Below are 72,089 nucleotides of genomic sequence, written 5' to 3'. Positions count from 1 at the left end.
AAAGTAGAACTCAGTGAGTTAAGGAAAAGTGCATGTCTGGTGTAGTGCTTGGAGGAGTCAATGAAGATCATACTCATTTAGGAAGATTGGGATAGAAGAAATATAAAGATTTAGAAATAAGGTAAAAATTGAAAAGATAAGAAAAAATAAAATAAAATTAACCACAAATGTTCCCTTTTGGCAAAGGTCAAAAGCATCCTGGGCTGCATTAGGCAGAGCATTGCCAGCAGGTTGAGAGAGGTAATCCTTCCCCTCTACTCAGCACTAGTGAGGTCACCTCAGGAGTGCTGGGTCCAGGTCTGGGCTCTCCAGTACAGGAGAGATATGGAGCTCCTGGGGCAAGTCCAGCAAAGGGCCACAAAGATGATTAAGAAATTGAAGTCTCTCTCATATGAGGAGAGGCTGAGAGAGCTGGGACTGCTCAGCCTGGAGAAGAGAAGACTCAGGGGGATTTGATCAGTCTGTACAAATACCTGATGGTGGGAGTAAAGAAGACAGAGCTAGACTCTTCTCAGTGGTGCCCAGTGATGGACAACAGGCAATGGGCACAGACTGAAATACAGAAATCACATTTAAACGTAAGAAAAACCATCTTCACTGAGGGTAAAACACAAGAACAGGCTGCCCAGAGAGGTTGTGGAGTCTCCATCCATGGAGATATTCAAGACCCAGCTGGACACAGCCCTGAGCAACCTACAATATTTGACTTTGCTCTGAGCTGGGGGTTCAACTTGGCAATCTCCAGAGGTTCCTTCCTGCCTCAGTGCTTCTGTGTTTCTAAGTATAAAAGAGGTAGAAAATAGAGATAATATTTTGTACAAAAGACAGCAAATACTTTTCTGTGAATACTTATTGCTGCTGCAACATAAAATAATAGTGATGTGAGAAAAGTTCACTATAAGCACAACAATAAAATAAATGAAAGCTAGATATGAAACTATACAAAGAGATAACAGAATAATCACAAAGGATAAACATGGAGACTAAAGGTAGAGGAAGATTTTATGCTCAAAGCAACTTTTGATGCTTGTTAATTCAGGCTGTACTGCCAACATTGTTCCATAATTCCTTTATATCTCTGGGTGAGACCTTTAAATATTATATCATTCATTCTCTCAACCCATAAAACCAATAAATAGCAAGTACTAGTGCACATAACACTTTCGGGAAAGAAAAGACAATCTCTGTGGATTTGGTTACACAAAAGGGAAAGGAATTCCAGTGATTTCAGTTATCACTAAGCAAAACTGGAAACTAAGACAAAGCTAACCAAAGGAAGCCATAGGCCAAATGATTTCATTTCCATAGTAAAAGATATTCTTGGAACAAGTTTCACTGCTGACTTCAACAATCCAAAAAGAGCAGAGAGATTTCTGTAAATGAACAGAAGTCAGCAAACATAGCCAGTTTAGGACAATGTAGACCTGGTTCTTATTTTTAATGAAGGGTTGGAAAAAATAAAATATGAAGCTAGAAGAGTGCGAATAGTACCCACTAAAGTGAAAGGTTTAACTCCATAGTCAATATTAAGGAATGTCTGTATTTTTCTTGAAATGTAGTACAATGTAGGGCTGTGTGTCAGGTGAGACTGGTCCTTTTCAGTGTTGTTTTCTTTAAACTGCTGTTTATCTTTTGTTTTGGGCTAGGTAGTTCGCATTTTTAATGGCTTAGTAAAGATTTCCTTTAAGAAGGAACTGGATACATTATCAGAAATGAAAGTTGTTTAGTATTTGTGTCACCTCTATTTTTTTTTTGTCTTATTATATCACACCTAACTTCACAAACATCGTTACTTACAACACAGAAATTATAACTTAAAAATTACAGTGGTCCAGCAGACACCAGCATCATCATCCAGCTTAGCAGCCTGTCACGCTGAGTCAGCCAAGGCATACAGAAAAAGTTTGTAATATAATTATCTACACCCAGATACTGTGAAAAGATAAGGAGCATCTAGTATCAGAGCAGCAATTCACATTCTGTTATGGATTTACTGTTACTAGGAAACATTTCACAACACATCAGACTCACCCACGCATGCCTGATGCAATGATCTCAGCAGTTCACATCTAGCCTTGGACCAGGACACAGCACTGTTAACCCCATGTTATTATGTCTGGGCAGAATTCACTCCTTTGAGTTATTCAAGACTGCTTGCTCCCCTTAAAGGAGGTTGTTTGCTTACCATTCACAGCCTCCAGACTGCAGAGAAAAGTAGTGATTTTATGGGTACTGTTCTCCAGCGGCCCTGAGGGCTCTGTAGGCAGACTTTAAAGGTCAGCTGAAGACCTGGTCTCTGCTGAGCCCTAAAGAGTTGGGCTGGGTTTTTTCTGTTTGTTTGTTTGTTTTTAACTGACATGTTTGAATCAAGGTACATCACCCTACAGAAAAGCCTCAGAGGGGGCAATACATCTCTGAGTTACTTCCCACAGCTCCTCCACCATCCCAGGTGCGTGTCCAGTGCAGAGCAGGAGCCCTCTGGGTAACCAGCCCCTTCCCCTGAAGCGCAGAAGCTGCTCGGTGACTGCCCAGCTGCCTTTCTGCTCCAGCTAAGGAGAGGAGGGAGGAGAAACAACTTTGGCTGTTCTCTTCCTTGCTTCCCTGCCAGGCAATGTGACCTCCGGGATGAGCTGAGCAGGTTTGACCAGCTCTGCAGAGTGACTGAGGGACACCTCCTGTCCGAGATACAGCTCTTCAAGCAGCCTAGGAAAGAGGAAAAACTATCAGCACGTCACAGCCCTGGCAGCTATGGACTGACCTAGTCTATACTGGTGGCCTATGGTCCCCGTGAGCTAACACAAGAGACAGGAGGGGGATAGACAGTTTGCCTCAAAGCGCCTAATTTATCCCCTTTGCTGTTTAAAGTGGTAGGTTAAATACCTTAGGATTAACAGGTTGGACGTACCTCTTAAGTGGTGAAATGTTTGTTAACTGCAATCTGCCTGAAATGGGAACAGTGGGTGYGTTTGCAGTGCAGGAGGAAGGGAACTTTGCCCAGTCCTCTAAAAAATGCCTGTTATGAAGCTGCTTGGGAATCCAGAAGCTCTTTTACCTGCAGGCTGGAAGATATCATCCTTTTACATCTTTTCATTTCACGAGTCCTCAGGCCAGCACCCACAGAAGGTGATTGTAATCGCACGCTGCCGACGGCACGGCTCATGTTTAATGGCACAAGGAACAGAGGAGGCAAAGAGTCTGGGCCTCTTGAGATTGACATGAGTAAGATAAGTCATATTTGATAAGATTTGATAAGACATAGACACTCCACCCTTGAACTCCCTTTTGCAGTGCATGTTCCAGGTACTGACAGTTTTCCTCGTGAGGTAAATGAACTGGGAATTGCACGTAAAATTGAAGAATGAACTTTCCCATGACCTATGAAATTTGTTATAAATAAGATGGCCTCTGAGCCTGAGTCAACAAAACAGGTAGAGTGACTGTGTAGCAAATGCTGGTATCCACACACCAGCTCCTCTAGCAGAAGCAGGATGCAACACATTCAGGGAAAAGAGCTTCTCACCTTTCTTCCACAACAGCCTCTTCTTTAATGAGCAATTGTATATCAGTTTTCTTTGTGAGGTTGGCCGGTTAAAGCTTCCTGATAAGGGTTATTTGCACAGGCAAAAGATAGTGCAGAGGYGGTTTCCTTCAGGAGAAATTTTCTGTATCATGGTATAAACCTGATCTTTAAATTTGATGGGCCTGCCATGGAGAAAAGCTAATATTCCAGGCTAAGAATATCTTCTCTGAGTTAATCCATTTTGAAGAAAAAATATCTCCTTTACTTGCCAAAATATACAGCTTTGAACTGACTTTAAAGCATGTGAAATGTCCAATGTTTAATTCTGTTATGTAATGCTTAAATCCTTCCTCTCTGGCCCTGCAGGCTGTCATGTGAAACATGTTGTGTTAGCCGGGGTCACCTGTTTCATATAGGCTGTCTCTGTTGTCAAAATGATGAAAAGTATATTCTCCTGCTGAAGTGTATAAGGACAGCTTTGCACATGAGCCATAGCAGAGCTGCTTGTTTTATGTCAGGCGCCTAATTACTATAAAATTTAAAAAAAAGAAAAAGGCAAAAAAAAAAAAAGGATGAGTCCTTCCAAAAGTAAATATGGAAGAAAATCCTCTTGTTTGTGTCCCATGTGAGCTATGTGAACTTAAGGAATAACGTACCTAAATCTCTGCAACATTTTTTTTTTTCTTGAATCTTAGAATAAATACTCTTAGCGATCTGAAACATTGTTTTTTTTCATCAAATGGATGTGGTAACAAGAGATTGATAATAACAAAGAAATTGCACAGTATAACAGAAAAATTGTATCCAAAGAATTCAAATCAGAAATGAATAGTTACAAAGGCTTGAATAATACAGCTACTTTGCTTTGAATAAATATAAGCATGTTTTAATTCTGCTATTTGTCAAAAATGGTCGGCAGTAACTTGTAGCTCTCTCCTACATAAATGATCCCATGTGCTATTTGAGCAATTGCTCCCAGTGTCTTCAAACAGCTGAACACTTCCATTCTTCCATTGCTTTAGGCATTCCTATTAGCATGAATGAGAGTTGCAGACAAGCGTCATTTGCTCAAATAATCTTAATATTCTTTTGATATACCCAAAATTATTTTCTCATAATAATTAGTCATGTTTTCATTTATTTAATTTATAGTCTTCCTCCCGTTAGTCAAAACTGAAAGGTTTTATTTACCTGACTACATGGGTTTTATTTTTCTTGTAGATATTAGAGTCAATAATATTTTTAAATAGAAATGTAAAATCCTGACCTCTTCAGACAGTTCAGTCATTCCCTTCCTTAGCCAAACTTCCCATGCACATAATTGTATCTGTATACGGACTAAGGAGTTGATTCAAGAAGAAGCATTTTCTAATCTCATATTGAATTTCTTAGGAACTGGGAAGGCTTAGCATTTTTCAGAGCAGCACCCTATCTACAGATTTAGTGTTTGGTCCATAAATGTAAAACTCTAGTATGAAGAGGGTACTGAGATGACCTCCAGAGGTCCCTCCCAAACTTAATTATGCTATGAAAATTAATTATATTAAACTCTTAAAAATCTACTTACTACTTTATGATATTTTATGTATATTGTGGTATTCTTTTAACATAATATCTGGAAATATTATTATATTATTATTCTAAATTATGAATGTGTTTCTATAAATTGTATGTACATAAGAAAAAATTATATACTAAATCATGTATATTATATATACTAAATAATTATAATTATTTAGTATTAGTATCATTTATTTTCAAAGTTTAGATCATGCTTTAAAATATTGTTCTGAATGCTCATTAATTAGAACTGTACTTTCCTATATTTGAGATGCCTCTGAGATTTCTGGTGTTCTCTGTCCTTTTTTATTTTAGCAGACTCACATGCTTCATCATTCAGCATCTGAGAAATTCGTACAAAACACTCCATAATGATTAGTCATGGAAGCAAGCTCTTCTATTTATTCACTATTTATTTTATTTACAAAAATACAGCAGATAAGCAAATATAGCAAGCAAAGATATTCAAGCATAATATATTTTGATGTTAAAACTTTAATTTAGTTTCCTTCTTAGGTAAGCAATGACAAAGCAAAACAAAGAAAACAAACACACACACGCAGTCCTCCGCTGAAACAAACAGCAAGCGCCTTTCAGGGCACCTACAGGAAAAATGCACATTTCCTTTTCTCCCTAAATTCGTTGCAAAAGCTTCCTTTGACTGTAGGGGGAGAAAGAATTTTCCTAGCAGTATTTTTGAAACACTCGGCAGTGGGGGACTCAGTCACAGGGCAGTACAGTTTTGGTCATTAACAAGATAACTGTTTTTACGTCGAACAGAAAGAGCTACCTATAGAGCACATGAAATCAAACTGAGCACAGTGTGTTGCCTAAGGTTGACTTCCGGTCTCAAATGATATGATAGAAATGAACATGTAGAAGAGGCTAAAGGTAACAATTAAATTCTTTATATTGTTATTATATCATAAATATAATCTAATTCAGAATGAACAGTCAGCTATGAATTTATCTCACAATAATAGGAACCAGATAATGTCATTAGAAAAGTAATTTTTCTGCTGCTGCAATAACATTTAGATGAATTTTACCACTGCTACACTGATTTTCATCATCTGAATGTCTAGCCTTATGATTTTATCTATGCCCTTAATATCGTCTGGTGCTAATTGTCTCAATAAAGGGCATATATAAACAGATTACTCTTTTATAGTCATTGGAATGTTATTAAATTACACAGAAGAATCAACTCAGCCTCTAGAAGTTAATGTACCTACAATGACAACTCACAGACACTGGCAGATCAAACCAGAGAGCTTAAGCAGCTCCCACCCCAACTCTCAGCTCAGCCTCTAAGAAGAGTGAAATGTGAAAAGAACCAGGCAAATATAAACAGACAGTCCTAACAATGTACTAATGGCATTGCTGGAATTAGACAGAAGTTAATAGCAAATAGCTGCAACACAAGTATACAAATACATTCTTTTAATGAACCACTGATGAGTAGAATGCAGTCAAAAACCCTGAAACAAGAGTGTATACCATGCATGACTACAGTATACTGAATTTTTCAGGAAGCCACCCTGGGAAACATTATCAGGAAACTGTCTTTAAGTATGTTAAAGAAAAACGGTAACCTGCTGATGGAAAACCATTTAGCCAGTGTATAAAAGCCACACAATTTGACCATGTATAGAACTGTGCAATAACCTGTTGATGAGGCCCATAACCGATAGCATAGGTGGACCTATCTTTATATTGCATATATAAGACTGCAGCAAACACCTCTAGCTGCACAAGCACATCTGCTTCAGAACCAAGTATGCAGAACTGATCTCTCTGATATTCTGTAATGCTTCATATGTAAGTATTATCTTACTGTCACTAAAGGGAAAAAAAAAGAAAAGTAATGTTTCATTTTGGTAGTATCCTGCACTTGGAGGCTGGGTTGTAATCCAGCTGGATCTTGTAGCATGGGATATTAATGTTTTTAAACCAATTAATTTGAGTTTCCTCGGCTGCGGCAGGCTGGTTCCTGTGGCTTGATTAGGACTGTATAGTGGGCAGTTCATTCTTGCCTTCCACAGTGTGGCAGCCATCAGGAGAGGACCAAGCATAACTAAACTGATTGCTGTTTTAGACAAATGATTTTCCTCTTTGTGTGTCATGCATCTCCACCATTACACCAGGAAAGTGCATTCTTTAGATTAGCTATCTTGAGTTAACTTTTAAGATATGTAGTCTCTGCAGATGCTCAGAAAATATAAAATGAATCATCAAAATGTCAAATTCAGTCCTTGACGAACAGTCCACATATCCACTTTCTCTTTGTGTGACTGGGCTTTTTCCCCTAATAATAGCTCCTAGATAGGTTTCAGCTCTCTCCCACTTCTCTTTTCCTCAGGATATTCTATGGTTTGTTATCTCAAAACCTCAGTTCCTCTCATCTGCCAAAGAGCACCTTTCTCTTGGTCAGCTATTTTAGTAGGAACTCTTCTTCCCTGTCTTTTTCTTGTAGCTTTTTTTTTTTTAATTAATTCCATTTTTGAGATATCCTTCTCTTAAGTTGTTTTTTTTTCCCCATAAGCATACCTTTGAGGTTCTGCTTTGGGAATTCCAGACAGAAACCTATGCAATATCTTCCAAACTCAGTGTTTTTCAAAGGTCTAAAATGTTGATGTTCATTTTGGTATCCCTAGTGGGGTATATTTGCCAGTTCACATAACAAGTGAGTTTTCTGCCTCTAGAAGATACTTGTGTTTAAATATGCCTGTCTCTATTCCTTCAAACCTAGAACACTCCAAAACAGAGAGTACAAGCTTCAGGAATACCTAGTGGTGCATGCCATCAGATCAGTGTCAGACCTTGGCACTCACCCACCACAACTTCTCACTCTGACTGTTGACTGAAGATGTCTAAGGGACTTTGGTTTCTATAATACCCAGCTGCCAGTTCAGGAGATTCTAGGCTATGTTTCAGAGCCCTCCACCAGTAACAGCAAAGGCTTGAAGGAAAAGTAAGAGAAGAAAAGAAGGACTGAGTGCTCGGCTTGGTCCGGCCCCAAGAACCATTGACAGCTCTGCCAGCATCATTGGTACCAAATTTCTGTCACATCAGGTATTGCTGCACAAGGGTTGCAAAACTTTTCCTGGACTTGCATGGTGTGTTCTTAGACTATTCTGCAGGATCTGCTCTCCAGCAATCTCCTTTACAATCACACTTGAAACTTTATATCTCTCAGTCCACCCTTTCAGAAAAAACATTGCCACTGCTTGCCTCAGAAAGAAAAGGGTCAGTGCCAGGGCTGTTTGTGACATCAAGGCTAAGACTGTCAGGGGTTCCCCTTTTCCTAGAGCTCTAGGTTTTAGACCCAAACTCCATGAGAGCAGGGATGCATCTCACAAAGGGTGCTCAGACACTCTCCAGTCCTGATAGTGGTGCTGATCGGTCCTGAATTCTGTGAAGCCCAGCTTCTCCCTGCATTTCTAAACATTGCTTTTCCAGGAAAATGACTCATTTATCTCCAGTATTAATCGGAAATGATCTCTCACCCTACATAGGGAGCCCCTCGTCTTCCAGAGAGTTCACAACATAAATTCAGGGCTTTTCAGGATCTCTCGTAGAGGGTAGTCTCAAGTGTTATGGTACTGCTGGAGGAGTCAGTAACACTGAACAAGGTTAATAGGACAATATGCATCATCCAATCTCTCCAGAGTGTCTTTATCCATAAATCAGGCTCTGGTAGACTTTTGTTACCTAGYTGGCAATCTTCTTCTGCAAAAGGAGTGGACTGGAAATATCAAGTCCTTGTTGGGACTACACAGTTTTTGTGTAAAAACCCATCCTCTTCTTTTATTTAGGGAAACACCTAGAAAACTCAAAAATACATAGAGAGATTAGAACCTTAAAACCAGGATTATTGGGGAAAAATTTTAATCTGGCAGCTCCTCTTAAGTCTAGGTTTAATTACCAAACCAAGCTTTGCACCTAGGTCTTTCTTCCTTTATTTTGAACTATCTGCTTAGGCTGAAGAATCGAAGTTATCAGTTTAATTACAGTTAATCTAGTAGCAATTTCTACCCATTCCTCAGCTGTTAAAGACGGAAGCAAAGGTATGTACCACTCTCCCCTTCTGGTGAGAAATTCCTTACCTCTGTAAAATCTGAGGTTGGTATTTGCATTACTTCTGAGCTCTTAATGAGCTATCTATGGAAGTAACCATCTTAGTTATCATCAGTTCCACTCGGAAAGCAGGAAATATTTAGGCACTTATGGAAGATCATTCTAATAGGTCTGTTTTCCAGATGGGGTATCCCTTCACACACATACCATGTTTCTGCCTAAGACCGTAGTCAAATTTACCAGCAGGTTAGTTTAAACTTTTTTTTTTTTTATAGCCCTCTCACTTCTATAATGAAAGAACTGCGGCACTGCCTGGATATCCAGGAGGTTCTGCCTTTTTGTGTTCCAAACCTTTTAGATGCTCTGTCAACAATTGGCTGCGCAGCTGGTGTCAGCAACAGAGTTTTGGTTTCTATGACCATGGGACCCTGTTCGAAGATGGATGTCTACTTGGGAGAGATGTGATCCACTAAGTGGGGCAAAAGTATCTTTGCCAACATGCTGACCAACCTGGTAAGGAGGGCTTTAAACTAGGAATGACAGGGGAGGGAGAGAGTTACCAGCAGCTATAAGAGGGAGCAATGGACAGGGTTGACAAGAAAAATCCCTGGGATAAAGTGAATAAAAGAGTAAAAGAGGGCTTAAGGGGGGGCATCTCAAGCATTTGCATGTAGGCAAGGAAATGCCTACAAGGTAGCATTATGGGGAAAACTCTCACACCCCTTCTGGGAAATCAGCACACTTGAGTGCCTCTCTAACGTGCCTGTACACTATCGCGTGCAGTATGGGGAATAAACAGGAGGAATCTCTATATCTCTAGATCTGTGTGCAATTGCAGGGCTATGATCTTGTTGGGATCCTGGCGACATAGTGGGATAGCTCACATGATTGGAGTGCTGCAGCGGAGGGATACTGGCTTTTTAGGAAGGACAGGCCAGGAATGTGAGGAAAGGGATTTGCCCTTTATGTGAGAGAGCAGCAGGAATGCATGGAGCTCTGCCTAGGGATGAATGATGAGATGACTGAGAGTTCATGATAAGGATTAAGGGGCAGATTAATAGGGGTCACATTGTTGTGGGTTTTTGCTGTAGGCCATCTGATCAGGAAGAAGTCTATGAGGCCTTCTACAGACAGCCAGAAGCAGCTTCACGTTCACAGGTCCTGGTTCTCGTAGGGGACTTTAACCACCCCAGTATCTGCTGGATGAACAGCAGGGCACAAGCAGTCCAGGAGGTTCCTCGTTCCAGGAGGTTCCATCGATGACAACTTCCTGATACAGATGATAGAGAAGCCAATAAGGAGAGGCGATCTGCTGGATCTCGTACTTACAAACAAGGAAAGGGTGGTGGGAGATGTGAAGATAGGGGCAGCCTTGGCTGCAGTGACCACGAGATAGTGAGTTCAGGATCCTGAGAGGAGGAAACAGGGCAAAAAGCAGGATCACAACCCTGGACTTCAGGAAAGCAGACTATGGCCTCTTCAAGGACCTTCTTGGAAGAATCCCATGGGATAGGGTCCTAGAAGGAAGAGGAGTCCAAGAAAGCTAGTTGATATTCAAGGGTCACCTCCTCCAAGCTCAAGAACGGTCCATCCCAATGAGCAGGAAAATAAGCAAAGGTGGCAGGAGACCTGCACAGATGAACAAGGAGCTCCTGGCAAAACTCAAATATAAAAAGGAAGCGTACAAGAGGCGGAAGTGTACAAGAGGCAGAAGTGCACAAGAGGTGGAAGCAGGGACAGGTAACCTGAGAGGAATATAGGGACTTTTGCTGAGCATACAGGGAGACGTCAGGGAAAGTCAAAGACCATCTGGAGTTTAATCCGGTGAAGGATGTCAGGGACAGCAAGAAGGACCAAGAAGGTTTCATGTGTTCTGACCTGTGTCCGTTCCCTCTTACCCTACTACTGTGTATCTCTGTGAAGAGACTGGATCCCTCTCCTCCATACTCTCCCATTAGGTAGTTGTAGACCCCAGAAAGATGTCCCCTAAGCCTTCTTTTCCTAAGGCTGAACAAACACAGCTCTCAGCCTCTCCTCATACATTATCTACCAATCCCAAAGAACTCCAGCTATTGGTAACTAACTTAATTTTGTCTTAGGATGTAACCAGAGTGTAAAGAACCTCCAGAAAATCTCTGCATAGCTGAGGTCTCCCATCAGCTCTATGACACAGAGATACACCATTTTTGTGATACCCAAGATATGTAAAATTGAGAATAGCAATGTACAGATTATGAAGTTTGGTCTTATTGACAATAGTATATTCATTAATATCTCCAGAATTTCCTGTCAGATAGCTAACATTTGATTTAATGATATGGAGGCTGAAGGTCCACGAGCAGCTGAGGCAATCTAAGAGCCTGCTGCTGATGAATATTTCATCCTGTCCTTAGTCTCCTTCACAACACCCCCTACTTATTCTTAACTTTTCCCATGCTCCTAGCTGTGGAAAACTCTTCTCTTGCACCAGCTCTGGCATTTACCACTGGTAAGTGAGTCAATTCAGCTTCTTGGCAGAAAACTATCCACTTTTATTTTGTCTGGGTTTGTTTCCTGCCGTACTGATGAGTTCAGACAACTCAAGAAGGAATCCAATGAAAATGAGACTCATTGCACAATAAGTAGAAAATGTGCACAGCCAGGATTGGGGATGGTGGTGATAAAAGCCTGGTCCTTTAGGACCTATATGCTGTTAGACCAACTTCTGTGGAATAATGCCTCTGCCTCTGGTGGTTATTATTAGATAATTCAGTCTTGCTCCCTCTGAGGTCAACAGGAATGCAGTTACTAATTCCTAAGAAGCACAGTGGCTAAGGAATGCAGTGCCTTTGGACTTGAGGAAGAGCTGACCCTTACTCCTGCTCTGCTGAAGACTTGCTACGTGACCACTAGTCAGTAATTTAGCTGCTCTGAGCCTTTCTCCATATCTATCCGTAAAAAATGCTAGAAGCATTACCCTACTTCAAGAGGTTTTGTAGAGATAATACATCAAAAGCTTTTGAAGTTCATTGATAAAGAATATGTGGATCCTCAGGCTATCTAATTACCTAGAGTAAATAGCTAGATAATCACATAATAATCAGTACTAAGTTCTCAATACCCTTTCCAAGGATGTTGCACTGCAAGTTCTGCACACAATAACTGAACTGAAAGAGAGAACCAAATTGTGGGATATATATTTCCTTAAATATAAAATATATTTCTACAAAATGAACATATATTTGGTGCTATATTTTAACCAAAACCATCATTCTGAATTCTAATTCTCTTCTGGACCATCTCTAGACATATGATGGCTTTCACATGGAACATCTTTTTCCGTTTTGTTTCAGTTCTTTTGCATGAGCTCAGGTTAGTGCAGAATTAATAGAATCTGTTTAAACCCAGTGTAGTAATAGCTTCAGGATTCTCATAAAATTCCACTGTTGCTTCTTGTTCTTAATCTTTTCACTACAACTGTCCTGGCATTTTTGATAACCAGGCATGAAAACCAGAGTCTAGGGTGAATATCACTGAATTTTCAATTTTGAGCCAGGGTTCAGAGAGAAAAGTGTCAAATATCAGCATTTAAAACAATTTACCTTTTTTCTAATCTTACCATTATATACAGCAATTTCACTTAAACTTATTTTTGGAAACATCCACTGGTCCGGTGCAAAAAATCATACATGTGAAAAGATGGGCTGTATGAAATCTAGTTGCCTTGCCTCTACTAAGCTGAATTTAAAAAGAAGATAAAGAACAGAATGAGCCTATGAGAACTCGTCTTCTTATCAACTGTTTAGGGAACATGAACTAGATTATTCTTTTGAAAAAAATGATAAAAGAGAAAGCCCAGCAAAATACAGTTTCTAGGAAACCAATAGAAAACTATCTAAATTTTAATGTTCTCTTTTATGCAGTGTACTTTTTCTTTCAGGAGTAAATTTTGCAGTAAATTGCCATAATTTTTGTATGGAAGCTAGAAGACTAAACATCTCAGAGTTAAGAATTTTGACACACAGAATATCTACTATACCACTAATAAATATTTATATTTCTCTGAATTACTCATTTTAGGTCCCAAGAATACTGATGTTTATCTATAAAAATTCTTGGTTTTCTCTTATTTTCCCCTTTTCATTTGAATATAAAGATTTATTGACTTAAAAACTACTTTTCAGAGTGTTTCAGTATTAGTTTTTTTAATGTAAATTTATTTAATCTAAGTTTTATTTTTGCCTGCCAGAAAGCCAGTAACAATGCAGCAATGATTGCTCAGGGTTTGAACAGTGCAAGAGTGATCCTAAATATAAAATGACATTCAGGGAAAATTATTGTTTAACATCATGTCAAAAGTAAAACACATCCTGCAAGGCATATATTGCATCACTGCAACTATAGCTTCACAATAAAATTGTTCTTGCCAAATGCTGACAGAGCACTGCCTGTGGACACCTTCCAAAATAAACCTAGGACAGAGAACGTGGAATTGTTCATTCTAATCTACTTCTGCTAGACCTACAAAAAGGTTCCCTGCGTATGGGGGCTACAGATAATGTATGTAAAGGTAAGGGCATTGGCTATCAAGGTCATGATCTATTTGTGTTTAGTCTCTAAGCTGGTAAGAGAGACTGCATTTATGCACATGTGCAAGTGTATGCACTCTCACACATACCATTCATGTTCCCAGTAGGTAAAAGGGGATATGTGACAGCATGACTCACTATCCTGGCACACTTTAACACTTTATATGTACACCTGTTCTAGGCTAATTTGAAATATTTCCCTTCAGATCTTCCTACAGGACAGACACCAGTAAGGAATAGCAGGATTCAGACTGCTGAGCTCTCTCTGCCACTAAGAGGTAGAATGGAAAGACATGTGGACATCTGGCATCTACTCTTTAATTCACACTGTATCACATGCTTATAGCAGCCTGACACAGTCACATTTTGTCCTTTACTTGAGGTCAGTAAAAAAGAATCAGCCAGAAAGAGCAGAATTTAATTGCCAGCATCTGTCCATTTTGCTGAGATGAAAAAAAAAGCATATATCAAACATGCTGGCTACCTAAAAATATCCCCCCCCCCAAAAAAAAAAAAAAAGGGACTGCATTCAGAGATGGGGAAAACTTCCATTCAAATTCATTTTGTAGAACAAGAGGTCAAAAAGCTGCCTGTGGAACAAGAATATAATCTGCAGTAATTCCCATTCCATTGGGAACTCAAAACAAGTGTAATCTTCATTAATGTGATATTTTGGGGAACCAAATTCAACTTTGTTGTAAATAGATTCTCTAAAGTCAATGAGAGTCTCCACTATTTCTGCCAGGCTCAACATTTTTACTGTAAATATATTTAACCTCCAAAATCTCTCTCTGTGTTATAAATGCTAATTTATACAAGAGTCTAACCAGCACTTGCTAGAAATTATTTAGTCTGACTATTTTCTTCAATTTGTATGTTCTTCTGCAAGGGAACAAAATAGCTAATTATTTAAGATGTGTACATTCTTTGTGTAGACTTGTGTTGTGTAGACCCATCTCAGCTAGATCTGAACAAGAAGCAGAGTAAATTAGTCCACAAAGATATTTGTGCTCCTTCAGGTACCCTGTTTCCACTACCAAGCTAACTCATTTAAAACTATCTCAGCAGCATACTGCCTCACACCATCTTAAGATAAAGGTATGGCCTTAGCTCCACCCTTCCTTCCCCTGCAAACAACTTCTTTGGAACAGTGCCCACTATCTGCACTAATAACTCTGCAAATAGTAATTTTCACATATCAAAAATCAAATACCACAGGAAAAGAGTGTTCTTTTCAAACGCTGAATAAGAAATGTCAAAGAATAAAGAACACGTTGTTTGATAAGCTGCTCTCTGGCTCTCTACATTTTGTTATACAATTTCTGCTAAAATTCTTCCTTTCTATTTTACCTGTTTGAGTGACTGCTTCACATTAAGGAAATGGCATAGGTAGGTATCATTGCCATCTTTCCTTTTCCAGATCTGTGAAAACACACAGACACCGCTAAAAAGAAACCCAAGCAAATGACAGATTTGTACCTAATAGAAAGCTTCTGTAACTCTGTGATCTTTATAAATTTTACATAGGTGTGGTAGTATTTCATGCATAAGTATCAGTCACGACATTGCTACCTCCCTTTCTGGATCCCTAGAGACCTCAGCCTCTGCTCAAGATAGATCCATGTCTATCTGGAGCTAAAATAAGTTCAAAAAACTGTATGTCAGGTTTTAACAAAAACAAAGTAATAGAAAACACACCTTTTCTAGGACTTGTATTAATGACCTTAGACTTAACTAAGGTCCTATGAGATTAATTCCTAATTCTTAATTCCTCGTCTATATGGAGATGCCCTGGTCCTACATAAACTTTTAAAGTCAACTGTGGTTATTTCCTGTGTCTTTAGAAAAATTGTCGATAAGTACAAGTTACCTACAGCATACTTTGTGACAATTTTAGCAAGTAGAGTTGGAGGGTTCTCTTACAAAGCCGGAAAGGGTCTCTATGATCTTCTAGTATGATCTGCTTTGGATCATTCTCTATGGGTTACAGAAGGTCCCTGAGCAAATTAATCTTTGAACTAAAGCTTAAGTTTTAGGGAAAAATAGCAGTCTAAAATTTTAGAGTAATAAAGAATTTTTCGTAACATTTCATAAGCAATCTCAGAGCTCAATTACCCTCACTCTTAAAACTATGAATCTTATTTGTAAATTGTATTTGTCTAGTTTCAGATTTTGTATCTTGTTATTTCTTTGTCTGCTAGGCTCAGGGGTGTTCTACTATCAAATTTGAGCTCCCATGTAGTTAATTACAGGCTGCAACTAAATCACTTGCCATCTATTATACATTAGTAGATGGTGTTTCTAGCATCCATATCAAGGCTCCTAGGTACTTGCTGAAGTATTAACAAAGAAAAAAAGGTCCATCAGAAGAGTTGAATCAGAAGTCACATAAAATATTATTAAGCAGCAGCAGTCAGATTTTGCTTATCAGACAGTAGTGTTGACAAAATACCATGAGTTTCAACAGCTACCACTAATAGGGAGTTAGAACAAAGAAAAATCTATTCATTGGAGACTGAGGAGGCTGCTTTACTGCAACATTTCACTAGTTAACGTATCATTTGTTTTAGTCAGCATTATTAGCTTTTGCAATTCTATCATGGGTCTTGCAACACTAGCAGTTTTTCTTGAAGCACTAGTTACCAACATGCAGTAACTTAAAGAGAATCCAGATCTTCTTTTTTTAAAAAAGTTAATAAATATTTCTGCTTGATGCAGAGTAAAGCTTTGAAAGATGAAACAAACCCTTTTGTGCCGCTAACATTTTTCAGCCAACGTCACGGCTGTGAGCAGAGTGACTCAGAAGCTTTGAGTGTCTCTTTGGCAATATTGACTGCGAGCAGATATTTTTGCCCTGCCCAGAGAAGTGCCTTGTCCTGGCTTGGCGCCTCCAGGGCGTTCATCCTCCAGAGCTGCACCTTGCCCCGTGCAGCGGGGCGGCCTGGCTGGTCGCCTCAGGGGAGGCCAGCCAAGCCCACGAGGTATTTCTTGGGGCTCTCCCCGATCCTTAGGGAAACAGGGTCGCTCCGGCGAATGCCGCCCCAGGACCAAAATGACGCCAGCTCTGTGGCACACGGCGGTGCCTTGCGGCCCGGCCAGTGGACTGCTCGGGGAGTCTCGCACGGCCGGCTGAAGACCCTCGCCACGGGGCCGCCGCTTCCCCTCGGGGAGCACTTCGGGTTGCTCGCACCTCCCCCCACGCCAACTGCTCTCTCCGCCGGCGACACACGTCAACCGCCGCCGGCGGGGGCGGGGGCGGGAGGGGCGAGGCGCGGGCCGTCACGTGACCCCGCCCCTCCTCCCCCGCCCCCCGCCGCGACCGCTCTCCCTCCGCAACGCTGTTGGCCCGCTTTCTGCTCCTGCCGGCCCCGCCCCCGCGCCTCTCCGCCCCCGCCGCGCCCCGAGCGCTGGTTGGCTGCGGCCTCGCCAAGCGCTGGGCAGCGCCCCCCGCCCCGCCCCCCTGCCCGGCTTCCCTCCGCGAGCGCGAGCGCGGCCGGTGGTTTCGTTGCCCTCCCCGCACCGTGGCCGTTACCCGCGCGGCTCGCTGAGGGGGCGGCGCGCGCGCGAGCGAGCCCACCTGCCACCCGCCCGCCTACCCGCCCACCTAGCGAGGCTCATGGCCGCGTCGGATCGGATGGTGCTGGGGCCACTGGTGGGCTCCATCGATCAGGGCACCAGCTCCACTCGCTTCCTGGTGAGCAAATCGCGGGGGCTGGGGCGGGGTGTGCGGAGGCGGCGGCGGCGGCGGCTCCGCGGCCTGAGGGAGCCGCCGCTTCCGCTCCTTCGCCCTCCCGCATCCTCGCGGAGCGCGCGGGGTCCGCTGGCCTCTGCTGTGCCCTTGGGGAAGGGCAGGGGCGGCGGGTGGCACGGGGCTGTGCCGCTGCCGCCTTCGCTCCCGTCTCCCGCCCTGGGCCGGCTTCTCTCTGCCCCCCGGCTGGCCTGCGGCTGCCGCCCCGCGAGGAGAGGGAAGGGGCGCCGGGAACACGGCGGGTGGTGGAGCCGCCGGTCCGTGGTGTCCCCCGGCGCTCAGCCCCGCCGTCGCCTTCTCGCTGCCCTCCCGGCACCGCAGCGAGCCGGCGACAGCGGTTTCTGCCTGCCGCTCCTGCTTCATCGTGCCGCAGGCTGCTGCTTGAGGGGGCTGCAAAATCCCGCTGCTTCGAGCTCTCTGTGTCTTAAATCTGTGGGGTATCTTGCCTTGAATTAAATCAAGTGGGCAAGGAGAAATACTTCCTCATGAATTGTCTTTTAAGTGATTGTGATTAGCTAGTGTTAAAACAATGCAGTGACTCCGCTGTGTTGCCCTCTAAAGCCTGCTTCGGCCTAGGAGAGTGACTCGTGCAGTTCCTTAGGCCAAAACCTTAATGTCAAGAGTTACGCATATCATGAACTATAGGTATTCAGGTGGCTGAACTTGTACATCTTATGAGACAGGAGCCTGTTTAAACACTGGAAGGAAATAGTTTGTTTGAAAATGGGATGATTAATAGACCTTTAGTTTAAGGCTCTATTTATTTCCATATTATGCAATAGACAGTAGCTAATATTATTATTAGATATGAAACGTACTATATAAGCTTCCTGCTTGCAAATCTCTACACAAATTGTCCTAACTCGCAGGCAGTAAGTCATGGGAGTTCAACTTGGATCCTGGTGACAATTTCCACTGTTACTTGGTTACACAAACAAAGTGGAAATGAAATTGAGAAAATAGCTAAATAGAAAATGTTGTCAAATGTGCATAATATTTTTCTGAAAAGAAGAATGTCTTGACTTGCTCTTGGTATTTTTTTAGTGCTTCTCCCATGTGGAATTTTCTTTCATGAGACAGGGGACTAGAATATTTTCTTGACCTGTGTTACCATTATTACTCAATATCACGACCTTCATGGGATTGTCAAATGACAAAGCAGAGATCTGGGGGTGGAGAGAAACACCAAACTGACAAATGACACCAGCCAGCTATCTTGAATACCAGTTACAAGCCCTTTTTGGGGGGAAAAAAATTTGAAAAGTTCCCTGAGACACCTGAGGATAAATTGTATCTGTTTTACATGTACAGCTGAGTTACCTTTTCCCTCATACTAAAAGGATAACACTAGCATGACTTAAAGAGACACTTAGTTGTTTTGCATGCCTTTCCCATTGTTCTCTCTGTAAATTTTTTCTTTATTGTTTCTAATCATTTTCTGTGCCAAAAATCAAATGAAATTATTGTTTACTTTGCATGTCTGTTATCATGTATGTATTATCAGTATTATTAATGTATTATCATCAGTAATACTATGCARCCCCTAGCTAGATTTTAAGACAGGGGGCTATATGATTTTGATTAGGATTAAAGATGTATGGGTGAAAAATTGGCTGGTCTATTGGGGCCCAAGGGTAGTGTCAAAGTCTAAATGGTAGCCAATTTAGAAGTGGTATTCCTCAGGGTTTATTCAGTGAGGACTGAATATCTTCATCAACAGCCTGGATGTACTCTCATCAAGTTTGCAGATGACAACAACTTGCAGGGAGCAGTTGACTGGAATTCCAGTTGGAGGAATGGCCTGGCAGAAGCTTCATGAATTTCAACAAAGTCTAGCACTTGGGACAGAAGAGCTCYCTGCAACAGTACAGAGAGGGGACTAGCTGGCTAGGAAGCGGCTTTGTGGAAAAGGACCTGGAATTCTGGTGGACAGCAAGTTGAATATGTCAGCAGTGTGTCCTTGCGGTGGTGAAGATTAACCACATTAGCAAGACTGTAGCTTGCAGATCACAGGAAGTAACTGTTCCCATCTATGTGGCACTTATGAAGCAGCACCTAGAGTACTGTGTCCTGTTTTGGTCCCCCCAGAGCAAGAGAGGGACTGAAAAACTGGAGTTAAGTCTAGGAGAGTCACTAACATGGTCAGCAGGCTGCAGCTCATGGCATGCAAGGAGAGGCTGGGAGACCTGGAGTTTTTCACCCTGGGGAAGGGAAGGCTCATGGGGGGAGACAAAATTGGTGTCTTCAGCTATCTAACGGTGGTTTGTAGGGAGGACAGAGCCAGGCTCTTCTTAGAAGTGCACAGCAAAAAGACAACAGGCTATGAACACAGATCGCAGCAAGGGAAATTCCAAATAGATACAAGGAACAAAGTTTTTACCATGAGTAGGTCAAAGGCTGGAAGAGGGGCCCAGACAGCCTGTGAAATTTCCATCCTTGCGCATACTTAACACTTGACTGGAGAAAAGACTCTGAGCTACCTGGGGTAACTTAGAATTTAGCCCTATTTGAGCAGTGGATCAGATGACTTCCAGAGATTCCTTCCGGCATAAATTATTCTGTGTCTGGACATAAACTAAGTTTTGCGAGATTCTTCAGCTTATGTGAGTGAGACTGTATGAGCACAGATGACAAGTAGTTTTGAAAGCACCAGAACTTGTAAGACTGYATTTTTGTTACTTTCGCTCCTTATTTATCCTTTGTCTGTTTCTTTCACACACAACACACAGACTTTTAGCCTATGCTGTCGTCTTTCCTCAGGGCGTTAATTTGGATCTCTTCTTTACTACACTACTTGCTTTTGAAAAAGAAATCATTATTATTTTTGAGATCTCAACTCTTCTGTTAAGTTGTGATAAAGCTGGATACCATGTTCAGGGTTATTGGAGGGAGCACTGTGCTTTGAGCACCAGTGCAGTTGCTAAAGGTTCATTTTCTTAACATATCAAGCTAGAATAAAAATTGAGTAGGCTAAACAAGTGCTCCTAGATAACTGAATTCTGGCCTAGATGTTTAACTACTTTTGCCAAATACTTGCAGTGTGTCTCTCATGTTCCACTTTATATTATTCAAGGATCATATCATAAAAATCCATTGTAACTTCCTCTTCTCTCACTAAAAGTATTGTGGTCAGGAGCTAATGGCCAGCTGAACCACTTCCTGGTCTCTTGAAAGGTATTTGCTGGGTAAAGTTTTTCTGGCATTTTAACTTGGAAGAGCACGAATTGACCTGTTTGTGCCAGTGGTGAAGTACATATATAGTAGTCCACATTCTAGATTTGTCAGTCTGCCACAGAGGATTTTTTTCCAATGCAGTAGAGTATTTTTTTCTGCTTTTACTTTGTTTGCAGAAGAAACACTTCAAATGAAATTATACCACACTCTAACCATTCATTTCAATAAACAGAAAAATGCTTTTAGTTAAGAAAAATCTTAGTATCCATTGTGTTTACCCTTCAGATGGGAATCCATTCAGATCATCTACTGAAGCAACCCCACCTTTTAGAAAAAAAATTTTTTTGATTGTATAGCTAACAAGAAGGGTTAACAAATATTGTAGGTGCTGTAACTTTTCCCTGCCTGTTGGCTTTTAACATTTATTGCATAAAAGACATTGCGGTTTTGCTTTTTCTTCCCATAATCATAAGCACCTCCTTTTTGGGAACCTTTTGGGTTCAATAGGAACCTTCCAAGCAACATAATTTATAGCAGAGGATTTATTTAAACTGTGCTCATTCATAAATTCTGACTGCTAATCCTAGTTAAAAGCTAAAGGTTGAATTACCATTCACCTGTCATCCTTTCCCTGATTGGATTGGTTTCAGTGCAATTTCTAAACTCCATCTCTAACCTTCTTTTCCTGCAGAACTTTAACTGTTTTAGCTTAACAAAAACTCATGAAGAGATAGCATAGGCTAACAGAAATAGTTTTTTCTGCAGGCAGAGTTACATGACTATCCTGAATGACAAAGCCTGAAAGTCACAAAAGTTGTTCCTGTTTTTTCATTACTGCTTCTTCGCTTGCATCACTCCATGATTCTTATGTTTCTCTGTAAGCCACCTTCTTTGAAAATTGTTGCAGCTGATTGGTCTGAATTATTTTCCACTAAGATAAACACAGTGTATTACCATTCAACTATTTGCATCCCTTCATATGATGTCATGTATTACATCAGAGTCCCTGCAAAGAACTTGGGTTAAATGAGTGGCCCTTTTGCTTGTCTGTTTACTTACATACAATATAACTAAGTAGCAGTACATTGTGGCTGTTTTAACTGTCTTTCTCAAATTATTTCTGTTGCAAAATAGCTCTACATGCTCAAATAGCATAGGCGATCCCTGTGTGACAACTGCTCATACAATTAGGGCAAAACTGACTTTGATTTTTTTTTTTTTTCCTACAAAAAGTGAGAGATCAGAATCATAATCTGGAACCATTTCATAATGAATATGAAAAGAAGAAAAGCAGTGACAGACATACAGTTCAAACCTGTTTCAGAAAGAATGTGTTGACCTTATCTGAATTGCTTATACTTATTGTCACCTATTTTTCTTACTCCTTCACCACTGTTAGAGAGAAACAAGGACAGATATTTTTTTTAATCTATTTTTGGTAACAGCCTCTTGGAGGAGTCCTAATTTGTTTTGTTTATTCCCTACTTCTTTTACAGTTTTCCTTTAGGTTTCAATGTATTGTCTCATTTACCTGTGGCTTCCTTCTGTGTATCAGAATTCTAATGTTGATATAGAACATGGTATTGTTCTTAGTGAAACTTCTTAATCCCTTGCCCCAAGGTACTGGGAGTGTCTGCTGCTTTTGTTGAGGACGTTAAAAGTTTGTGGTTGGTTTGTGATGTCATGTTTACCTAGTTATTCTCTATGGGCATGAAAAATTTATGCATTTGTCTTGTTATTTTCTCTGTTGAGAATTTATCCCTGTTAGAATGGCTTGCTTAGGAGGAGGCAAAAAGCCTTGCTGTGCTAGAGTTGGATGATATATTTGATGTTGTCTTAAGGGAACTTGTAGCTTGTCCACAATAGATTACTTTCTACAGCAGGCCACTGATGAAAATCTTTGTTTCTTCTGGCTGAGCTCTATGGCAAGACAGAGCCTCTAACTTGTGGTTCCTTAAGACTGGCCATTAGTAGTAGTCTTCAAGATTCTCTTCTTTGCTCTTTCTATTGTAGTATATCCAAACCTAATCCATTTTATGCAGGTTCTTCTCTCTCTCTCTCTCTCTCTCTCTCTCTCTCTCTCTCTCTCTCTCTCTCTTTTTTTTTTAATGCATTGTGTTGTTGCAGTGAGGTTTTTCCTTGTCAAATTTTTCATGAGCTCAGTATTTGTAGATTCAAAAGAAACTGGGTTCTGTCAAGGTGCCTCTTCTTTCTTCACAGTTTGGTTCCTTCTGTGGTTTCCAAATCAGATGTGACTGATTGTCTGTCTCTTAAAATCACTTGTCCTAAAAGTGAGATAACCCAGGAAACAGCATACCTGGGGCATCAGTGTCAGAGCAGGAACTAGAGAAATGGTATTGCAACTAACAGTTGTACATTGCTAACAGAGAGATATGTTCTAAAATATTTCATCAGGCTAATTTCTATAAGCTCCACAAGAAAAAATGTGGTTCTTTTCCAATCCATCAACAAAAAATAGTGGCTATAGTTGACAACAAAGCTTACCAAAGTATTCTTTGCTCACTTAAATGCAAAAATGCGTATATCTAAACCAAGATTAAATGTATGTTTGGCTTTTTTGTTGACGATAGACAAGAAAAACAACTATCAATTATCACTGTATTTTTTTGAATAGAAATAATGTTAATTTATTGCTGTTTAAACTTTTGTGTTCATAGTAATTTCAGTAGTGTGATCTATTTACAGGTTTTTAATGCAAAGACTGCAGAGCTCTTGAGTCACCATCAAGTTGAGATTCAGCAGAAATTCCCTAAAGAAGGGTATGAATTCTCTGCTTCTTTTGTTTGTTTTGTACATTTCAGTAGAACTTTCTTAATTTCATGTATGAATGATTAAAACTGAAGTTGCTGAATAATTATTAAGAACATGATATTGCTATAAAAGATTGTGTGGTAGGAAAAATGACATAAAAAGTATATTGATATCCAGTATGTGCTCACTTCAGACAAACTAAAATTACTTAGTTTTAAGTCTCTGACCAATCATTAACCTGTCCTCTGCCAGTCTTGTTTAAAGTGGTACAGTGGTCATTCTTACGGTTTAATCATATTCTTTAGCTTTGTCTATGAAAGTTGCTTAGTTTGTGCTCTGATTTTTTTTTTTTTTTTAAATGACCTAGCATTTACCTCTGAAGCCCTCTGTATGGAAACAAAACAAAACAAAATTCTCTGCTTTCTGCAGATATTTTTGCTGTGAAAATACAGCTTAGTCTTTAAAAAGACTTTGGAATTCATTAAACTTTTTCTAGATGTGTAAAACATTCTTTGTAATTATGATTGTGTCAAATGTTCAGCTGGTTCTAGTTCAGACTTGGAAACCTTCCTTATTTGCCATAAACATAACTTCTATGTGTTTTATTTATTTATTTATTTATTTATTTATTTATTATTAACCAGTGTTTACTGTTTGTTTAAGATGGGTGGAGCAAGACCCAAAGGAAATCTTAAAATCAGTCCATGAATGTGTAGAAAGGACCTGTGAGAAACTGCAACAACTGAACATAGACATCACTAACATAAAAGGTATTCCTAGTGCTTAAGGGCAACTGAGTGCTTTAACATACTCATGGTTGAGCAAGTCAGATTGTCTACTTTTTAAGTCAGTACATAGAAAGGTGGCAGCATACCGTGGCTTCAGAAAAAATGTTAGCTCTTATTGTTTGGGAGGAATAACTAGAAGAGAAGTTGTTCGTGCATATTAGCAATGCAAAATCTACAAAGTAGACTTCCCTAATCTTGCAAAATCAGAGACAAGTGATAAATGAAAAAATGCTGCAATTTAAAATAGGACCTATTGGCAAAAACTAATTTCTCTGTCAGTGTTGTTTCCATGTCTTTTTGTGGCAAAATGAGAGAGAGATGTAAAGCACATGGGTTAAGCAGCAAAAGATGAAAGATCAGTTTTTAGAAGTARTATTTCTAGATTATAACATGAAAAAGTTGGAAGCAATTTATTTCCCATTTACTTTCCTCTTCTCCTTACCTGTTCCTCCCTCCTCTCCACCCCACCTTTCCCCTCCCTCATCCCCCAAAAGGGGAAAACAAACCTTCTGAAAAGGATACTTCTTTCTATTTTGTCCTGAAGCCATTGGAGTCAGCAATCAGAGAGAAACAACAGTGGTTTGGGATAAGACAACTGGAGAACCTCTTTATAATGCCATTGGTAACTACCATACTTTCTGAATATGTAATATTGTAAAATGAGTGTGTTGTAGAAAAATGCTTTCCTAATTCTTTGCAGGTTTCATTGTGGCCTACTAACTACTCTGATTTTGGTGATCTCTCTCATAAGCTGTGAGTTTGTATAAACAGGTGCAATTAAGGTCTATTCTGTTACAATTATTACTTAATGGATAAATAAATCGTTTTATGGGCTTTTAACAAAAAGGCAAGGTCTTGAGGGTTTTTGTATATCCTTAGCACATAATGAAGCTCTGACTTATGCCAAATCACTTACTTTTAAATGAAGGAGCTTACCAAATTCGCAGGATTCTTTTGATTTAACTTAAAATGGAAAAAAAAAATTTAAGTAGATTAATGAATACTTATTGACTTGGATTTACATTTTTAATTTACTGTGGCTTTTTCAGACTATGCCAGCAGAGAAATGGTAATTGTTTGGGTTTGCTCTCTTAGCCCACGGCAAGTGCCAGATAATTTAGTTTATTGTAATAACATTAAAAGAGCAGGACTGTTCTATGTTCAAATATATGTTGTTTACTGCTTTATTTTAAGCCAAGCTGTGCCTTGATAACTCTGTTATAGTACTTTAGTTCAAAGTTTTCATAGTAATAGTAAATAATCAACCTACTGTTTGTTTTAACCTCCTAATTTTGACACTCATCTGCTGTAAACTAAGAAGTATAGTTAGTCATTTGTTTACACTCTGGTGGAAAAAATATATATCCTGTTGTGTGGAAAATCCTGTTTTGATTTCTGAAATCATTTGTTCTTCTAAATAGAATGAATTTCTGACCATTTTTAATTTTTACAATGCTGCATTAAATATACAGTGGCAATTGTGCAATTCTTTCAGCTATTTAAAAGTAAAAAATAAAGACAGGATTTTACTGACACGAACTCCAGTTTTGTCGGAGAAGCTCATAAATATCACTATTCATGTATTAAAGGATTTGATTAATTAATTTTAATTGGGCTTTTAGTGTGGCTTGACCTGAGAACGCAGTCAACAGTTGAACGCCTTCTTAAAAGAATTCCAGGAAAAAATAAATCCTTTTTTAAGGTAACACATATTCCAGAATATTTAATTAGTAGCTGAACACTTATTGCTATAGTATATAAAGTTTTTGAGATGTGTGCTTAAAATTCCATGTAACAAAGTAACTTGGTTGTAGCTTTCAATTGCTTCTTAGTTTGTCTTATAATAATAAATGTGCATAGTATTATACACAAATTTGAGACTGTATCAATGTTTATTTTCCTTGAGATAAGTTGATCACTCTTCCTATGTAGCTCATTAGAGAAGTTAAAAGGGTAATTATCAATGAGACTTAATTATGTGGTTCCTGTTCAGTGATAACATCACTCCAAAAAATTAGGAGCAAGTACAAAAACTCTGATCTAAAAATCTATTTATTGATGTAAATAATAATTTCATTTCTTATTTTATATCTGTATTATTGAAATTAATTGCAATCAATTTGCAAATAGGGAACTATTCTATAAAAAGTAAATTTATAAAAAWAWATATATATATATATATATGGAAGATAAATGCTTGTAAAATGGTGTCATTAATCTTTTTTTTATGAGCATAGACAGGAAATGGATGTCAAAAAGCATATAAAGTTATTTGACTTTTACGTGGAAGTAGAATACAAATTCCATCTTTCCTGTGTTGTGTTGCTCTGTTTTTTTGTTATCATTGCTTGCTGTCTAGTCATATGGAGTTATCTTAGATAAGATAGGACTTCTGCAAACAACTGTTTCCATGTAAATGGTCTTTGAACTGTGTTTAGATCAGCTTTGATCTTTGTCCATTAATGCACTAGTCATTAGGTTTTGATATTTTCAGGCTTGCATATTGTGTGCTTTAGACTGATTTAGAAAACAAGCTGTGTAATTTCTCTGAGTTTTGGTGTTGGGTTTTTCACTTAGTTTTTTTCATTATTTTCATATATAACTGTAATAGTCATGGAAAGGATACTTACATGGTCTTTTTTATTTATTTATTTTTAATTTTACAGTTTAGGACTGGTCTTCCACTTAGCACTTATTTTAGTGCAGTGAAACTTCGATGGCTTTTGGATAACGTGGAAGAGATTAGGCAAGCAGTTGATGATGGGAGAGCTATGTTTGGGACTATTGATTCGTGGCTTATATGGGTGTGTATTTATGAATTTATTCTCACTTTTTTTTTTTAATGGATTGCTATTGACCATATCATACAAATTCCTAGCAAAAACATTTTTTGGTCGAGACATAGGCAAAACCAAATTTTGAGCATTTACTTTCCGCTTGTAATATTTTTAACCATAATCTTCTGAACAATGTAATAGTTTCCTTCATTTAAAAAACAGTATTTTTTGTCACATACAATACTTCTACAAGTGCACTTACTAAATATGACCTGGTTTTAGCAGAACTTATAGGCAGACTGATACAGTTCTAGCAAAAGCTCTGTAACATGTGATGCCCACTAATCACACAGTGTCTTCAGTACAAGCCATTGAAGAAATTCTATTAAAGTTCTTTACAGAATGAACTTTTATCTTCCCAGTATCACTAATGTGGTTTTTTTGTAGGTGTTTGTGTGTAATTTACATTTATAGGTTGCAGTAAAATTCTGTTCAGGCTTTTGGAAAATCTTGAACTTTAGAAAGGTATATTAGCCACCTTTGCAATATAAGAATCCAGGAGCTAGTCCTGTATCCTTATTACTTCTCTCATGCCTTTGTTCCATTATGTTAGGTCTCTCTCTTTAGTTGTTGCAAAACCAGCAGAGTTTAGAGCTGAATTTAGAGCTTTAGGAACTTAGAACTTTTTTTGTACTTTTTTGATGTAAACTTGTAACTTTTCTTGGCTGATACTGTTGATATCCTTATTCAGAGTTTGACAGGTGGGAAGAATGGAGGTGTTCACTGTACAGATGTAACCAATGCCAGTAGAACAATGCTGTTCAACATTCATTCCTTGGATTGGGATCCTGAACTCTGCCAGTAAGCTCAGTTTTTCATTATTAAATGCTGTTTAATAGATTATTTAATAGATTTAATAAGTGATATTTTTAAGGAACAATAATACTAAGAATCTCGTCTAGACTAAGATCAGCAATTATTGTTGTATTTACTGTTACCATTAATAATTAAGGTTCATTGTTGTCTCCAAATGGCCAAATTACCACTATCTAGCTTATTAAAGAGAACAGAAACTTAATTTTTTTCTGTAGTTGGAAGGCTGGTTCATGGAAATGATAACACTTAATAGCTTCTTTATTCCTTATTTAACAGACAAATTTGTAAGACAGTTACTATGATAGTGTCTGTAGTGTTTTAAGTTTAGATTTACTAATAAAAATTTTATAAAGGTATTGTTGAGCGAGGAATGACTTCCCACATGGAGAAGTTGGTTGTGTCTTCAAAATACTCAAATATATACTGTTTTACTCAATAATTCAGTATCACGTACTGTAAGTGGAGAAGCACGCAGTCGTAAATTAAACCCTAGAAATCAAGGTTACCATTGTAGGTAGTTTTTATCTTTTAACTTAACTTATTTAAGAAAATAAATGCAAACTGCTTTCTGATTTAGCAGTAATTGTATACATAACTTATTTTGCATTGTGTTCAGGTTCTTTGATATTCCTATGGAAATACTTCCAAAAGTACGAAGCTCTTCTGAGATATATGGCCTGATGGTATGTTTTTTGTGTGTGTGTGTGTGTGTGAAGTTAATCTTGTAAAGATACAACTATATCGATATAGATTAGCAGAATTTCCATAGAGAAAAACTAATGCCATTTTCTAGACCAGTATTTCTTGATTTGTGATTATTGTGTCATTATCTATTGTTGTGTAATATTACGGAACATGAAAATTTGCTGTTTTCTATTTTAAGCATCAAATAGGCAAAACAAGTTGGGAGAAATTTTGATAAGGATAAAAAATTTTATTGTCAAATACTTACTGATTTTGAAATTTCCAAGAAGAATGCAGTTAATAATCAGTAGATTAAAAGTAATGAGATTTCTGTGGGTAAGGCACAATCTTTATACTTCTTGTACAACTGAAATTTTAATAGAGGTAACGAAAATTGCTATGGGAGTCTTCACGACCTAAGAAAGCTGGACTGGATGTGTAATGTCTCATTTCCACATAACTGAAGGCAAGATTTAATTTATATGAACTGTGAAATCACAAGTGACACCTTAGATTGCCTTCTTTTTGAAAAATACATTCCCCTTGCAGTGTATATTTATATATCAATTCAGTTAAAAATATTTTGGAGCATTGTGATGTTTTCTTAATCACACTGCTTTCCATGCAGCTATGAATATTACTTAAGACTGAATTGTTGTCATGGGGCTGAGGTCTCAAGTTTACTTTGTTACAGCATAGACTCTTCTGATACTGTGGTGTCTAATGTATTTTTTGATTAGGTAAAGGCATCAGAATAGAATATGCTGGATATTGAGATTTTATGTAGCAGAAATTCTCTTTTCCTGGTATTTTGTCCTCTTGCTTACTTGAAAAGTACATACAAGCATTTTATAGTTAAGACAAATTACGAGACTTTTATGTGAAATGTAATTCTAACTTGCGTGAAACTGAAGTATTTTTACTAGTCTCCTAATGAAGATGCCAGTAGGAATCATAGTTGACTTTTAGTAATGTGAAGAGTCAGATTAGTAAGAATTGTATTAGACTGAACAAATGAGGCAAATGCAAGAAGATGCTACTTGGCAATTGAAACAGGATAGCTGCTCACTCTAAATTTGAACTTTTATTTCTCTTCCTTTTTCCACCCATCTTTTGTTTTCTTTTTTGCTGACTAGAAAATCTGTCCTAGCCTGGTGAGTAGAGGCTTTCATTAGGCTGACCACCCATATCTCACTCATTCTGTTCAGATACTGTGCATTTCCACTGATGGGAGGATAAGTAAAACCACCCTTTCTAGGTCAATAAATTTGGCAAGTATATCCAAATGTGAGACATTACAATTGGAGTTCATCTCAAAGCCATTTCTTAATTCTAATCTTTACTTATATGTTTGCTTTAATTTGCAGGCTGTTGAATATTTCTTCTCATAGTGAAGTCAAAAATACAGCTACTGGCTAATAAATGTTTATGAATGAGAAATGAGGAATGTGGGCTATTCTGTCTACAAATATTCATTCTATTATAGTGCAACTTTAGATTCATGTGTTTTTTTAAAGCGCATTTATAAACTCAATTGCCTTAAATCCGATTAATTAAAATGAGAATTAAAAAAACAACCAAAATTCCTATTGGAAATGCACATGCATGACTTCACTGAAAATGCATTGTTACAGTTCCACAGAGAAACAAATTACAGAAAGACGTAAAGGTCGACACGGTATAGATTTCTTACGATACCTACTGCAAAAATGTAGCTGAAAAAGCATGTGTTAGTATTTGGAAGAAATTCTACATGAGACAAAATGCTGTATCTTAAAATGAAGCATCTGTCTTTGCTTAGTTTGTTATCATAATCACTTTTTTTTCTAGTCACTTTACTATTTTTCACTTTTGCATTTTAAACTTGTCACAGACTGCGTGTTATTCTAAGCCTAATTTTCTGTACAGTATGATTTCAACAAAATCTATTTTAAGAACTGTAAGGTGACATCAAGTATACCCGTAAGTTTCCTGCTCTCTATTTTTTAGTGTTTTAGGCATGAGCTGCATTAAGCTGAAGTCTGATGTACACCTGAACTGAACCATGTTGCTGAAGTGACCCTTCTTTATTTCCCTTTAGACATCAAAGCCTTTTTTTTTTTTTTTTTTTATTTTAAAGGAGTTATTTCCTTTTTACACTACCTGCCTTCAATGCATTTCTCTTTAAAATGATATAAAAGGGAGAAAGCTCTGGCTTTTAGTTACCTACCCTAAGTCTTAACTAAAATGTAGTTAATGTAAAATAGTGAGTCTATGCTATGTTCAGGTAGGAATCAATGCTTTTCATAAGCTTAATTTAAAAGAATTGACCTAAAGATTCCCCTTCTGACATCTCCTGGTCACTTGTTTCTGTGTGAGATATCTGGTTTTTTGTGTTGCCTCGTTTGCTCTTAATTCCTAGAAAAACAAATGCTGCTACCGGAAGTGTTTCTCCCCATGATACTGTCTCCTTATAGATACCTTGTGGCCATCTTCCACTTTTCCATAGAGATTTTTATCAGAAGTGAAAGAAGTATTATAGTAAAAATCACCTTTTTAATGATTAATCTATAGACTGAAAGAATAATGTTCTGGGTCCTGCCTTTTGTACCAGGTACCTGTACCATGATTCTGCCGCCTCAAAAGTGATGGTGGAAAAAAATGTTAACTGCGTACATTTTATTTTGCAGTTATAAATACTGTATATTGATACCGTATAAACTGCAGTGATACCACAGCTTGCTTTTTTTTTTCCCCCCCACCTAAACTTTCCCCTGTTTTTATTCTTGGGTTGAGTTAGCCTCCATGTTTGGCTATAACTGGATAATATGGGTTTATATTTTTCTATTCTACTTGTTCTTGGTCTTAATTTCTTTTTTTTTTCAATTGGAAGATGAATCAAAAGTGTGGTAGTCTGCAGACTTGGGATCTGGGGGTGGAGACCAAAAGGCAGCTAGACCTAGTTAGGCTTATATAGAGGGTCTGTACCTTCAGTGACAATCTTTTGTGGCCTTTTGCTTAGAAAAAAAGTGGAAAATATCCCTAATTTGGAGGCCACTTAACTATTTTCGTTGTGATTATAAGATAAATTATGCTCTTGCATTTCAGTAGTATAGCCAATGCACAAGTGTTTTCACTTGTACGTTTATAATGTGATCAAAGAACATGGTTTAGTTCCTACGTTGGTAGGAACAGGATTAAAGAATGGACCTCTTGGGAATGTTCCAGGGGTTCTGGATATTTTAAAAGATTATGGATATCAGAAGAGGTAAGCAGGTTACATTCATTGGTCTATGCCATTTTCATACATGACAGTCATCACACTAGGATGATACTGATGGTGTTGCATAGCTTGTAAATTTTTCTGTTGTCACTATGTCTATTTTTGCCTATTAAGACCTTTTTGATGCAGGTTTTGAATTCTTTGGCTCTGGTATTGAAATCTTTGACTTGAATATGCAAACATTTCTATTGAATATTTACTTTAAAGACAAGGCAACTTTTCAAACATTAGTGACACTACTTTTACATAACTGTCCGTTCTTGCATGACTTAGGGCCTTGTTTCATCTGTTTGTGTCTACATCTGAAATACATATCTCCCCACTTAAATACAAGTTTAGCTTGTTTCTCATTACAGATTGTAACCATGAAAAGCTAATTCTCAGCTTTTCTCTCTCTTTTTGTGAAATCAGAAATCAGGAGCCTTGACAGGTGTACCAATTTCTGGGGTGAGTTCTGCTTCAACTCAAATTCTGGCATGAGAACCTGATACTGCATGAACGTATCTTCATTGGAAAAAAGCTTTAACATGGGTGAATCTTGCTACAAATTAAGTTGATGGTTTCCTTCTTTTTTTTACTTCATGTTAAATGTATATATTTTTGAAGATAAACTAATAATGAAGAACCTGTTCAGTTCTTAAATTAAGGCCTGGATGTGTAAATATACTTGACAACTTTAATGTGTATGTATAGTTCTGTTGGAAACTTAGGATTTCCAACTAAATTAGTAACATCACAAAATGGAAGCAAGCCATATTTTATATATAAAATGAGTTGAGTATATACATTACCCAGAAATGTTGGGGAGATTCTCAGCTGTTTCCAATATCATATACATCCAGATAGTAAATTTAATTTTGATTTCTTTAAATTGTTCACTGTAAGTAGCATGACGCATTTTCATTTGCAGTTCTTACACAGGGGACAGTAGTAATAAGCACACAATGTCTCTATAGATTTCTTCCTCAGTTTCAATTACATGTGTGCTGCTAATAGGTTACAGTTAGAGTTAAATATATCCGCTCATGTTACTTGTTCATACATGTGATTCATGCACAGACATTTACTAAAGAATACCTTTCTTTTCAGTGCTTGGGTGATCAGTCTGCCGCTCTTGTTGGACAAATGTGTTTTCAAGATGGGCAGGCAAAAAATACGTAAGTTATTACAAAAATTCTGAGATAAACAATAGGTCAGTTGCAGTTCTGTTTTGAATTAAATACTGTGTTCTCTTTCAACCTAACTGCAAAATGCTTTTGTAGTTACCACATAGCTACAACTCTACCTTTTGACTGTGTTGACCTACAAAGTAAACAGTGTCCTGACTTTCATATAAAATACTGAAGATATTAAATTGTTTGTGAGGTAAATTTTGGAACAAAATAATTGTGAGGAATCATCTCTGTGTGACAGGAGGTTTTTCATTTTAAAATTCTGCAAAACACAGACTAAAGCAGTTGCCAATATTTAACTTCAGTGACCTAAAGCTAAGCATATCCAGGAGGCCATGTAAGTTAGATTGCATAGATAAGAATGACAAGAAACATGCAGCATTGCCAGATTGGAAGGATTCATTTAAGGTTCCAGCGCTTAGTTTTGGTTCTGTGTCTAGCCTAACGTGGAGACTTTTAAATCTGTTTTTTCTAGTTCTCAACCTCTTAATGTCCCTTGTTTAAAATATCTTATCAGTTAAATCAGGGAACTGGAATAATCAAACATTTATTTGAGGAAGAGCTCTCTGTTTAAATGACTTATTGTTCCATTTACAATTGTGTGCTTAACTGAGAGTGTAGGTACATACACAGTATTGGACTTTAACAGATTTAATTACACATTAATCTATACTTGTTGCTAATTAACTTTCACTTTACCTTTTACGTTTATACAGATTTAATAGTTTAATAGTTAGTGGCCTTGTATTTTAATAAAACAAACATGAATTGTGAGAAAGTATATTTGTAACACAAGAGATCTTTGGAAAAAAATCCAGCTAAACTGAAATGTAAAAGTTAAATGTTGGATGAGAGATTTTAATCTATTTGTGATACGTTATCTTTTATTCTCTCCAAATATACCTGAAGATTTTCTCAGCAATATTTTAAGCTACTGCTTTTCAGGGCATTAAAAATAGTGGGAAACAATTATTTAGAATAAGTTAGAGTGAATTATGAGTATTTTTATATTCATCATATTAAATTGTGTCCTTGTATGTGTATATATGCACACATATATGTGATACGGTCTTCAAACGAGAAAAATGGAATTTTTAGAAATATTTGAACAGAATATGTTTATAAAAAAAAGTAATTTCTTTGACAGGAACAAAATTTCTTAAAATTTTCCCCTTTAAAAGTTTGAATTTAATTTTGTGCAGTTCTTATTTTATAAAGTAGCTTTCATAATCAGCTTAAATTGAAATAAGTAAACACTGCCACCAAAGAGGAATTCCCTCTTAGTATTCAGCCCTAGTGTTCCTTGATCCAGTGACTAGACAAGAAATAGTCAGACAGAGAAAGAAGATTGGGATTAGATCTTTCAGCTATAGCCTACATTTGGATCGACCTTTAGAGGAAGGTTTTATGATCAGTTAGTGGTTGCATAGCCTCCAAAGGGAAAAAAAAGTGGTGCCTTGATCCTCTGCAGTGGAGTCATGGTTACATGAACTGCAGTAATTGGTTATCCTTTAAACACACTGTTTTTAACTTTCCTTTTCTTTCACTGTAGGTATGGAACAGGATGTTTCTTACTGTGCAATACAGGTCAGAAGGTTAGTTGCATTTTTTTTTTCCAGTTATTCACTTGTTTTTAACAATTTTCTTTTAAGTACTTGAACACAACTGTAAATCAGACTTTCTTAAACTTATTAGCAACAACTGTATTGCTACAGGTAAGGAAAAGTGCATATTGTAATCCAAAACAGTGGAAAATAATAATTTGTTCAAGATGTTTTAAGACTCAATTTCATAGTTTCCGAAATGAACTTTCCATAGCAAGTTTCTCACTCGTTCCTTATATATGTTTCTTAACTTCACCCAAGAAGTGCTGAGTGTTGTGTTACTTAACCATATGCTTTTCTCCTTGACTTGGTTACTTCATTTCTGCCCTTTGTTTTTTCCCATTTGTTCCCTGTGGTAGTAGTAGTTGAATAAATAATGGAAAGCTTTGGCTTCCTTTGTTCATATCTCCTTCTAAAGAACCCCAGTTCTTTGCTATTGAGAGTCTGGAAAGATCTGTGGCCACTTGTGGAAGCACGAATTAGCTGAGGAGTCTATCTTAGGTGCTTATTTAGAGTGCTAGATCATTTATTTTGTTGAAACTCTTTATATTTCAAATTTGTTTCAGTAAAGGTTTTGTCTTTTGTTTATCATCATTTGAATATATTTATTTATATATATTCTGCCTCTGTTCATGGTTTACCTTTACCTTTCCTTTCCCCTTCCCCTTTTAGTCTGTGTTTTCTGAACATGGTCTTCTAACTACAATAGCTTACAAACTGGGCAGAGACAAACCTGTTTGTTACGCGCTAGAAGTAAGTATGGTAATTTCTTCCTTTTTATAGTGATACATATTATCTTATTACATACATATTATTAGTGATTCTTCTTTACTACTGTTTTTTAGTATCTTTTGGTTATCTTTAGAGAAACTGTTCAGGTGCATGGAAATTTAAATAGATTTGTATTAAAGCTTGAGTGCTTCAAGGCTTATGTTTGTTTTTGATTATCCCATCTCTACCTCCAATCTAAATCACTTGATCAAACAGAAATATTTCTGCATTGCAACATTTATATATTCGGACCATTATAGCTAAAATATTTTTTCTGTTACACAGTATTTCAAATCTGACTAACAGATAAGAATTCTATACTAAGATTGTGTTTAAAAAAGGGGAAAAAAGAAAGTAGTCAGTTTTCCTCTCTCATAAGAAAAGGTGTGATTAGATGTCTTTGGTTTTTTCTTCAATCTAATGGATTTTATTTCTAACTTTTTAAAAACTGAATCAAATTTCTGAGACAAGAAGCATCTAAAAATTGAGCTCTTTTGATTTACTAAAACTTAGATGCCTACTTCCAGAATCTAGTTCCTTAGTTCTCCCCATAACTCGGAGGACGTCCAAGTTCTGTAGATAATTGGATTTTTACTCCTTTAACTTCAGGTTTCATGGGTTTAAAGCTCTGATTCTGAAGTACAGAGCAGCTCAGCAGCTATTTTGCACCAAAACTTCATGGGGATTTGTAGAATAAGTATTTTTCCTTCTGTCTTGCTTAGTGGACTTGATCTATTGGTTATTCTCAACACGCACTTATTGAATTGTCTGCTGCCCTTGAGCTTTTGTAATGAGCCCATTTTTCCATGTCAACCAGACAAAAGTTGGTGGGTTACAGTACTCTCATGGAATGTGGAAGACTCTGTTCATTTCCTATTTCTTTCCGAAGGAAAGTTGAACTTGCATTTGCCACGTTCTGGCAAACTTTGGATGTTTTTGTTGTTTTTTTGTTGTTGTTTAATCCATGTTCTTGAAGTGAGAACTAGAACTGTCTTGAGAATGATTCCTACTTGCACATGCTCAGGCGTGCACATGCACACTCTGTTTCTTCCTCATCTCCAAGTCCTTAATTATGCTGTCTGAAGAAATAGCTTCAGCAGAAGGTATTGAATACTCTCTTCTGCATCCAGGCTAGAATGGTCTACAATCTGGTGGTTGAGACACTTCTGACAGAGGCAAGAAATATGGATTCAGCTTTTTCTTTTAATCAAACCCATATCTTGTAACTGTAATAACTAGCTGGTTAACAAACACCCTTGCCTCCTTCTGGCAACAGCTTTGAATGAAAGTACACTGCTGCTTCTGTTTTCATTGAAGCTTAGCCTAGGAGACTGGAGACTATCTTGTTGAGGAGTTCATTTGGACTTTGGTGTGAGATGGGAGCAATGCCATTCATCTGTGATATGATGGGTGCATTCAGAGCCATTTGAGGCAGCCAAGGAATTATGCTGGCAAATGCCAATGCCTAAATTTTCTTTGTCTTTCTAGGCATTTGTAGTTAGACTGTAGCATTTGAAGAACTCAACCACATAATGAGTCTCATTGTTTTAAATTAAAGCATAAAAATCTTAATTTGTCAGAAAAAGAAGACTGAGGCTACTGGACCTCGTCACTGTATATTCAGGAGAAGACCTAAATTAGAGGGAGCAAAAAACTGCTTAGCAAGTGTCATGGTAACTCCCCTCCAAGAGAAAAACAGTGTTATAGGCACCTTTTTTTAAAGGGATCCTGAATAACAGGCTGCTATTCTTACATGACAGCCTCCAGCTGCCAAGAAACTTGTGGTTGTGAGCATTCTTGGGAGTGCTCTAAGTTCTTACTATAATCCTGGACTTGGATGCTGCAGCTGCCTCTCATCTCCAGTCATGTAAAAACGGACATGATGCTGTGAGTTGTTGTCTCCTAATCTTGTAGTGATTTTGTTTCCTTTAGGGATCTGTTGCAATAGCTGGTGCTGTTGTTCGTTGGCTGAGAGACAATCTAGGTATTGTTAAGACTTCACAGGAAGTTGGTGAGTGTTCACAATTTGGAGCTGTTAATTTTTTAGGTTTTCTTTTCACCTGTCCTGATGTCTCTAATGTTGAGTAAAAGCTCAAAATACTCAAGTAAGGAGAAACTGCAAGATACGTATATTTTGCTGTGTTCAAATAATTCATTTTGCATCTATGAAATCACTGTTTATTGACATTTGTATTTCATACAGCATATCACTAAGGTCTTTGAAACCCATTGTCAGCTTCATTCTATTGCAGGTCATAATTTTTAGTACTTTCCCTAGCAAATAGACATCCAGGAAGGTATTACACTTATAGCATATTTCCTGGTTTCATAAAATATTGAATTTTCCAAAGCCAAGCGTATGTAAGTCTCATCTATGGAACCCAGTGAAAATTGGATCCTAAACCAACATACTCATTCCAATCACAGAATCACAGAATGGTTGAGGTTGGAAGGGACCTTTGGAGATCATCTAGTCCAACCCCCCCTGTTCAAGCAGGGTCACCTAGAGCATGTTGCACAGGATCGCGTCCAGGCGGGTTTTGAATATCTCCAGAGAAGGAGACTCCACAACCTCTCTGGGCAACCTGTTCCAGTGCTCTGTCACCCTCACAGTGAAGAAGTTTTTCCTCATGTTCGGATGGAATTGTCTGTGTTTCAGTTTGTGCCTGTTGCCTCGCATCCTGTCGCTGGGCACCATTGCAAATAGTCTGGCCCCATCCTTTTTACATCCTCCCTTCAATTACTTATACATATTGATAAGATCCCTCCTCAGTCTTTTCTCCAGGCTAAACAGGCCCAGCTCTCTTAGCTTTTCCTCATAGGAGAGATGCTCCAGTCCCTTAATCGTCTTAGGAGCCCTTCGCTGGACTTGCTCCAGTAGTGCCACATCCCTCTTGTCCTGGGGAGCCCAGAAGTGGACACAGCACTCCAGATGAGGCCTCACCAGGGCTGAGTAGAGGGGGAGGATCACCTCCCTCCACCTGCTGGCAACACTCTTCCTCATGCACCCCAGGATACCATTGGCCTTCTTGGCCACAAGGGCACATTGCTGCTTCATGCTTAACTTGGTGTCCACCAGCACTCCCAGGTCCTTCTCCGCAGAGCTGCTTTCCAGCAGGTCAACCCCCAACCTGTACTGGTGCATGGGGTTATTCCTCCCCAGGTGCAGGACCCTGCACTTGCCTTTGTTGGACTTCATGAGGTTCCTCTCTGCCCACCTCTCCAGCCTGTCCAGGTCTCTCTGAATGGCAGCACAGCCCTCTGGCGTATCAGCCACTCCTCCCAGTTTTGTATCGTCAGCAAACTTGCTGAGGGTGCACTCTGTCCCTTCATCCAGGTCATTGATGAAGAAGTTGAAGAAGACTGGACCCAGTACTGACCCCTGGGGGACACCGCTAGCTACAGGCCTCCAACTAGACTCTGTGCCGCTGATCACAACYCTCTGAGCTCTGCCATTCAGCCAGTTCTCAATCCACCTCACTGTCCACTCATCTAAACCACACTTCCTGAGCTTGTCTATGAGGATGTTATGGGAGACAGTGTCAAAAGCCTTGCTGAAGTCAAGGGTGAGAACATCCACTGCTCTCCCCTCATCCACCCAGGCAGTCATTCCATCATAGAAGGCTATCAGATTGGTTAAGCATGATTTCCCCTTGGTGAAGCCATGCTGACTCCTCCTGATCACCTTCTTGTCCTCCACATGCTTGGAGATGGCCTCCAGGATGAGCTGCTCCATCACCTTTCCAGGGATGGAGGTGAGGCTGACTGGCCTGTAGTTTCCTGRGTCATCCTCCTTGCTCTTTTTGAAGACTGGGGTGACATAAACATAACAGGAGAACCTGAGACCATAAACATGCAATCATCTATGTAGAAGGATTTGTATACATTGAGGCAGTTGAAGACCTCAGTTCAGAAAGCTGTCTCTTTAATGGAATTGTGGATGATGATATAATCTGTTTTGGCTAAGAATATCATAATCCTTTGGAATTTCAGTAGCTGATGTTTTCTGCTTGAGCTGAACTTGAAACAAGCTGATGTGTAATGTTATAGAAAATAAGAATACCAAAAAGTTTGAAAAAGGAGAAAATTTTCAGAAGCATGCTAGTCTCAGTTTGAAAGTGACTGGTTTAATGGGATATAGGAAATTCACTACATTTTTTAATATTCTAAATATCTTATTCAAAAGTGGAAATGTTTAGAACTCAAATTTGACTTAAAACTTCAAAGACTAGGCAAAAACTGAGACCAACTGAGTCTAGTATAAAACTTCACAGATCCATATGGAGTCATATATACCATTGTCACTAGAATTATCCAGTTGTTGAAACACTATGGTACCTATTGGCTTCATAAGTTTGGCTAAACCTTTGAAAGGTTTGGGATTCAAGAACTTTAATCTTGTTGGTGTTATTAAAATCAGGTGGGAATCTGTCACCAATTCTCTGAATATGTCTTCCTTCTCTCTTCACTCCTTTTTTTAAGTGGAGTCTGTGTGAATGTGCCATTTGAAGCAAAATGTCAGCTTGCAGACTTTTTGGATAAGTTTTCCTACCTGTCTTTATTGCAGTGCTTTCATCCATGCAAACAGAAGAAATTTATAAAAGCAGAAAAAACATATATTCTTTTTTTTGTTATGTAATTTAGGAAGGAGCCACATACCTTACTTCTTTTGCAGTTCTGGATATTTTAATATAACTGTTTTAATTATAAATATTTTCATATTGGGGAACTCAGATATCCAAAGTTATTGCTCAGGCATTAAGATACTTCAGATTTCCTTGTAGCTGGGCTTGTAATTATATACTTAAGGTGCGAATTTAGAGTTCTAAACCATTTGAAATTAATGGGAGTTTAGTTCTTAACTCCCTTTGGTCTTGATCCAGTTTCCTTTGCTTGCATTGACTTACATGCAAGTAAAGTGTGACCTTTTGGACAGCTTTGAAGGGTAACCTTTGAAAACCTCACATAATCTAGGTCAGCATATTGAACACACAATTTTAGTTTTTGATCTTGATTTTTTCATTTGACATATCCCACAGTCCCTTAYGCCCCATCTTCCACTTATAATGCTGCAAATGGATAAATAGTTAATGAACAGAATGTCAGAATTATTTGTATTTTCTAGTTGTATATGTCTTGGTTATTTTTGTAGCTACTTTACATATTCTGAAATATACCCTATTTAAGTAGCACCTTAAGTGTCATATTTAAGTGCTGGTACAGTTGTGAAGAGCTATGTAAAGACTGTTTGTGTGTGTGTGCACTAGAAAAACTGGCTGCAGAAGCGGGGACTTCTTATGGCTGCTACTTTGTGCCAGCATTTTCAGGACTGTACGCACCATACTGGGAACCCAGTGCAAGGGGGTAAGGATCTGATTAAACACTGCATTTGCAGGAATATTCAATTATTTGCAAACATTAACACTGGTCCCTTCAGTTTTGTGAACTCAGATTTTTTTGCTCCTTTGGTGTGTCAGGATACTTCATTCTCTGTGATATCTTCCACAGAGAAACAGAGGATGCTTGTATTCAAAACAGCAACAGCTGCTGGGAGAAAAAGAAGGAACAGTGGAAATTCAGCCTTCACAGGAAGAAAATTCTAGAATAAAGGAGGTGTAATACTTCACTAACACAGGCTGTATACACCCAACCCTCACTAAAATTAAGTCTTAGTATGAAAATATGGAAAACCACCAATCTTGAGAAAGATGAATGACTATACACAGTATCTTTTCCCAAGAAAGATATTTGGTGTGGTAGAAAGGACTAGAATTAGCTAGCTCAGCTACTTCCCCTAACCAAAAAACAAGAGAGGGAGTCAGCAGGGATACCATTTGGACTGAGTTGTGGATTTTGGAGGATGATTACAGGATAGTTCTATCATTTTCACTACTGAGGGTCCTACTTTTTTTTTTTTCTTCACATGTTTGTGGTTCTGAAGAGATTTTAATCTCATGAAAGAGAAAGAGAAAGTGTGCATACCTGTGAACTGTCAGGCAACAAAAGTAGAAAGTGAAGAATTTAATGCTGATTAATTTTTGTGAGCTCAGCTCCCCGTTGTTGCTGCTTTCACTATCTCAGATACAGGCTACTTAATTCCTTCCCCTCTTGTTCTCTCTCCCTCCCTCTCCCTCCCCTAAGTCCAGCTCTCCTTCACTTTCCAATCTATTAATAACTCTTTAGGACAATCCCTTCCAACAACTTTCCTCGTGATTAAGACTAACTAACTGGTAATAGTTAGAACGACTAGTTCAAACAATATTCTTCTACTTCTATTTTCTGCTATTGTGAGTTTGCCTACTGTTGCTGGAATCAGACCATGCCATAAGAGTTACAGAAGCATAACATTTTAAAATAAAACTTTGCTAAAATGAAAAAAAAATCTTAAAGGATATCCAGTTCCCAAGATTTTGAGTAGTCTCATCTTTAGAATTTAGGTACTTTTTGTAATTACAGAAAAAATATCTTTGACTTACCTGTTTTTATGATTTTTCAGACCACAGTGCTTAACTCTTTAGCTTTCAAAAACTGATTCTTGGAATGGCAAAAACTTAAAATGTCCTTTAATATCTTTGATATTGGATGTATCCAGCACCAAATAAAGCTGCATTTCTTTGTACTATGTTAATGTATCTTTCGGATGTGGAAATAGAATAAAAGGATGATCATTTGCTCTGCAGTTCAGAATACATTGACTGAATCCAGCTTACTCATGATGTAGCATAATTTCTATATCCAAAATTTTCTTTGAAGGTGCTGAAGCAACTAATATTCAGAATAGATCTGATAACAACTTTAAGCATTTAGAGCACATCACTGACCCAGTAGGGCTTTTCCTTAGGAATCGAATGTGTGAGAGAATTTGATAAGATTTAGTGATAGGCGAGATACTTTTTTTAAAGAAAAATCAGCCTAGTTAATACATTCTCCTTTTTTAAAGGAAGAACAACTAGAATGTGTGTGCATGTATGTGTGTGTGGCTATGCACCCATTTGCATGCAAATTGACAATAAAATTTTAATTGATGGCAATGAATTGTGTTGAATGGGCACTGAAAATATGTTTATCAGGCAGACAGCTTATTATAGAAAGAAAAGAGTTTAGATTAGAAAGAAATAAGCTTTTAATATTAAAAATCATTCCTCATACAGTGGAACTGAAAGAATTTTTAACTATCATCAGGCCTAGGTCTGAAATATTTTCTGATAAAGATGCGTGTTCAAACTGTTGCATTTTTCTTTTCTTTCTCTTCAACAGTATTATCTGTGGCCTTACTCAGTTTACAAATAAAAATCACATCGCCTTTGCTGCACTAGAAGCTGTCTGCTTTCAAACACGAGAGGTAAAGACAAATTAGGTCTTAATAAATTCATTGTAAATTAGTATGATACCAGGGACTGTAACTCTTCAGGAATAGAGGATTGAAAAGACTTAATGAAGATTAATGATACACTTTATATTATGCTTGGATACTATTTTTTCTCTTTATATGGTGCTAATGTTGAAGAATTGTTCCTGTGGACTTGGCTGCAATGATCTGGTTGGCTGGTACATTATTTACTTGGGCAATGTTGCATTTTATCACCTGTTAAAATAAGGTGAGCATATTTTGTGAATATCATGAGAGGCAAAACATGGAAGCAATCCAATGACAAGGCCAATGCCATAACTAAAATTTGCATTTGTTCTACAACATGTGAGACTACAGTTTATACTGTCTGCTGTGACAGAGAAGGCTTGTATTGGTGCCCAAGAACAAAAATGGGTTTCTTATTGCCTTTGCCAGCATTCTGCAAAAGCAAACCAAAATTCTCAGTGAAGAAATGAATCTTTCCACCAAATCCAAGGGGACCTCTATGTTCTGAGCATTAAGAAATGGTTATATTACCACTCCCTATTAATTTATGCTCCTTCTTGTGTTCTGTACAAATAGAGGAGAAAATGACAGTCCTAGACCCCAAAATGTAACAGTCAAACCTTGATTTGATTGCATGTTTTTAAACTGATGTTATTATTAACAATGAGGTTTAAAATAATACCCAACTAAATCTGTGTGAGAGGAGGAAAGCAGCTTAGTAATTCTGTAGTGTCAAAGAGCAGAGTAAAGAGTACTTCCATGGAAAAGACAGCCAAAATCTTCATGCAGGCATCTGCTTTTGAAACTGTGCTAGATGGCTCTGAGTCCTCAGAAAGCCATGAAGGAGCCTGCAAGTAGTGTATATCTCTGATACCAGAAATCAGGCTGAAGTTACAAGGGACTGACCTGATAGCCCAGTGTGTGGTCTGTTCCTCTCTTTCCTTGTTCCTCCTCCCATCCATTCCCTCTCATGTAATAGCTCAGTGAAGCAAATGTCAGAAAAAGAGACAGGTCATGTGGCTGGGAGTAGGAGGGAGGGGAAAAAGCTTTCAGACTGAGGGTGAAGTTAACTATTTGAACCAATCTGATACTTTCTCATACTTTAGTCAATGTGCTTTTATCATAATTATAGGAGCACCTGAATAGGTCTACTAGGCACACCTAAATCAGTAGATTAACTCCTAGTGACACAGATAAAACATATGTACATTTTTAAAAGGTACATTGTTAGTTCTGTCTTTTCAGAAACAATTTCTTGTGTTACAGATCTGTTAAAAAGCACATTGATAGGTATAGGTATCAGTGAATTAAATACTGTGCTCTTAGTTATCCCTTGCAAACAGTTGAACACTTTCCACATATTTTCAGCTATCCACCATGCTCAAAAGAAGGAATCAGAATTTTACCAACAATTACACTAACAGTTTATTCTCACAGTCTAATGAAATGTAAAATTCTCAATTTTCACTGAGTAATCAAAAATATCTGAAGAGATTGCTCTTTCAAAATTGTTCAGTGTTCAGCAGTTCCTACTGAACTGTCTTCCAGGTTGCCAGTTCGAACAATGTAATTTCACCATTCTTTAAAGTATCAAATTAGAGACAGTAGACAACTAGACAACTTGTAGTCAGCTAAAGGACTCCATTCAGGAGTACTTCTTCCTAGGTCAGCTTTGATGAAGGCTGTAGTTGTCGTCTTCTGCCTAGTAAGTTGCCATCAGGTTTTCTTTGAAGTTCTTCTCAGACCCTATAAGAAACATACAGGGCTAGGTTTATAGCATCACAGGAAAAATATTCCCTGCACTAAGATTTCTGATATAAACTGAATGCACTTGCTCTATATTAAACAAATCTGTACTGTCACTAGTTCCATTTTGCCCTCTTGATGAATAGAACTTGAAGCTGTATATTTGCAGGGAGAGAATTATTTGTTTTACACTCATTAGCAAAAACTGATTTATCAGTGTTTTATACACAGAGGATTTCATAGATTTCTCTATAGTTCAGTCATAACATATATTAATCTTACTTAAGATTTTAGATGCTATGAACAAGGACTGTGGGATACCACTAAGCCAGTTGCAAGTAGATGGAGGAATGACCAATAACAAAGTTCTCATGCAACTCCAATCAGACATTCTCTGTATTCCAGTAGGTAAGATGAAAGTACAACTATTGTTTTCTTTTTAAATGTGAAAAAAGCATTGACTTGTAATGGCTAATGAGGACCAGTTGGTTGGCTTTTTTTCTTGCTGGTCTTTTACTGCTACTTGTGAATATTCTTTTTGCAGAAAAAGTTACTGGATTATACATCAAATGTTGAGAATCATTTTTCTAGAGAATCCTTGACTCTTGTTTCTCTTGTTGAAATATTATACCTTCACTTCACTTGAAGTGAATTGGAGCATTTCAGTATCAGTGAAAAGCATGCATCTTTCTCAAGACATATTTTAATATGTCTGACAGATATAGAGTTGTCGAATAATGCAAGTTATACGTTAGCATTCTTAAGGATGCAGTATATCACTGAATGACATCAGGATATTATACATCCTCAGCTACACTGATGAATGATAATTTGTTGTATGAAAGTACTAATCTTGCCTAATCTCCCCTAATATGCAACTTCTAGAAAATTATTCAGAAAAACATCATGATGTCTCTTAAGCATAAACATATGAGACACTTCAGTATTAGCAAACTAGTGAAAAGTTATAACTCTAGGGAGATTATAGCTTGCCTTTAATGATACACGATACACAAGTTTCGCATTATCAGTGTTTAATAGTTATCAGATGAAAGAACGTGATCAATAAAATCAGCTTTTAAAGGATCCTCTGCCTGAAGCAGAGAAGGAGGCAGTTCAAGAGTTAATGGAACAGATTTACCACTAACACCTTGAGGGTAGGATGATCTTCTACAGTGTCTGTGGAAAGTGAACAAACTAGTAAGTAGAGGTGTATAACCTCTTTTAAGACTTCTTTTCTAAGTATAAATGCTTTAATAAAATAAAGTATCTAGAGCATGGGAACAAGACTAACAAGCCAGAGATCACTGCTTTGGGGAGGGAGAGAGAGGACCACAAAATATCTCATTATTAGCAGGAATACACCAAGGAAATTGGTGGTTGAAGTCAGCAGCCATACACGTGGTATGAAAATGGGGCAACTGCATGCTCCTCTCTTGGAGGAAGTGGTGATCCAAGGTATTTCAGAGACTTGGAAGACTCAGAGGTGAAGTTAGTGTCATAATCTTGTAAGACTGGTAATAAAATGAGATTTGCAGATGATAAACCTAAGGGAAGCTTACATAATATATTATAGTTATATAAAGTATAGATCACTCTAGATGTATACACAAGAATATAGTTCTGATGCCATCAAATTGACCTTCATGAAAAACTGTCATGCCTTCTCTCTGGTTTACTCCAGTAAAGCCATCAATGCCTGAAACAACAGCTCTAGGAGCTGCTATGGCAGCAGGAGCTGCAGAAGGAGTTGGAATTTGGAGTCTGAATCCTGGAGATTTGACAGCAGTGACATGTGAACGATTTGAACCACAGATCAACCCAGAGGGTAAAAACCTCCAAGAGCTTGCAAACTTGAAATTTTATGTACAATAGATCAGGGTTTTTTCTTTGTTGAATTCTGATATATACTGATATAAAAACAGCTATATAAAAACAGCTATGTGTAATTATCCTCACAAATGATGAAGATCAGCTTTGCAGTGTTTCGTTTAGAAAACAGTGCATTCTGCTTATTATTTTGGTCATTTGTTAACTAGTAAGACTGGAAAAAGGTTTAAATGTCATAATCCATAGGGAGTGGAGTGGAGTGGAAAACAGCTTGTGTGCTGTTTTCTTTGGGTGGTGGGTTTTTGTTTGTATGTGGGTTTTTTGTTTTGTTTTTGTTTTTAAAGTTTGGCACATGGTATTGCAATTAGTGGGTTTTGATTTATATGAAGTGAAAACAGAGAAACCTGTGTTGGCTTTTCATTTCTCAGTCTTGAAAGCTTTTCACTGAGATGGTGTCTCCTAAAGCTCCTGTACATTTATGAGTTTTCACAGATGTAGAAAGGTCAAGCTAAATTTTAGGAGACTCTTTAGGCTTTAAAAAGCCTACACCAATCATTGTTTTTTAGCTAACTCTTTCATCAGTTCTTAAGTGCTTCTAGAGACAAGAAAGCATGTGCTTGACATAATAATTATCGCGTGTGTATGACAAATGCATTTTTGTCTCTTTAATTATTTTTTAACTTTTTGTACAGGTTTTTGGTTTACTTCCCATTTTGATTATAATTACTGCTATAATCCATACTTCATTGTTTTCATCCCTGGAGGGCTTCTACACGAATAACAATTGTTTCATTTCTTCCTACTTATAAATCTGGTTATTGGTGAACAGGCACAAAGTTGTTTTTAAGATTTATTTCTCCTTACTAGGCATTTTTTTTAATCTATTCAAAACAGTACTTTGCATTTTCTTTTTCTTTTTTTGGGGGGGGKGTGTGTGCAGACAAACTATTGTATGCAGAAGTATAGAAAGCCAAGACTGTAGTCTCTGCTTCTTAAATATTTGTGATGGTATTCATATAAATTCATAGGCTTTTCTATTTGCTGATTTCTCAATTTCAGAAAGTGAATATCGTTATGCCAGATGGAAAAAAGCTGTAATGAAATCTATGGGCTGGGAGACATCTGAAGCTCCTTCAAATGGTAAACCAATGATTAATGCAGGTTGAGTATTGTTAATTGGCCAGTTAACTCAGGTAATTAATCTTGAGATTCATGACCTTTTCTGTTCATACCATCACTGGTCTATTCAATTGATTTGAAAACTATTACTTATAAGAGCTGTGGAAACAAAGCAGGAGATAGAGAGGCTTTAACTCTTGAAAAGGACACAAGCAGCATCTTGTAGGCCTCTAAACACAGAGGACATTAAATCAGGACTAAACTGCAGGCTTTGCAGAATTGCTTTGGTTTAAAAAAAATCCTTCCTAAAATAATAGATTCAGCACAATGCTGAGACTGTTAGTGCAGTGATTTCTTAAACTTTCCTATACTACATCCTCATGTTGCAAAAGAGAAAAGTTTCATCCTGTGATTTTTCTTGCTATATCTTGCTTTATCATATGCTGTATAGGAAGGAGGGATAGATAACCATCTCAAAATCTGTTTGACCCACAAGAACTAAGTTATGATAACTAAGAAGTTATCATAAAGTAAAGAGTTGCACAGACCTATTGCGCACATACAGAGAATGTACAAACTGTTATGAGGGACTAAACAGGATCTTTCTTCTGAATTAGAGGCATCTGTCAGGTTTGAATTAAAGCTGCAGTCTTCTGTCATCTGTAATTTGAATTTATATTTCTGCACCATTTCAGGATAACTTTTCAGGCCTGAATCAAACTTCATGTCATTTGTAGGCTTTATCTTCATTTAATTTTGTCTCACTTAAGCTAAATAAGCTGCTAGAATGAGAAGTATAAAATTTTAAAGTATCTTCAAAATGCAAACTCCCCCCAGAATCCACAGTTACAGCTGCATGAAGTGTCTAACTATTACTGAAAGATAAAGCTAAAATTTTCCTTCTGTGATACTATATATTCATTTAAGTATCTTATTTAACACTGTGGTTGTACAAACAATTCTCTCAATCCTGTCTAGAAGGCAAATAGGTATGTTAGCACAAGTAACAAGATTCATTTCAGTATTGTCCATTATTATTTAGTAACCTTACATCTCAACTCTGTATTATGTATCCTAAAATCCCATGTTGATGTGTATCTTACCTATTTATCTTTGTTTCCTTTTGAAGCATAAAAAATTCTATCTTACAGAAAATAAAACTAGATCTTGCTTTTCAGCTAATGTGAAAAAGGGATGTTCATCAAAATCTACCTTCAGTGATTACCTATTTTACCACTGGGGGAAAAAATTACATCTATTTCTTTGTTCTTATTTTGAAACTTTGCTTTCTGCCTGTTAGGAGCATTTAAGATTGAAGAATACTAGAAATGTGCTCAACCTAAACAGTTCTAACAACAGAATTTGGATTTAAACTCTTATGATGCAAGCCTATTTCAAATTATTATGGGGAGTTATGCACAAACTTTTTTAGCTTTTCTGCAGACATCACTACATTTGTTACTTTTTGCTGTTCATATGATTTTTAACACATATATTGCAATTTATATATATATTTCTCTTTTGATTTGCTTGACTGGAAACACCTTCCCCTGGATGACATCAGGTGACACTAGTATCTTCTGTAGTCTGCCTTTGGGTTTTTTTATTATGAGTAGCATGATAATGTTAATCGGAGCAAAGTACGTCTCAGGTTAGTTGTTGTTTGAACTAGATCATTTTAAAAGCTATCTACACTAGTTTAAGTGTTGGGGCTTTTTGTCTTCTATCTGTTTATTTTCAGCAAAAGTGACTGATGATTTTTGTTGCTCATGCACACGACTGTTTATAAGGTTGTGAATTATACATATAGTACTTAAGGAAACCAAGTGAAAGCTATCTCAAATTCATCGTCACGTGCCATGAAATTCATGTTAGAAGTACATGAAACCTTGAACTAGCCCTTCCCTTCATCTAGCTGCTGCAGATTGTGTACAGGTTATAAAAAGGTAATAGGTTGGAGCAGCCTAGCAGAGTTTTGCACTGCCTGCATTACAGTTAGAGTGAGGTTCCATCCTTTTTCTTGTAGTTCTCATAAAATTAAAAATCATTTTGAGGATCCAGTTAAACTAAAAGGAAGGCTTCTCTTCTGTCCCTGAAAGGCTTCATGTACCCCTTTTTCTGGTCCCCTTGGAACTATTGTATGGATAGAAAACTTCTTCCACTAAATCTATAGAATACTTGTTTTCTACTTTGCTCTTGATGGATAAGTGATTTTCATTTTGTATAAAGAGAAGAAACCCTGATAAACCTATCCACAAAAAGTGTTTTAAGGGAAAGGGACTGTGTGCATATGCAATGAAGATGCATCTTTAACTTATTAATATATATTTTATTTTAAAAGAAAGTTCTTACTGAAGTTAACAGTGCTAGTTACTTGTGCCAGAAATAAGACACTTTATTAACGTATTCATATGGTAAGAAAAAGAAGTTTATATGGCAATGTCATTTGTTTGTAGTTTTTGTGTTTTAGAATTTCATCCCAAAGAAAATATTTTACAGTATAGCTATTATTATTTCTTAGTGGGCTTTTGGGGTGTGTTTGTTTTCTTGGGGGGGACTTCTTTTTTAATTAAAGAGACTGTTAAAGACTTGAGCATGCTCCTATGGTTATGTGTTTGTATTTTGTTTTTAGTCATTCAGCCTGAATTTACCATTCAATTTATTTTTCCTTGCATGAAGAGACTGTCTGAGCTTATAGGAGAACTAAAATCAAACTAATCAAATGCTCAGTAAAAAACAAACTGAACAAATGGATTGACTTTGATTTACGAACTCTGGAATGTATCTGTAAATGAGAACAATCTTGATTATGAAGAGCATAATAAAACCAACTGAGAATAAGTGGGTAAATTTTTAACAAGCTGAACTAAGCAACTTGAATGTTAATTGTGGGTCAAGTTCTTGACCAAATGGGGTATACCTACAATAATATCAAAAGCAATATTAAGTGGGCAGATAAGCAATTTAAATTCTGAGTTTATTACTTTTTGAAAGCAACTAATCAGTAACCTACACATATATCTAACTTGTACTGTTGGAACCCMTGAAAACAGACTTTCTCTCCTTTTCCTTAGCTTATCAGCATTTTTCTTTCTCATAAATGGAAAACATATTCATCTCAATACACTCTGGCCTTCAGAACCTATTTTTGCTCTTGTTTTCAAATAACAGTAACTATTAAGGGGTTTTCATATGTAATTTACATGGTAAGGTTGAGAACAGGAGAAGTTGCAAGAAACTTCCAGGTCTTTTTTTTTTTTTTTTTTTTTTTTTATTGTCTAAATAGGACTAGCATCGGTGATGATATGTGCAGGTTGTAGTTTTGCTCAGCTGTGTGTTAGGATAGAACATGATATAGAACTTTTGTTGCTGATGGGAACACAACTGCTTCCCCCTTAGACATTTACTCTGATAAATCTCCTTTTACTTTTAAAAGACAGAACTAGCTGACCAGGTTTTCCTTCTAACTTCAATACTGGAACTCAATTAATTTGTTACATTTTATCTTTTGATGAAACACTGGAACTCCAAGGCAGTCATCAGTATAGTAAGTTTGAGGATGGAATCTACTGAAGATTGAATTCATCCTTCATGTGCTGAAACAGCAGCAAGTCTTGCATGGCAACAGTGCTATTATTAAACATGTCTCTCTAGGGCAGGGCTATGATTTTGCAACTGCTAAAATGTGAGGGAAAAATCTTCTGTGGCAGAATAGACAACACTAATGTTGCAAAAAAACAATGTAGGGAACCGCTAAACTAACTGCTTTTTCATGCACTACCTGATGACTGAATGGGAAGAACAATGCTGCATTTCATATCATTTCATGATTTCATCAAAATCAGATCAATTACTTTATGATCTTCATTCTTTTTCTTTCCAGTGAAGAAATGACCGATATTTTATTTTATTTCACTATTAAAACAGGTTGTATGTAGCAATTGGAGTCTTTATGCAAAGATTTTGCCGGTCTTTCAAACTAGTTTTGGAACTGGATACCTGAGAAGTTTCAACCTACTGTGTAGCTATACACTTTTTGAGGGGGCAAGGAGAGGGGTTGACTGAAAATAATATTATTCTCTTAGACTTAAATTTAAAGAAGTGCCTTTGTATGCTTAAATTGGCTCAAGTGAGGCATAAAAACAGAGAATTAGTTATATATGGGATCTAAAGTCCTTTGACTTTATCCCCACAGAATAAGGTGTCAGTACTGGTAGTGATGTCATATTCCTCCTGCCTAAATACTCTTAGTGCTTTGTTTTTTCTAAGATTCCGTTTTTCCTTTTTAGTCTTTTGGGTTGTGATAATTACCGCCAAATTGCAAACTAATTTATATATAGGGATCACTATGCAGTTCTACAAGTTAGTTGCAGTAATATTTCTCATATTCTGAAAGCTGAGCTCATATTCAGAAAATACTAGGCTTAGAATACCCTACCTCAATTCTTCTACTTGTTAAAAGTTTACCTATCTTAATTAACATGGTCTCTTCTCTCCTGCTGTATGCACATCCCACACACTTAAGAATGTTGGCTTACATATCTGCAGTTGTGGCACAAGATACATATAATTTTTTATTGCCTCTCTAGCATTAACTGAAAACAAAGGATGGTTGTACTGAACTCCTTCTATAGCTCAGCTGTATTATAGAGTGTTATAAATGTTTTAGGGTAAATTCTATGCTACTAATACATATTCTTTCCTATTTAAGGTACTGATAAATGAGACTACTTAATGGATTACCTGGATGCAGCTGATTTCTTTTGTGTTATGTATGAAGAGATTCCACCACCAACGTGATTATACTGTTTGTGTGACTAAATCCATTTATGAACCCATCTGTTGCCAGGCCTTGAGCAGCCCAGTGGTATACTGAAACTTGGTCATCGTCCCGTCACTTCTCTGCTCCCTTCCCCTTCAACTCCAGCTGCACTGAAAGCCTTTGTGTTGACTATCTCACATGATACTATCTCACATCATGAAATTTTAAAATTTCAGAAGCTCTAGCTTTGTTTGAGAAAGTTGTCACTTAAAAAACTTCTGGGGTAATTTCAGATGTTTTTCTATCCTTTCCAGCATTTTGGTACTTTATAAAATGCAGTGCAGAAAGCTATAATGATGTACTATAGAACTTTGTAAACATCTTATAATATTTCTTCCAGCTGCTATGGATTACCTATCATATTTCTATGGTTGCCAAAGATGTGTTATTTTAGTGGCCATTGGTCTGAGACACCTTTAATTGTAAAAACCTTTTAAACACTAGCTCAAAATGTGTCTTCAGTGGCACACGTTGCCACTGGTTTGGCAATGAAAAGGTTGCAGATATGGTCACCAGAGTACTATCAAAATAATTGATCACAAAGTTAAATGGAGGTTTGGTTTGGCTTCTGGCATATGTAGCCAGTTTGCCTATTAATAAGTATTTAAGACACTAAGTCCTGTAACTGTATCTTTAAAGAGGTAGGAGTAAATAGACATTTCAGTTAAGACTGTGTTTCATGTTCTTGCCAGTTTGTTTTGAAAGACAAATTTCATACAGCATGCAATTCAGAGGAGAACATCTTAGTCCTCTGTAGCTGATAACTCTTAAAGTTACTCTGAACAATGTACTTTTCTTGACCAATACTGCATATGTTTTTGTCATCCTGCTTAAGGATGTTTTAGTGATTATATGTTAAACTTTCAAAAGTCAAAACTGAATTAGTTTTCCTTATAGAGGGTCCACTCCCAATTAAATATCAGTGCTTTAGTTCTTGATCTCATTTAGTATATCTCAGGGACCAAAATCTCCCTTTCAATTTCCATGTCCATAGTTTTAACAGCAAGTTGTCCCAAAATATGCTGGATCAACCCAAAAACCTGGCTTGGAATTATAAGCACTTGGCACCCGAAACTGGCCACTGGAATTCAGAGGCAATGCACTTGAAAACTGAGTTGCATCCACTTTGAAACTTTAGATCCTCCATACATAGAGTGAGGCAACAATCTTAACTTCAGCTTCCCTGTTGGTATCGACAGCATGAGAAATGCCAGCTTTATTGGACAGGTCAGAGAAAACATGTTCTTGTACAGTGTCACTAGATCGTTATAGAATGATATTGAGGTTAAATGTGGGAACAATGACTTTCAAAACAAATTACAAAGATGTGTTTAAATGCACTAGGAGTTAAAGGGAGTGGGGTTTTTGCGCGTGTTTGTTCTTAAAGATTTTTGTCTTAAGAAAAAAAGTTATTCTTTGACAAAGTTTGTTTTTCTTCATTCAACTGTAAATAGAGGTTTAGTTTTAAAAAGTGTTAAATATRTGTGTCTGAAGTAATGAATTGCACAGAAATTCAGGTCTGTACGATATATTTAATATCAAATGCATATTAATTGCCTTTTTATTGTCAAGTGCAATGACCTTTGAAAATGTGACTTTTAATTAAGAAGTTAGAGAAGGAATATTTTCCTCCTGTGTTTGCATGTATAAATTCAGCTGAGGGGATTTTTATGCACAGGTGAAAATATAACACCAACATTCTAATCCACAACTCCTATAAATACCTGAATATGAGGTGCAACTGAAACTTCTAGGTTTTCTGGTTTGTATGGAGAGGTGAACAAAGAGTGAAAAATGAACATGAATCTGTAGAAAAATCTTTATACTCCTTACCTTTTCTCTGAGCTGTTGATGATCCCTTCTTACACCAAGGAACAGGAGTAACAGCAGCCTTTGGAGTGCACAGGTCAAGGGCAGCACACACCTCAATAACTGGACTTCTGAGTATGACTTCTTGCCAAAAATACTGAAGTAGTGAAACTGGGAATGATTAATGCTGAAGTGTTGCCTTTGCCGGTGTTGTATGTGGCAAGGGAAAAAAGTAGCGTGTATTATTCAGGAGGGGGTTTTTTTGCTGCTTTTTCTGATGTCTCTTTTACTGAGAAACATAATTCCTATTACTTTTTCGCTGAGTAAATACCATAATTTTATTTTCAATTGCTGTTGCAAGTATTTTTTAAGAATATCACACCACTGTAATCTTTCTACCAACATAGTTGAAATTAATTGTAAACTGTGTGTGGGAAGAACTGCTGAAAAGTAGCTTTTGTGAATAGAAAACTGTGATTTTTTTTTTTCCTATAAATTACCAGATTTATAAATTCTTACTTGAGAAATTCATTCACTTGGTATTAAAATACCATAAACAAACTGGTATATTTTGTCAGTTTATTCTTGCATGTTATCTTGCAGATACATTTTCATTAATATTTTTATAAGGACCATAAATATGCACTGAGGCATATTAAACAATAGAGCCTCCGCTTTGTCTCACACACACACATGCTCTAACTTGCTGAGATACATGGATCAAATATATGTCATACTGGGTTGTGTTTTTTAGGGATATATTCAGTTTCATAGATTGGATTAGGAACAACTCAGATTTCCTCAACCCCCACCTATTCAGGAAAAAGCAGGGAAATACAAGTAAGAAGATGAAGAGAGACATAGTCCTAATATAGTTTTGGTCTGAAGGTCGCAAACAACATTGTTTGGTGATACTGCTAAAGATTAAAAAGCTATTATGAATCAGGGGAAGGAGAAATGTCAATGAAATAGAAAACATTGCTGGAGGCAGTATCTAGAAGCATCTGAAATTTCTATTTTTTTTTTTTTTAACAGAATACGGGGTATGTGTATACAGCAACTCCCTTCAAAATCCCCCCCCCCCAAAGGATACATTTACACAGTGTGCCTGCCAGATTCTTTTTGTTTTGCCTGTATATGGATCAAAATCATATTTTACATATCTACTGCTGCATAATTGTACGAAGGATATAGCCTTCAGCCATAGTCTTTAAGAAGTCGATAGTCCCATATATCAAAACCAATTATTGTGAGCCAGAAACAAATCACTTAAATATCATATAAATTATCATCACAGAAATTTGGCTAACATTATTACTCAATACCAGACTTCTACCTCTGCTTGTGAGGTGTTAAAGTTTTCCTTTCAAATGGCAAAATTAGAGCCTTGCCCTCAGCTGTGTTTACAAGAGCATACTGAAACTTCAGGAGAATTATGAGAACAGAAGAGTATTAATCTAATTAGTACAGATAATTACACTTACTTTGATATGAAGTTTTATTTACATGTATAAACAAATGCTTTTCAACAAAAGCTAATATGTCTAGTCTATTATTGGAACCATATGCAAACAAACTTTTTAATACACATGTCTACATCCAATAATCCTCCCATCTAAAGAAGCCTGAATCTGTTGCTATTGGCACGCCACCCCATTAATAGATGAAGCACAAGTTCAGTGTGATTTTTTTTTTCTTGTTGTTATACTTGTCTGGCATTTATGGAAGTAGTACACACAAATCCTAGAGATAAGCACAGGCAAATGACTAGCAGCTCTTTAAAGCATAGAAATAATATGGGACCATTGCTAGAATTATTCTCCTAAGCTCTCTCTGCTGATCAATGGTGATCAAAGCTGATGATAGCAAACCTGAGTAAGTTAATATCTTCCCCCAGTGCTCTGTGTATATGTTGCAGAAGATATGGAAATGTTTCTTTTTTTCTCTATAGTTTCAGGGAAATAAATTATATTGCTATATATAAGTCAGTCTTCTGGGAGGACAGACTGATAGCTCAAGTTTACAAAACCTATTTGTGACAAGTTAATCCCTATCACACACAAAGTAAAAGATTCCCTGAGCCTCTGGTCACTAGTGGTGTACTCCAGGGTTGATATTGTTCAACATCTTCATTAAGGACCTGGATGAAGGGACAGAGTGCACCCTCAGCAAATTTGCTGACGATACAAAACTGGGAGGAGTGGCTGATACACCAGAGGGCTGTGCTGCCATTCAGAGAGACCTGGACAGGCTGGAGAGGTGGGCGGAGAGGAACCTCATGAAGTTCAACAAAGGCAAGTGCAGGGTCCTGCACCTAGGGAGGAATAACCCCATGCACCAGTACAGGCTGGGGGTTGACCTGCTGGAAAGCAGCTCTGCAGAGAAGGGCATGGGAGTGCTGGTGGACAAGTTGAACATGAGCCAGCAATGTGCCCTTGCGTCAAAGGAGGTCAATGGCATCCTGAGCTGCATTAAGAAGAGCATTGCCAACAGGTCGAGGGAGGTGATTCTTTCCCTCTACTCAGCACTGGTGAGGCCACACCTAGAGTGCTGGATCCAGGTCTGGGCTCCCCAGTACAGGAGAGACATGGAGCTACTAGGATGAGTCCAGCAAAGGGCCATGACGATGATGAAGGCACTGGAGCACCTCTCACACAAGGAGAGGCTGAGAGAGCTGGGGCTGCTCAGCTAGGAGAAGACTCAGGTATAAGTAACTGATGGGGGGAGGGATGCTGATATTATACCAGCAAACAAGTGTATATGAGACAAGGTTTGTCAAATTACTGTAATGTTAAGTAAAGGAAATGTTCGTATTAGCTAAACATATTATAATAGTGCTATTATAGTAGTGCTGAAAGATCTTATTTGCTAATTTTGAAATAGATTATTTGCTTATTCATGAGTGTGTGCAATTCACTCTGATTCCCAAATGATGTGCAAATGAGGCGTGTTGTATATTGGAATACCCAGGCATTTTTTTTTTAATTCAGTGTGTGAGATAAGCACTTAGAAACAGTAGAGAAAATACACCAGAATTTTAGCAATTCAGAATGTAGTGTTAGCTAATGCCCTAGTGGATCAGTATAACAAGCAATCGGATGGGTGAAGGTCATAACAGTCAGATGAAATTGTTATACAGAATATCCTTAAATATCTGAAATTGTTGGAAGATTTTGTTATATCTTTATAAAGATAAATATCAGTTACCTTGACTTACCTTTCAAAGTAGCATCTGTTGCACACATCAAAGCAGCATTAGGCAGTTTTCTCAAAATGAAAATGCTGAAATCATATTCAAGTTATTTTTGCTGAAATGTGAGTCACAGCTGTACTACTTTAGAATAGAAACAAAGATAACATCAGTATATGAGCAGGTCATTTACAAGATGTAGATCAGTACTGCCAAACTAGTTTGCAGTAAACAGGTAGTAGTAAACATGTATGAAGAAAGAGGTGAAGTCTTTCATAAGTCTAAAAAACAAACGGTGTGGCAATTCGTATTTCTCATTCACAGAAATTACCTTAAGACTATTAAAGTTATAAAATTTCACCCAAAAGTCACAAAGTCCCAGTATTAAGATTATACATGGACCTACATGTCCATATGCCCAAAGAAGTTATTAAAGTATAATTACATGCTTTCTTTTTCTCCATGGCTTTTTAATCTTGGACATTGTCTGGACTTTGAAATGAACTGATGTTCTGTACTGAAGGAAATAGATGTAAGTGGATATTAGTGATGTAATAAGGATCCCTGCCACTTTTTTTGTTTTTTTTTTCTTATTTGGAAGTTAGAAGTTTTGTAATGTATAAGGCATGGATTCATCTCTCCACTTGCTTCTTTGTCACCCTTCATTTGCCTTTGGCAAATGTCTCTGCATGTTGCATACTTGCAGTCACCTGTGAAGGGTGGATCAAGTTCTCTAAATGAGAGGAACACAACCAAGGATAACCACAACCATACCTTTACAGAGCCATTTCTTCCTCTTGCATCTTGATAGGCAGCCATGTAGTGACAATCAAAAAGAAACACTAAAGACAGGGATGATCAGAATAAGTTTCATTGGAGTCCACATATTAGGTGTTTGTTGGGATTCAGGATAGTATCTTTTAGGTTTTTTTATGGATCTGGCTTACATCATGACAAGAATAGAGTACTAGTTCTGATATTCAGCCAGGATATGACCATTAAGGAGAGGGAAAAAAAATTGATACATTGTATACTTGTGTTTTTATAAATTCAAATATCTCCATCCCAACCTCAGTGCTGAAGCCAGGCTCACACAATAGCCCTTCACCAGCACAGCTATGCTACCCATAGGTATAAGGATACTTTTTTTGGTTGATACCTTAGTGCCCACATGTATGTCTTCACATAAACATAGTGGCAATGCTGCACTTTTACTGGTATTGCTGGCATTTTAGGTGGGAAATGATCTTTGCATTATCATGGCAGAATTGCTTTACTGCTTTCTTATTTCTATTCATTAAGAAACTCTTCTGCAGAAATAACCTTGGCATCTTGGGCTTGAATTAAGCCCAACAGTTTTCCTAGCAATTTTAATGGATCACTGTTCAGGCCAAGTCACACAATGCTTCTAATTTAAACAGTAGAATAAATATAGTCTATGCAAAAGTAATCTTTCTTCAGTGAAGACAAACTTTTAAAGTATATGATAAAGGAATTAACTGTAACAGCTAAAAAACCCTCAGGTGACAATATCACATTATTTGGACATGTGTGCTGGTATGATCGATTGACTTTTTCCGACTCCCTTTTTGATTCTTCCAGTYCCCTTTGTTCCTTAGAGTGATCTTTACTAGCATCACATATGGTTGAAATTTTCCAAAGAACCAAAACAGATTCACCACCACTGTCATTTTGCTACCAGAGATGTTAAGGAAATGTAGTTCTAATTGTAAAAATAAAACTCCTATTTGATCAGCTGAGTAACTAGACACCACTGATCCAACACACATTGGGACTCCTTTATTTGAGGAAGGCAAGTTTTTTACTCAAAAGCCATTTGAACAGATGTGATATTTATTAGGTTCATTATCAACAAACATACATTCATTTTGCTTCTTTGACGTTTTCATCATTTTCTAGGGCTGCCTAAATTAGCATTAAGTGAATGCCACAAGTGACTTGAGAGAAAATTATAAATGATTGTGTAGTCTATAAACAACTGCAACATAAAATACTTCTATGTGATTATGGTAAGTTCTGATTTTAATTTGGAGCCTTTGATTGATTAAAAGTTTAAAGCATAAATTGTATTTTATGAACAAAGGAGCAAAGAATTGTTTTAGCTTTCTTAATCATATTTTGCTTTTGCTGAAAAGTACCAGCTGTTTATAATTAAAAACAAGACACTTGTTGACCACATTAATTTTTCATGAAAGCTAAATTCATTTATAATTAAAGGTGCTCATTTGACAATATGACAAAGTGAAGCCCTTTGTGTTTTCACAAAACAAGTTGTGCATGGGCAGCAGACTATGTCTTATTCCCTTACCCTCATGCTTTGCATAAGCAAGTGCATTCTTGTTGCACCAATCCAGAGACTGGTGCAACAATCTGGATCATCTCTTTTGATGCTAGGGTGTCCATTGAGGTCCTAGTGTAGCTACTTGTCTACTAAATACCAAAAGAGTTTCTAACCTCATTGTCTGTAGATGGGTAGACAACCAACAGGGTCACTTGCCCACCATCAGTAATCTGTAGTTGAATCGGTCATCTAATAATCAGACATTCTGGATCCCATTGAATCTTCTTTCCTTTATTTGTCTTCTCTTCTTGTTGTTCATTGGCTGTTTTGTTTTGTACCCACCCTATGTTCTTAAATCACTCCATCAGTCTCAAAATAAGGCTTAACTAAGCATTAATGCTTGTGCTAGACTATTATAGTGTGGTAAATGTCAGACAGTAATTCATTATTCTGTTGTATTTCTTTTTTAAAAGTATCATGTCAGGGATCCTACTAGAAATGAAAAAGGCAGGGTATCTTAACCATGGTCAATTACGGATATAATCGGCCTGTTAGCTTTGTCTGCAGTGGTATGTAAATTTAAGCCAACTCTTAACCATCAAAACCGTTAAGCCTCCTGGGCTTCATTCTGTCACCTCTGTGACTGTGCCTGGAAGCCCTCTAGGAGCAGAGCGCCAAAACAGGACCAGCCCTGGGCAGCAAAGTTKTGCTCCCCCAATGCAATAGCACAGCAAGCCACCCGCCAACGCCAGTAACTCCCTCCAGCTGTGAGGCAGTAAAAAGATCCTCACCTTGCCTGTTAGAAGATCCTCAGCTTGCCTGTTAGTTACATCTAACAACGTGAGTTTTCCTTTCGTCCCCTAAAAATAGAGAACATTAGCTGAAACCGTGTGACTCTAGTGCACCAGCAGAGATGACAGACAGCATATGACTGTCCCTACCTTTTTGCATCAGCAAAAATTTTACTTTGCCTAAAAGGGTGGAAGTACACTGATATTGTCAGAAAGAGCTGGCAGGCAGTGTAATTAAACTGTTCCTTGCCACCTCTTCGTTCTCAGCTCTTCCATTCCTGACCCTTTTCTCATTTGGATATGACAACGCAAATCACAGGACAGGCAGCTCACCAGACTGGGGCCCTAAACTTAAGCCTAACATGCAGCATAAGAATATCCAACTGCTTACGTTACTTTTATGCCCCACACTGCTCAGCTTCACTACCTTTCAGAYATCTGTCTTCACAGTATCCCTGTGGGCTGGCAGATTTTGCAAGCCTTTTACTTGAATGAAGAATGAGGTGCAAAAAGGATTGAATCTGGACTTTCAGTGAGGTACCATGCTCCTAATGGGCCTAAGTAATTCACTCAGGGTCACACAAGAAGCCTGTGATGCTTCTGTCCAAGGCTTTCATTCTCAAGCAGGACAATCTAGATGGATATTAGTAGGATGGCCAAAGAATAAGTCTTTAATCAGCATGACAGTCAAGSACAAGTCTCACTCAGCCATTCACATCATGTCATCTTTTTCCATATGACATTTAAAAACTTGTTAAGATTCTTGACAAAAATAAAAAACATTTGAAAATCCAGGGTACTGTAATTGCACATATTTATCAAATTTAGCAAGTAATTGTGTAAAGTAAGTTGACTTAAAACGCTACAAAAGTTTTAATTACAATTTATTTCAGTATGGAAAAGGAGTCCACCAAGTCTTATAAATAAACCTTGGTGAAAGGATTTTATTGGAAAATGCCGGTGCTTAAATTGCATTAATTATGTAATGCTTTTTAGTGTGGCTTTCTCTGCTGCTTTACTGATGGAGCAGGAATGAGATGAAGAAAAACACATGCAGAAAACACTCTACACAAGAGTGGATATTAGCCACTTCAGACTCTTCCCCGATTAATAAAATGCATTAACTTAACTTTCAGGGGGTACGAAAGTGATATTCTCAGTGGTGAGAAGCAGCTGGATATCATTAACAGCTTAAAAGTAGGGGGACTGCTTTCATCACTTCCACTTTCCAGGAACATATCCTCTTTCTTCCCTTCTCCATCTTTTTCAGAGTCACAGCTTCATTTTCCTTGTTCTAATGTAACAGACTCCAAATTATAGCTTTCTGGCAAAATACAACTGGATTTCCTAAGAAGGTCTCCTTCTACATTTTACCAAGCAGGACACTGCTAGCTGACATTCAGCAACTGTTCTCCTTCAGAGTATGTCTCCTTCCACTGTATGAGCCACTTGTCCAAAACCAAGAGAGAGGAAAGCCCCCCTAAAACCAGGAACCCTCCCTTCTCCATGACTGCTCCACAAATGGAGTTGTATCTTTTGTATCTTTTATAACATTCCTTCCTTTTTCCATCCACAAAACTTGGCTCTGCAAAAGAGATTGTAAACCTTTTCTCATTCAGCTCTGGGGATTCCCTGTTCTCTCCTCGATATGCCATAAAGATTACCGCTGCAGCAAAAGGTGGGGTGTGTGTTGACCTGGTTCTACAATATCAAGGCTGTCAAAACTATTATTTGCAAAAAAAAAAAAAAAAAGATAAAAAGATTGTTAGGGCAGACTAGCAGTTTGAAACATTAGGAGAAGTGGTAGTGTCCAAGCACATCTCTCAAAAGGCTTGCTTTTCTGCAAGTGCTCTCAGATTTTGGCAATTTTTTCTAGTTTAAATATTCATGATAACTCTTGGGAAGTTTAAACATTGTCTGCACCCCTTTATATAATGTGAAAGCAGTCAGCTGATACTGGTCCGTGAAGCACACACTCTGTCACCTAAGCGAGGAGTTGCCATATAGTTATTAGTTTTATAACCCACTTAGCCTGCAGGCATGTCACTGCCACAGCAGACACGCAGGGGATAAGGGTGTCCTGGCCACGGCCCACCCCAGTGACAGCTCCTCTCATGCTTATGGGGTCACAGCAATAGTCCTGCACCTGGGTCCTTTACAACCATGCCAGAGGAAGGGAAGAGGCTCCCCCTCTAATATATTTCATTTAATAATCCCTCTTTAACACTCTGTTTAATGTGCAAGATTAGCATCATCTATTTCTAGGCAAAGAGCCTACCTTAACACAGATACCTCTGATATGGAATAGTCCACCATATAAACAAGGTATTTCCCCCATTCCTAAAATATTCATGAAATATCTTCATTTTTTTGAAAATCAGACATCTTTTTCCTTAAGAAGAAGTTGAAAGTCCTGTCTCGCAATCAGCTAGACTGCTAAATATACCAGTGACTATTCATCCGGATGCTTGAGCTACTGAGAATAAGGTTATCGATTAAATCCCAAGCCTACTCATTTCGAGATGCAGATTTGGGAATTTTATTTGACTGAAATGCCAGTTACATAGCATGGTAGCTGTCCTATTTTCTCCCAGCTGCTAAAAAAAAAAGAGAAAAATGTCAAAGACCTTATGTGACACTGGAGCATAGTTCCAAGTGGTGACTTCTGTGGGCCCAAAGGGCTACTGTGCGGACACACAAGCTCATGTGGGTCGGACAGGGATGTGGATGGGGGCCGCTGGGGCAGGCACTGTGGAGCGGTGGCCCCCTGCCTGGGGCAGCTTTTCATCCAGTCTCAAGAACCAATCCAAAGACAAATCCAAGGGGATTTTTCCCCCTTCTTTTTCAGATCGTTCCTACGTCTTCCCGCCGATGTTCTGCTGTCAGGAGGAAGGACAAATGGAAACCAACACATTTTTGCAGGGTCTGTAGCCTTTCTCCCTACTCCTTTCTTGTGTGATTTTGCAGCTCAAGAAAGAGCAGAAGCCTGTTGGTTTATAAGAAATGAGGGGGTGGAAAAATGCTCTGCCTGCCTTCTCTGACAGCTATTCCCCAGGAATGAGAAGGCATCAAACAAAGAGGGATTTCTGGGCAGCCTGAGACATGAGGATAGGAGTTTACAGGATTAGCTGCAGAAGGAGCCAAATGATCGTTACTGAAAGTACATTTGCAAAAGCTGAGAACACTCTGTTGAATGATTGCCAGCCTGCTGCTTTTCATTCTCCCATGATGTCAAGATCTGGTGTTACCTTCTTAAAGATGAACCTCTTTCACCTAACACACATGCTTTCCTCATGGTTGCCTCTCAGCCCTCTGACAGGATGGGAGCCCACCGCTCTTTACCCATGAGCTAGGAGGAGCCCTGATGGCACTCTTTTAGTCAATAAATGAGTTACAGTAAGTGAAATTTAATTATTGACAGCTCTATCCAGAAAGGGCTTAAATAACACAGCAATGATTCAGGGGCTCCAGCCTGTGAGGCAGAAGGTGAAGTTCTTTCTCAGGAAATTACTCACCGTGGCAGAGGGCAGAGGGGATTATTCGCCACCAACAACCTCCCCATTGCTCTTAACCATTTAGCTGTGGAGGGAAGTCGTGGAGTCTCATCACTGTCCCAAGGACTGCATATTTACCAAATGGAGACATGTACTCCAAGGGACAGAGACAACATGCGGGATTTATCCCCCTCTTCTAGATGAGGGTGCTTCCCATGGGACTACAGCTTGTTTTTCTGCTTTCCCCCTCCCCAGGGATTACTCCTCCACCTAACGGGACTGCCACCGTTGCCAGCTCCAATTATTTTAGTATGAGTTTCACAGTACTTAGATTAGATCCAGTACATCTGGATTAAAATTATTATGTGCAGGTATGGTTAGATGCTTTTTTTTTTTTAAAAAAAGCTCCTAGTTTTCACCTTTTCAATCTTTTCCTTCTCTCAGGCTCAAGAACAAGAAGACAAAAATAATTGTATTTTTCAAATCATACAGCATTTGAGTGTTGGGGTTGGAAGCGTATTTATGTGTCTTCTCTCCAACTGGACTTTAGAAGACAGCTCTTAGGAGGTCTGTTGGGTCTGCTAAAGCTTATTGTCTCTTGATTTTATGTAACTTTTATTTTTCTTTAAATAGACTAGTGTAAATACTTAAGGATTATTGTACTTGAAGTTAATTTCTTTTCCATTACCTGAAATGTTAGAAGAGAAACTTACTCTGTAGTACTTCATACAGTTGTAATGTGTCAAATAGCCGGTGTGTATTTTCCTCACTCCCTATCTTTAATTAAATGGTATTTTCTGATTTTGGGGGATATAATCTGTGACATGATGAATAATTCTCTTAACTGTGTTTTTTTAATGTAAAGTTTTACATGGATTGAATAAAGAGGTTTGTTTTTAGAATGCAAGAGTTTCACAGACTAAATCAAAATGTGAGTAGGTAGATAAATATGTTAAATCCTTCTGATTATTGTGCTCTTCAGACTGCATGGTGGGACTTATTTTATTTATGCTGCATCAGAGATATATAATATATCAGCTGTGATGACCCATCAGCTTCAGATGAAGTTTTGAGCCAGAATGTTCGTTTTCTTGCATGTTAATTTGAGTTTCAAAATAATCTTTGTTCTGTTTCTGCTGTTCCTGATGGAAATGATAAGCTGTGCATATGTAAAATATCCCAAAGAGCATAGTAGAGTTCAGAGCATAGTAATTAATTGCTGGTAAGAAACAATTTTTGATGAGAATATTGCTATTCTAAACCATGATTAGTCATTTAAAATAAGCCAAGTGATGTTTATGTAGTTCTTCCAGTATAAATATTTGTAGTCAGCAGCTGATCGAGTCTCTATATATCTAGGGGATCTGGGTCAGGTCCTGCTAGCAAATAGGAGGTTTCCAACATCTTTGGACACTTATCTGTGTCAAAGTGAGCAGGAATAAGTGGAGAATTTTTAGGCACAGGGCCATATGCCTAAATGTTGACCAGACTGTGACTACATCTAAAGAGATGATTTTTACTCTAACATCTACCAAGAATAGGAATTGGGATAAAGAGAAAAACGATATGAGGCTTTCTTCTTGTTTCCTTCAGTAGAAGAAGCAGTTTGCCAGTGCCCATGGGATCTTTTTTTCTGCCAAGAAATAAACAATAAACATTTAAGAACATATAGGTGGGAAAAAAAAGATTCATTGGATTTTTTAGTAGCTCTGGGGAGACTATTGATAGAAAATCCTGTGCAGTGACTGCTGGCCCAAGGCTTACCCACCGTGGCGGCCAGTTCTGGAAGACCTGGAGAGCTGCTGGGCTGTAACTAACTCTAGCAGCACACCTTGCTGCATCTAAAAAATTTTGCCAGTTGTCCTAAATTCAACAGGATAAAGATGAGGAGAGTGTGTTGTGGGGATGTGATTAGTGTGTGTGTCCTGTTTCATCACTTGCTCTGCTAGTGCTGGTGGAATGGAGCTGAGGATGGCTGGTGGCAAAGGGAGAAGATAGTTTGACGGGTATGAAGAAGAACAGGCAGTCAGTCCCTTGCTCCAGTCACCCTTGATGCCTGCTATGCCTCTCACAGCAGTGGTGCACACGTGATTTAGCCTGTTTCTCCCCAAGCACAAGTTCCTTCTACAAGTAACAGCTGTTACAAATTCTGCTCATATCAGGCAATAGCTTTGGCCCTTATATTAACTCACACCGGGAAAACTTTTAGCTTTTTTTTAAACCACTCCTCTTGGAGCAGCTTTTATTTCAGTGCTTCCTGATGCATTTAGTTAATGGGAGGGGGAAGGTTTTTAACACAAAAACAGTGTGTAATGTCTGACTCTCCCTTGATAAGGAAGGGAAGTTACTGCCTTTGAATTCTAAAAGATACTTCAGTGCTTTCCAGACAGTTTATAAGCTCCTTTCATCCAGCACTGACATATGGCTACATCTTTTGTGTGGAATGACGCCATGGTGACATATCAATTTGAAATTGTGAGGAATGTATAGCTACATATGCTAGAAAGTGGGTAAATGCAGTAATTGTCATTTGAAATTGATACAGTTCTTTGATACTACCTTATATAATACCAAAAATTAATACATACATTACAAAATATACCCCATGCACTGAGTGTTTTACTGTCTACTTCAGCTGAATTTTGTACAAGAATTTAAAAGGTGGCGAAGTATAAAAATTAGAGCAGACATCATAATAAGTCGTTATTAATTGTGAATAGATAGCATCTTGATTTTACAACTAAACAAAACTATACATGCAGGATGTCATTTATTAAAGAATGCCATTCATAAAAGAATAATGGAATTAATAGTTTCTCACTATTTTATTTATAATTTAAACATGATTTAAGTTCAATAAATATCCGTAAATTAAAATGTGTCTTATTAGACTGTGGGCATAGCACTCTACCTGGTTATTACTTTTGTTACAGTGTACTAAATTTCCTCTTATGATCTTCCCATCTTTTAGTTCTATGAGGAGAGGAATAGATCTTAATTCCCATCAACTATGTGTTTCTTCTTTTTCCCTTTTCAGCACAAGCAAGTCCATAAAACTAATACACAGAACAAAGTGCGGGATGATCACAAGACAGGTCTGATCAAGAGTAGTGTCTCCATTCAAAAAAGGTGTTTTACCATATTTTACCTTTTATCAGCATCAGTGAGAAAGAAGTAGGTGTGTGTTTCCAGTATAAGAAACCAATTTTGAACTATTTGCTTGTTTAATCCTTCACAATAGGGGCAGAAGGTCTGGGTTACTTGTTGAATGAGAACCACAAATATCCAGTATGGTAATCTTTTAAATAATTGTCTTTTAGAAGATTTAGTAAAATACATAAAACAAACTTAGGTAGGGAAAATCTTGGTATGTATCTCACATCATAGCCTTTTGAAAATAGAGTGTCTGAAGCAAAGTGCAATTAATAAATGTATGGAGAGATTGCAAAACTGGGGTAAGAATTTTTTCAGGGAAAAATGTTTGAAAAAGTAATAAATTTTTCATAGATTTAAATTCTAAAAGGAATTTAATCAATAATGGGAAAGGTACTAAAAGAATTCTGTAACTCAATATTAATTTTTTTTATCATCTCCTCTGAAAGGTACTTGCAGGTCATTACAATGTTAGAAGGTCCCTGAAAAGTTAAGAACTTCTACCATAAAAAAGGCATCCTCAAAAGCTGCATATTTGTCACTCAAGGTCGCACAGACCCTTTCTGTTTATTTTTGAGAAACCATTAGTTCCACATAGTATGTAAGGAAGAACAGTTCCAGCTCCCAGACAACAAAATTGAAGTTTCTATTACTGTCTGTGAGGGCTCATACACAATTCTTTTTTTTTGAAAATAAAGATTTTTCTACCCTAACAGTGGTCTGACTGCTGACCATTTAATAAGTTCTATTTTTTCAGCTTTTCAGTTAATGGTTAACCAACACCCCACTGACAGTTGATTTCTGACTATCCTTACTACTATTCTGTATTAAACTGATGGCATTTACATGTTGAACTCTGGCATAAACAAATTCTAGACTAACCAGAGACATCTTAAAAAATAATAATAAAAAAAACCCAACAGGCTGACCAAATACAAGCTTGATAGCTAAAAATTTCCTCCTTCCCTGAGGAAACTTCATGACCTATGTGTATGTGTGTATTCTTTCAGAACCTAAATAGTTCACCAATAAGTGTGTTGGCTTCTCATGAAGACCTGTAAGCCAAAGGAAACTATATAGAAATACCATAGCAGCAGTTAAGTAGTTAACCACTGCGAGACTGATGATTCTGCATTAGGTATTAAACCCTGTTAATATTCCCCTCACAATGAAGAAGTTCTTGTGTGTTTATATCATATTCTCTAACTAAAACATATTAGGGTGCCTTAAAATACATTGGCAAAAGTAATAATTTTATGCTGTAGTTATTTCTGATTTGGATTCATACCTCCAATGCAGTTACTTCTCTGAAGTGCCTTAGCTATGACTCTATTGCCCAATGCTCCATCTATATTCAACAGAGCAGGACAGTCACATCTGGAGAACAATCTGGATCTTAGGTGAGCTGAATGATCATCTGGAGATGCCCTAGATTCCCCTGCAGTTGACAGAGGGAGATTGAGGTTGGGGAGGGATATGGGCTTCTTACTTAGCTGGGCACCAAAGTGTCTAAAATGAGGTGGAATTAATACACATATGCTTGAACTTTTCTTCTTTTTCATGTTTTAGCTTTTTTTCTTGCACTTACTTGAGTTTCTTTATTGCTTCAAGGCATGGGAGTATTTAAGAGAATTAATTTAGAAGTTCTGGTCAACACAGGCAGTTCTGTAATGTAATATCAAACTTATAGCTAGGAAATAAGGGCAGTAGATGGTTAGGCTACACTCTAGAAAGACAAGAGTCTAAGTTGTAACTTTATTTTTGGTGGTATTTCCAGTTCAGATGCATCTTCATTTCTTGTGATGTTAAGCGTGAGAATGGAATTTGGGACTCACTATCCATGTCTCATCCAGCAGCTTGGATAAGCCAAAACACTTCACCACTGTGCAGTGTTTATTTGAGTTTTATCTATATTAGATTGCCAGCCAGCCTTCTGTTTAATTACACTTTAAATCTAAATGCATGTTTTTTATAGAACTTTCTCTTCAGAATACACAGGTTATTTTCCCTCTCTTTTTAAGTGGCTCATGTTCATTTCAGTGCCAGTTTTTCATTTCCCTCCTGCCTCATGACTACACTTTCTTTTCTTTAATTATGCTCTTTATTTTTGTCTTATACTTTCTATTGCTTCATGGGTAAGAAGGTGTCTTCTCTGAATATTAAATATGCGGTAGGACACAAAGACTGAGCAAATTCCCAGATTAATGCTTCCCTGCTGTTTTGCTTTAAAACCTCAGTTCTTTTCAGTATTTCTTTTAATAGCCTACAAGCACTGTAATAACTTGCTCGAACTTACCCTTTTTCTCAAGAGAGATTAAATATTTGTGTTGGGGCAAAAATAATTGTTTAGGGAATTTTAAATGCAAGCCTTCACATTTCATATTATATTTACTGGAAATTCTGATAACATAAATGGGATGATTAGGAACATGCTAGGAAAGGCTATGCAGAATGAGGTAGGTTGTACTGAGCTAAACACATAACATTGCTTGTGTGCACTTGGTGAGGTACCGTTAAATACTTCCAACTAGATCCTGTGACTAAAGTAAGGCCAAATGTTAAATTAATTCAGCAATTAATTCATAATTAATTAATTTTGGGAGTTGTGAAGATTAGACACCCCACCCCCCAAAAACGTGCCATCAGTGGTTTACTGTGTATTTTGTCTTATTTTTACCAGGTAAATGATGACTGAATGGTAAAAATAGTATGGTACCTGTAATTTACTCAGCTGTTTTTATTTCAGCTCTTGGTGCTCCAGTTAATGTAATATGGTTTAGGGGCTTTTTGTGAGGAAAAATAAAATAATTGCATTTGAAACCTTCCCTGCAGATATGGAATTATCAAAAGTGTTTTATTCTGGTTTAAGAATTCTATAAACTGCAGTAAAAGAAACATAGTTACAGTGAACTTGAAAATCAATCACGACATCTTTTATTTTCTTTTTGTCTCTAATTTCTGGATTTTACATAGAATCTGCTGTGGAGTTATCTTTCCCTACCTTCTCTTTAGGAAAAAAAAAAGTTTCTTTTCTCTTTTTGTAATCAGAGAATTTCTTACTCTATATTATGTGATTGACATCTTTCCCCAGAGAAAATATGGATAAAAAAAAATTGTGTGATTTGATTTATTAAAATTTTGAAGAACGTGATTATTTCTGTTTATCTTTTCTAAAGGTTATAGGTCTTGAGGTAGGAATCTTTAAAAGGTAATTGTTTCTGATGTGAAGAAGGGAAAAATAAATGGACTGTTAAGTATTTGCTTTGACGATATTCAGCCTTGTTCTAAATGCACTGTCATTATGTTTGCTAGATAAAGTAATTTCCATGTTTAGTGTAGAGTCTCACAGAATCACAGAATGGTTGAGGTTGGAAGGGACCTCTGGAGATCACCTAGTCCAATCCCCCTGCTCAAGCAGGGTCACCTAGAGCACATTGCACAGGATCGCGTCCAGGCAGGTTTTGAATATCTCCAGAGAAGGAGACTCCACAACCTCTCTGGGCAACCTGGTCCAGTGCTCTGTCACCCTCACAGTGAAAAAGTATTTCCTCATGTTCAGATGGAAGTGTCTGTGTTTCAGTTTGTGCCCGTTGCCTCGYGTCCTGTCGCTGGGCACCACTGAAAATAGTCTGGCCCCATCCTCTTGACACCCTCCCTTCAGAAACTTATGCACATTGATAAGATTCCCCCCCCCCCGCCCCAGTCTTGTCTTCTCCAGGCTGAACAGTCCCAGCTCTCTCAGCCTTTCCTGAGTTTCTCTTTGAAGAGAGGATTCTGACTCTGTTGTGTTACAGAACCTTTCTCAAAAAGTTTATGATCTGGATTGGTGAAACAGATAAAGAATAGATTTAAAAGGTTGTATTTAAATCTGTAGATCTGGGCATGAAGATACTTTCTCCTAGTGGAAGGAAAGTGTTGTACAGGAACACTAGAGAGATTTTTTTTTTTCTTTAATACTCTTCACTGAGCTTCCATTATTGCAAAGATGTTTTAGTGCTAGAATTAAGAAGGTGCACTAATGTTAGAGTTCATTTATTCTGTATGTTACTGCAAAACAAAAATTAAGTTCTCAACAGAAAACTGTATGTTCCAGCTCTTACTCTACACTGACATCTCTTTACTTACTATAGTTTACATGTGTTTCAAAAAACGCACATTGAACCTATGCTGAACAACAGTTATTGCACTCTCATAAACATTCCTCTGAAGTGTATTAAGAATTGTCACACACCCAAGTCAGTAACAGGTAGTTCTCAGTAAATGTTTTAATTATATTATGCTAATCTACACTGTTTTACTAAGTTAGAAAGTTACATTAATATTATAACTTCAGATATCATCAGATCACCTTAAAAATAGGGTGAGAAAACAGTCGTGAAAAAAGAATGATTTCAAAACCAGCTCAGTTGCCCTGTTAAGGGATGCTGCCCAGCATTGCTTTTTTAGTGGACCATCTTATATCAGGCAGCCAAGCTGTACAGGGTGCTGAGTTTCCTAGCTGCCACCAGAATCACCGGCAAAAGACTCCTGCACCTTTCAGGACTGAACCCACAGATAAAAAGGAACCAAAGTATTTTCTCTGAGATCTATGACTGGATGATTGTGTTCCATGTGAACTACGAAAGTTTAATTTAAAATGTAGCCAGGCGCCAGGTTTCCCCCATACTAATTCAAGGATGTCTTGCCTAACTATAATTTTCATAGGGTTACTAAAATGACTGAAGGGAACATCCATACCCTGTACTCATAGGGTGTATTTACCCTGTTGTCAGAACGTGTTTGCTGCACATGCAGGCATATTCAAGCTAGCTTAGGAGCTGAGTGACAACGGGAGCACAGGGCTCAGCACAGGATACCTGCCAAAGGATATCTCCAGCTTCTTGAGTGTATTAAACAACCCAGGATTAATTCCTTATTGTTGTAAGCAATTCAGTAATTACTGAAAAGTAGTGACTAGTATTCCAGCTAGCTGGTTTAAAGCTGTTTGGTTATGTCTGCACAAGCTGAAGTTGTACCTTCTATTGCAGTGAACATACTCTTGTAGATACAGCCTTAGGTACTTCGCTGAATCAAGGCTGATACTAACTTACTCCAGATCCTTGCACTAGGAATGCTCTGAG

The 72,089-nt window shown here is 37.7% G+C and overlaps 1 protein-coding gene across 2 annotated transcripts; it reads left to right on the top strand.

Annotated features, from left to right (window-relative positions):
- The first annotated feature begins 17,319 nt into the window (after positions 1-17,319).
- GK (glycerol kinase) lies at positions 17,320-54,594 on the top strand. 2 transcript variants are annotated; one of them, XM_026069050.1, is made up of 19 exons: positions 17,320-17,422; positions 23,357-23,430; positions 24,086-24,192; positions 24,755-24,832; positions 25,833-25,912; positions 26,877-27,014; positions 27,739-27,848; positions 28,480-28,546; positions 32,221-32,256; positions 32,899-32,966; positions 34,534-34,576; positions 35,258-35,338; positions 37,289-37,367; positions 40,624-40,720; positions 42,614-42,698; positions 44,747-44,867; positions 46,144-46,287; positions 47,349-47,429; positions 52,120-54,594. In XM_026069050.1, the coding sequence occupies exons 1-19, from the start codon at positions 17,345-17,347 to the stop codon at positions 52,131-52,133; spliced, it is 1,581 nt and encodes a 526-aa protein (XP_025924835.1). In that variant the 5' UTR covers positions 17,320-17,344; the 3' UTR covers positions 52,134-54,594. The 2 variants fall into 2 exon arrangements, with proteins under 2 accessions (XP_025924835.1, XP_025924836.1); XM_026069051.1 differs by lacking the exon at positions 52,120-54,594 and adding an exon at positions 48,973-50,406 and having other exon boundaries at positions 47,349-47,450.
- The last annotated feature ends 17,495 nt before the right edge of the window (positions 54,595-72,089 follow it).

This window comes from Apteryx rowi, unplaced genomic scaffold (assembly GCF_003343035.1).
Source record: "Apteryx rowi isolate R43461 unplaced genomic scaffold, aptRow1 scaffold_285, whole genome shotgun sequence".
Taxonomy (NCBI): Eukaryota; Metazoa; Chordata; class Aves; order Apterygiformes; family Apterygidae; genus Apteryx; species Apteryx rowi.
The sequence above is the reverse complement of the archived record's forward strand: the minus strand, read 5'-3'. Positions and strand labels throughout refer to the sequence as shown.

Coding starts and splice junctions, on each gene's coding strand:
- GK (XM_026069051.1), top strand. CDS start 17,345: ATGGCCGCGTCGGATCGGATGGTGCTGGGGCCACTGGTGGGCTCCATC. Junction 24,193..24,754: donor AGACATCACTAACATAAAAG/GTATTCCTAGTG, acceptor TTTGTCCTGAAG/CCATTGGAGTCAGCAATCAG. Junction 44,868..46,143: donor CATTCTCTGTATTCCAGTAG/GTAAGATGAAAG, acceptor GGTTTACTCCAG/TAAAGCCATCAATGCCTGAA.